Source organism: Loxodonta africana, chromosome 15, assembly GCF_030014295.1.
Source record: "Loxodonta africana isolate mLoxAfr1 chromosome 15, mLoxAfr1.hap2, whole genome shotgun sequence".
Taxonomy (NCBI): Eukaryota; Metazoa; Chordata; class Mammalia; order Proboscidea; family Elephantidae; genus Loxodonta; species Loxodonta africana.
Window position 1 is genome coordinate 71,570,018 of NC_087356.1, and position 72,089 is coordinate 71,642,106.

The window sequence follows — 72,089 nt, forward strand, 5'->3', positions numbered from 1 at the left end:
ATAATCTCTTAATTCCCAACAAGTATCACATACTTCAGCTATTTCACAAAAGTATGTTTGATAGGCTCTTGGTTCCACTCATATTTCCTCAACTTCTTGTTTCAACTCCTCTCTGTATGAAACCCAATATAATATTAAGCTCATAGTAGAAAAACCAAGTCAATAAGATTGTCTTGGTTATGTGGTGCTGTTATAACAGAAATACTACAAGTGGATGGTTTTAACAAAGACAAATTTATTTTCTCACAGTCTAGTAGGTTATAAGTTCAAATTCAGGATGTCAGCTCCAGGGGAAGACTTTCTCTCTCTGTTGGCTCTGGAGGAAAGTCTTTGGCCTGAATCTTTCCCTAGTCGAGGAGCTTCTCAGGTGCAGGAACCTGTGTGTCCAAAGGATGCTCTCTGCTCCTGGTGCTGCTTTCTTGGTAGTATGAGGTCCCCAACTCTCTGCTTGATTCCCTTTCTTTTTAACTTGAGAGATAAAAGGTGGTGCAGGCCACACCCCAGGAAAACTCCCTTTACCTTGGATCAGGGAGGTGACCTGAGTAAGGGTGGTGTTATAATCCCACCCTAATTCTCTCAACATTACAATCACAAAATGGAGGACAGCCACATAATACTGGGAATCATGGCCTAACCAAGTTGATACACACATTTTTGAGGGGACATAATTCAATCCATGACAAAGATCATTTTCTATACATCCATGAATTTGTTCATATTTACAGTTAGCATTTAATCCTTTAATTCTGTATTGCTTATCACAATTTATTTACTGGTTTTTCTTTTTACCTAGAGTCTAAACTAAAAAAAAAAAAGTTTTTTTTTTTTTTTAAACTCAACAAAGTACCTAGCACAGTGCCTTGCATATAGTGAGTCTCAATAAAAATGTGTTAAATGAAATTGTTGAAAGAATGTTAGAGACAAATTAACATAGACTAAATGTAAGTGAAAAAAGATATGTCTATGCCTGAATTGAAATGAGTAAACAAAGAAGTGTTTGTCATAATTTTATAACTTAGAGGACAGAGAGATGTTAAGGAACCCTGTGTGTGTGTGCGTTGTGCATATTAGAGTAAGAATGTTATGAATTGAATTATGTCCCCCAGATATGTGTCATTAATCCTAACCTCTATGATTGTGGTTATAATCCTAGTTAGAAATGGGTTGTCTTGTTATGCTAATGAGACAGGATTAGTGTAGGGTGTATGTTGGGCCAATCTTTTCTGAGATATAAAAGAGATTAAACAAACAAGAGAAGCAGAGATGACAGAAGAGAGTTGCCAACCCACATGAAGTTTGCCCAGGAGCAGAAGCTCAGAAAATACAAGGACCTTCCTCCAGAGGCAACGGAGAGAAAGCCTTCCCCTAGAACTAGCAGCCTGAATTTGGACTTCTAGCCACCTAAACTGTGAGAAAATAAATTTCTGTTTGTTAAAGCCATCTACTTGTGATATTTCTAGTACAGCAGCACTAGATAACTAAGACAGAGGGCACGTGGAGATATATAATAATTATGTTCATTATTAAGTATTTTGAAAGGGAGATTAGAATAGAAGGCTCTAAGATTCTAAGAATCAAAGACTGGGATTCAAACATAAACCTACTTCTCCCTGAAGAGTTCAGCACTGTACACTTTTCTCCTCCTTTGTTTTAGAGAGGAAAATGATTCTGATGACCCCGGTGGATAGTTCTGAATGCTATGCAGCACTCTTTGATGGTAAGTTAGGCAGAACCTCAAAGTATGCTTTGTCAAATACTATGAGTCACTGGTCTTGATCCCTTATGATGCTAATGCCCAAGGCCACCTAGCCCTTTGCATTAATTGGATGATAAGACAGAAAGCGTTTATTCTCGGGGTATAGATGCTAAGGGTCAGATTAGAAACAAACAATCATAATGACCTTCCACAAAGATTCATATCTCGTAGGTATCAACTCTTGGGAAAAGAGATGATAAGAATTTCTGCCTTTCCCCATTGGCTCTCAAGTATTTAATATTCACACCTAAGTGTAATTTATTGCTCTTGTTTCATTACAGATTTTAAACAAAGATGTGACAGATATTGTTAGAGTTCCAGTAGGCTTCATGCTAAACTATTTAAATTTTTAAAAATTCAACATTTCACGAAATGTTGAAGACATAGATGAAATATATTTTCTAAAGTGATTTCCTACAGTGAAATAAAACACGTAAGATATAAGACTTAAAAGATTTTTTTCCAATGATCTCTACTAACAGTATTTACATATTAAGATGACTCATGAAAAAATAATACTTAGAATATTTTAATTTGGAGGCTGAATGAAAGCATCTTCCAGACATTGCCTTGAGTTCCTAACAAGCCTACCATGGAGAGATAATGCCTTTTTTCTTTTAAAAGTGAGTTGTTTTTGAACTGGAAACATGTAAATTACAGAGTTTATTTTAATTCTCTACAAAGACTGAATTATATTGTTAGGCATAAAATTTATATTTTTAAATATTTATTCAAGATATTTATTAAACCTTTTATCATTTTCATATAATAATTACAATTAATAAATACAATAATTGAGATAATTTGCTTAGTTGAGTTTACCTTAAAAGTTTTAATTACTCATCTCTGCAAGGTTTTAATTTGTTTATGTATTTGCAAATTGGAGTGAGAAGGGCAAAAACTTAGTGACAAAATAATCCATAAACTCCTGGGAAAATTTTGCTTTTTAATAATTATATAAGGAGACTTAGTGGTGCAATATGTAAAGCACTAGACTGCTAACAAAAGGTCAGTGGTTCAAATCCACCAGCCGTTCTGAGGGAGAAAAGACATGGTGATCCACTTCTGTAAAGTTTACAACCTAGGAAACCCTGTGGGGGCAGTTCTACTCTGTCCTAGAGGGTCTCTATGAGTTGGAATCAACTCTATGTCACACACAACAACCGTTATATAACAGCAGACCAAAATTTGTGATACAATGCAAAACTCAGTCTTCTATTCTCAAGAATTTAGCAATCTTCATAGCAATATCTACGAGCATTCATTAACAGTAAACAACAATACCAGAAAGGACGTTATTAACCTAGAATGTGTGATGAACTAGCAGTGTGCCTAATGATAGCTTGGAGTGGTGAAAAATGCATGGAGAAATAGAAGTGGGTTTTTCATTGAAAAGTGTGTAAAATTTGGAAAGGTAGGATGGAATCAAGAAGCCATTTCAGGATAAGGAAGCAGCATGAATGAAGGCAAGGCCATAGACATGAGCCCATCTTTGTTGAGATATTCTGTGAACTACTCCAACCAGCACAGTTTACACCTTTCTAGCATATCTTAACAGTTATTAAAATATTAATACATTTTATTTACTCTTTTTATTTTAATCACATTTAACACTATTATTCTTCTTAGATACAATGCCTAATCCAAATGTTAAACTCTTGAGAGATCAACATAGAGTTGTCCATGACTAAATAGAAATGTTGTAAGATGTGGCTGAAACTGTTAATTATTCTTTATAGTCATTCTCCTTTCTTCCTCAATAACATGTGTCCTCAATCTTAGTTTGGCACATGGCCATATAGAATAACCACAGCATTTCTCAGCCTCCCTTGCATCCAGGTTGGGCAATGTGACTAAGACTAGCCAAAGGGATATTAGTGTCACTTCTAGGTAGTGTTCTTTAAGTGAGGGGTTATTCTCTTCTCCTGCACAGCTTCCTTTCTGCTGACTCAGTGGGGGAAATGAAGGATGGGTTTGGAGCTTTTATCTAAGACCCTAAGGTAAAAGCTACACTTTGGAACCAGCAGAGGAGCAAGTTAAAAGAAGATTATGTACCTGATGAGTGAGCCACCATACCAGCCCTGAATTGTCTGCTGGTTTAAGGCACTCTGGGGTGTGTGTGTGTGTGTGTGTGTATGTGTGTGTGTGTATGCACACACGCATGGCTCACAGCCAAACCTAATCCTAACTAATGCAAAAGGTAAGAGTCAACTCTGTCCCTGTGACACACTGATAGTCCATGAAAATGCTAATTGTAAAGGAAGAATTGTTTTCTTTTGGATATTAAAATATACTTATATCAGAGGGAATGAAAGACAAATTCATTGTGAGAACATTATCCAAGTTCATTACAGGGCTTAGGGTTAGAAATACTCACTGTAGCATGTCTTTTTTCCTATTATTAAACTTTTGATTATATGTATCCTTCAGTAATGCTACTTGATAAGCTCTAGGCATTTTGTACTTTTCTAATTTGTTAAAGTTTTCCTTTTTCAAGGTTATCTCTCTCTCTTTTGTGATAGAGCTTTTTTTCCATTTTAGAATCTGTCTGATATCTACCCTAGTGTTTTAACAGCATGTCTTTTACCAGTGTTCAGAATAACTAGAGATAGTTCAGGCACTATTATCCTCATTAACACTGTTAAACGTCTTATTATATAAACAAATTCTCTGAAACACGATTCTTATAAACAGTGATTTCAGCTTATCACCCATCGGTGCAAATAAAAAGTTTCTCACTGGTTGTCATTTGTTCAATGCCTGGAGTAATACAATAAAAATTACACAGCCCTTGTAAAACATATGCAAGCTGTACACATTTATATATATACTACACATACATACACATACATGTTACTCATAAATGTATACCAACATATAGATCACATACATATATATCTATAGATATATAGATATACACACAACCAGATTTTTTTTTTTTTTTACAGGATTAGAACATGAGATATAGAGATTTTTTATATTTGATTTGATGGCAAGTTGATGACAAAGAAAGCACAGTTGTATACATACATGCCAGACCAGTCAGATGATTTTAAAAACACACTTTAACCAGGTGTAAACATTCACGCTTGGTCAAAAAACCCCAGTAGCCCTGTGCTCTGCCTCTGGGCACAGCTTTATAGAGATGAGCAGTCAAGAACGTGAAGCTATTTGGAGAATGTCTATGCTTGTTTTCCCTTAATGCAACTGTTTTGGAGGCTTTGAATTTCAGAAGTATTAGAAAGAACATACCAGGAGTTCTTATCCAGAACCTAATAGTAAAGTGAAATATCTGGCCTTTAGGAGTCTGAAGATCAATTCTAGGGGGATATGGGGAAATACAACCAGGTACTGCTACCACCAGCAAGAGAAGATGGGGGAGCACAGTAAGTGGCAGGAGGAGCTGGCGGGAGCTGGTTCCAGCAAGAGCTGCTGAGAGTCATTAATAGGAACGACTCCACAGGAACAGGTTTCTTTTTTTTTTTCTTTTTCGCTAAATGCCTCTCAGGAGGACTAACAGGAGTTTTCTGGTTTCTGTCCTAAAAATCACCAATGGGAGCTTATCTGGGAAAAGGGAAGAGGAGGGATTTATTGCTTTGAAGTCTTCCCAAACTATCATCTGAGTTACATTTTCTTTTTTAAAGCCCTCTTTACTAGATAAGTCGGGACAGCCAGAAATTTTTAGTGGAAACCTTGGACAATTATTGAGTGTCTACAAAATAATTCTGCCAATTTCTTTTTCCAGAAAAAATATCGAGTCTTTGTTTAGTAAGGCATGTACAAGTCATTAGTCAGAAAACAGTTTTCCAATTTTATCTTTTGTGTGTGAATATGCGATCCCTATGATTTCAATGCATAGTCAAAGAATGTCACTTTTACATGTGTGATTCTACAACAAGGGTGAACAGAAAACTCTTTAGAAATAGGGGAAAATGAAATAGGGTCCTCAGGGAAATGGAGGTAGTAGCATAATGCCAAAACTGTGAAGAAAAAAATGTTGTGAAAGAAATTAGTAAAAACACACATAATATATTCAGGTCTGATTAGTCTATCAATCTCTTCCACCATAGTGTTACCAACTTGTGGGCAGGAATTATGTCTTATCATCCATCATCTGCCCCCATATTCCTTAATACGGTTCTCTGCACTTAGTAACCAGCAGGGATTGGATTTTGTAGATTCTAAATGATGACAAATAATTTACCTTACAGATAACATTTTTCCAGAAGAGTTTATTTGTACATTTTTAGTAAACAAGGACCAATACAGAAAGTATTAGGAAGATCAAAAGATAAAGACCAAATGGATTATTCTATGAATTATGATAACCAAACCAAAAACCAAACCCATTGCTGTAGAGTCTATTCCAACTCATTGCCACCCTATAGCACAGAGCAGAACTGCCCCATAGGGTTTCCAAGGAGTGGTAGTGAATTCGAACGGCTGATCTTTGGGTTAGCAGCCAAGCTCTTAACCATCTTTTCACCAGGGCTCCATTAATTATGATAGGTAAGTCTTTTTTTTTTTGAAGTGAATATTCTTTTATTTTAATTTTTATTGAGCTCTAAGTGAAAGTTTAAAAACCAAGTCAGTCTGTCATGCAAAAATTTATATACACGTTGCTACAAACTCCTAATTGCTCTCCCCCAAATGAGACAGCATAATACTTCCCTACACTCTCTCTTTTCATGTCCATTCCACCAGCTTCTGATCCCCTCCGCCCTCTCATCTCACCTCCAGATAGGAAATGCCAACATAGTTTCAAGTGTCTGCTTGATCCAAAGGGCTTATTCTTCACCAGCATCTTTTTACATCCCATTGTCCAGGCCAATCCCTGTCTGAAGAGTTAGCTTTGGGAATGGTTCCTGTCTTGGGCTAACAGGTGGTCTGGAGACCATGACCACCGGGGTCCTTCTGGTCTCAGCCAGACCGTTAAGTCTGGTCTTTTACAAGAATTTGGGGTCTGCATCCCACTGCTCTCCTGCTCCCTCGGGGGTTCCCTATTGTGCTCCCTGTCAGGGCAGCCATCGGTTGTAGCTGGGCACCATCTAGTTCTCCTGGTCTCAGGCTGATGTAGTCTCTGGTTCATGTGGCCCTTTCTGACTCTTGGGCTCATAATTACCTTGTGTCCTTGGGGTTCATTCTCCTTTGCTCCAGGTGGGTTGATACCAGTTGATGTATCTTAGATGGCAGCTTACTAGCACTTAAGTACCCAGACACCACTCTCCAAAGTGGGATGCAGAGTGTTTTCTTAATAGATTTTATTATGCCAATTAACTTAGATGTCCCCTGAAACCATGGTTCCCCAAACCAGCCCCCCTGCTACTCTGGCCTTCGAAGCATTCTTTTTATTCAGGAAACTTCTTTGCTTTTGGTTTAGTCCAGTTGTGCTGTCCTCTCCTGTATTGTGTGTTGTCTTTCCCTTCACCTAAAGTAGTTCTTATCTACAGTCTAATTAGTGGATACCCCTCTTCCTCTTTCCCTCCCTCCCCCCTCTCGTAACCATCAAAGAATATTCTCTTCTCTGTTTAAACTATTTCTCAAGTTCTTATAGTAGTGGTCTTATACAATATTTGTCCTTTTGCATCTGACTAATTTCATTCAGCATAATGCCTTCCAGATTCCTCCACGTTATGAAATGTTTCACATATCCATCACTGTTCTTTATTGATGGGTAGCATTCCATTGTGTGAATATACCATAATTTATTTATCCATTCATCCATTGATGGGCACCTTGGTTGCTTCCACGTTTTTGCTATTGTAAACAGTGCGGCAATGAACATGGCTGTGCATGTAAATACTCTTATTTCTCTAGGATATATTGCAAGGAGTGGGATCGCTGGATCATATGGTAGTTCTATTTCTAGCTTTTCAAGGAAGCACCAAATCGATTTCCAAAGTGGTTGTACCATTTTGCATTCCCACCAGCAGTATAGTTGTTCCAGTCTCTCCACAACCTTTCCCACATTTATTATTTTGTGTTTTTTTAATTAATGACAGCTTTGTTGGCTTGAGATGGAATCTCATTGTAGTTTTGATTTGCGTTTCTCTAATGGCTAATGATCGAGAGCGTTTCCTCATGTATCTGTTAGCTACCTGAATGTCTTCTTTAGTGAAATGTCTGTTAGTATCTTTTGCTCATTTTTTAATCGGGTTGTTTGTCTTTTTGAAGTTGAGTTTTTGCAGTGTTTGCAGTGTCATGTAGATTTTAGAGATCAGGCGCTATGAAATGTCAGAGCTAAAAACATTTTCCCAGTCTGTAGGTAGGTAATCTTTTCACTCTTTTGGTGAAGTCTTTGGATGAGCACAGTTGTTTGATTTTTAGGGGCTCCCAGTTATCTAGTTTTTCTTCTGCATTGTTACTAATGTTTTATATATTGTTCATGCCATGTATTAGGGCTCCTAGCATTGTCCATATTTTTTCTTCCATAATCTTTATCATTTTAGATTTTATATTTAGGTCTTTGATCAATTTTGAATTCTTTTTTTTTTTTTTTGCGTGGTGTGAGGTATGGGCCTTGTTTCTTTTTTTTTTTTTTTTTTACAAATGGATATCCAGTTATGCCAGCATCATTTGTTGAACAGACTGTCTTTTCCCCATTTAAGTGATTTGGGACCTTTGTCAAGTATCAGTTGCTCATGTGTGGATGGATTTATGTCTGGATTCTCAATTCTGTTCCATTGGTCTATGTATTTGTTGTTGTACCAGTACCAGGCTGTTTTGACTGCTGTGGTGATATAATAGGTTCTAATTTTTTTAACATCAGGTAGAGTGAGGTCTCCCACTTTGTTTTTCTTTTTAAGTAATGGTTTACTAACTAATCTGGGGCCTCTTTCCCTTCCCCATAAAGTTGGTAATTTCTTTCTCCACCTCATTAAAAAATGCCTTTGGAATTTGGATCAGAATTGCATTGAATCTATAGATCGCTCTTGGTAGGATAGATATTTTTACAATGTTAAGCCTTCCTATCCATGAGCAAGGTATGTTTTTCCACTTAGGTAGGTCTCCTTTGGTTTCTTGCAGTAGTGTTTTGTAGTTTTCTTTGTAAAGTCTTTTACATCTCCGGTAAGATTTATTCCTAAGAATTTTATCTTCTTGGGGGCTACTTGTAAATGGTATTGATTTGGTGATTTCCTCTTCGATGTTCTTTTTGTTGGTATAGAGGAATCCAACTGATTTTTGTATGTTTATATTGTATCTTCATATCTGCTGAACTCTTCTATTAGTTTCAGTAGTTTTCCTGAGGTTCCTTAGGGTTTTCTGTGTATAAGATCATGTCATCTGCAAATAGAGATACTTTTACTTCTTCCTTCCCAATAAGGATGCCCTTTATTTCTTTATCTAGCCTAATTGCTCTGGCTAGGACCTCTAGCACAATGTTGAATAAGAGTGCTGATAAAGGGCATCCTTGTCTGGTTCCCGATCTCAAGGGGAATGCTTTCAGACTCCCTCCATTTAGGATGATGTTGGCTATAGGCTTTGTATAAATGCCCTTTTTTATGTTGAGGAATTTTCCTTCTATTCCTATTTTGTTGAGTTTTTATCGTGAATGGCTGTTGAACTTTGTCAAATGTCTTTTTTGCATCAATTGACAAAATCATGTGATTCATGTCTTTTGTTTTATTTAATGGTGGATTACATTAATTGTTTTTCTAATGTTGAACCATCCCTGCATACATGGTACAAATCCTGCTTGGTCATGGTGAATTATCGTTTTGATATGCTGTTGAATTCTATTGGCTAGAATTTTGTTGAGGATTTTTGCATTTAAGATCATAAGGGATATAGGTCTGTAATTTTCTTCTTTTTTTGGGGGGGGAGTGTCTTTACCTGGTTTTGGTAACAGGGTTATGCTGGCTTCATAGAATGAGTTTGGGCATATTCCGTCCTTTTCTATGCTGTGAAATAACTTTAGTAGTAGTGGTGTTATCTCATCTATGAATGTTTGGTAGAACTCTGCAGTGAAGCCGTCCGGGCCAGGGTTTTTTTTTTGTTGGGAGTTTTTTGATTACCTTTTCAATCTCTTCTTTTGTTATGGGCCTGTTTAATTGTTCTACCTCTGGTTGTATTAGTTTAGGTAGGTAGTGTGTTTCTAGGAATTTATCCAATTTCTTCTAGGTTTTCAAATTTGTTAGAGTACAATTTTTTATACTAATCTGATACTCTTTTAATTTCAGTTTGGTCTTTTGTAATATCACCCATCTCATTTCTTATTTGGGTTATTTGCTTCCTCTCCTGTTTTTCTTTTGTCAGTTTGGCCAATGGTTTTTCACATTTGTTAATTTCTTCAGAGTACCAGCTTATGGTCTTGTTAATTTTTTCAGTTGTTTTTCTGTTTCATTTAATTCTGCTTTAATTTTTACTATTTGCTTTCTTCTCGTACCCGAGGGTTTCCTTTTTTGCTCTCTTTCTATCTGTTCAAGTTGTAGGGATAATTCCTTGATTATGGCCCTTTCTTCCTTTTGTGTGTGTGCATTTATTGATATAAATTGACCTCTGAGCACTGCTTTTGCTGTGTCCAAAGGTTCTAATAGGAAGTGTTTTCATTCTCACTGGATTCTATGAATTTCTTTATTCCATCCTTAATGTCTCCTATAATCCAGTCTTTTTTGAGCAGGGTATTTTTCCGTTTCCAAGTGTTTAATTTATCTTCCTTGCTTTTTTCTGTTATTGCTTTCTACTTTTATGGCCTTGTGGTCAGAGAAGATGCTTTGTAATATTTCAGTGTTTTGGATTCTGCTAAAGCTTGCTTTATGACCTAAAGTGTGGTCTATTCTAGAGAATATTCCATGTGCGTTGGAAAAGAAAGTATACTTGGCTGCTGTTGGGTGGAGTGTTCTGTATAGGTCTATGAGATCAAGTTGGTTGATTGTGTCTTTATTGAGCTTCTTTCTGGATGTCCTGTCCTTCACCGAAAGTGGTTTGTTGAGTCTAGTAGTGTAATTGCAGAGCTTTCTATCTCATTTTTCAGGGCTGATAGAGTTTTTCTGTGTCTTGCAGCCCTGTCATTGGGTGGATAAATATTTAATATGGTTGTATCTTCTTGGTATATTGTCCTTTTAATCATTGTATAGTGTCTTTCCTTATCTTTTATGATGGATTTAACTTTAAAGACTATTTTCTTGGAAATTAATATTGCCACTCTTGCTCTTTTTTGGTTGTTGATTGCTTGATATATTTCTTTCCAGCCTTTGAGTTTTAGTTTGTTTATGTCTCTAGGTCTAAGCCGTATCTCTTGTAGGCAGCATATAGTTGGATCATATTTTTTAATCAGTTCTGCCACTCTCTGTCTCCTTATTGGTGCATTTAGTCCATTTACACTCAGCGGAATTGTGGATAGTTATGTGTTTGGCGCTGTCATTTTGTGTCTTTTTTTGTGTTGTTTACAGTTTTTTCCCACTTAATTTTTTGTGCTGACTAGTTAGTCTTTATATATTGTCTTTTCCTCATAGTTGGTGATTTTATTTCTGCTGAGTCTCTATTTTTTTCTTGTATTTTATTTTGATGTGTAGGATAGTTTGTCTCCTTTGTGGTTACCTTAATACTTCCCCTATTTTTCTAAATTTAAACCTAAATTTTATTTCTTTGTTTCTTCTTGTCTTCCTTTCCATATGAAAGATCTGTAACTACATTTCTTAGTCCCTATGTATTGTTTTGATATTGTCTTCTTTTACTTAATAACATTGCTTTTTCCCTGTTTTGAGCTTTTTTTACCTTGATTTATTTTTGTGATTTCCCTGTCTGGTTTGACATCTTATTGCTCTGCCCAGTGGTTTATAGTCTTCGATTGATAGCTGATATTACTGATTTTCTAACCAAGCAACTCCCTTTAGTATTTCTTATAGTTTTGGTTTGGTTTTTATGAATTCTCTAAACTTCTGTTTATCTGGAAGTGTCCTGATTTGACCTTCATATTTGAGAGAGAGTTTTGCTGGATATACGAATCTTGGCTGGCAATTTTTTTTTTCATCAGTGCTTTATAGAAGTTGCCACATTGCCTTCTTGCCTGAATGGCTTCTGCCTAGTAGTCCAAGCTTATTCTTATTGACTCACCTTTGAGGGTGGCTTTTCGTTATCCCTAGCCACTCTTAAAATTCTCTCTTTATCTTTGGTTTTGGCAAGTTTGATTATATCTTGGTGACTTTCTTTTAAAATCTACCTTATGTGGAGTTCAGTGGGCACCTTGGATAGATATCTTCTCATCTTTCACAATATCAGGGAAGGTGCCTGCCAACAAACCTTTAACAATTCTCTCTGTATTTTCTGTTATTCCTCCCTGTCCTGGTACTCCAATCACTTGTAGGTTATCTCTCTTGATAAAGTCCCACATGATTCTTAAGTTTCTTTCATTTTTTTTTTTAATTCTTTTATCTGAATTATCTTGAAATGTATTGATGCCAAATGCTTTATCTTCAAGCTCATAAATGCTGCCTTCCACTTGCCCAATTCTGCTCCACTTACTTTCTATTGAGTTGTCTAATTCTGTAACTTTATTGTTAGTCTTCTGAATTTCTGATTGCTGTCTGTCTATGGATTTTTCCAATTAACTTTTCCATTATGTTCCTGAATAACCTTTTTAATTTCTTCAACTGCCTTTATCTATGTGGAGCTTAGCTTGTTCTGCATCTTGCCTGATTTCCTTCCTGATATCTTGAAGGGTTTTCGCATATTCATCTTTTGTATTCTGCATCAGGTAATTCCAGAAGGGCACTTTCATCTAGAAAGTCCCTTGATTCTTTGTTTGGAGATCATGCTGAGGAAATCGTGGCCTGTTTCTTTTCTTTCTTTCTTTTTGAAGTTATCAAGAATTTCATTTTTCCTGGATTCACAATCAACACCCATGCAAGCAGCAGTTGAGAAATCAAATGACTTATTGCATTTGGCAAATCTGCTTTGAAAGACCTCTTTTTCTTTTGTTTTTAATTTTTATTGTGCTTTAAGTGAAAGTTTACAAATCAAGTCAATCTCTCACACAAAATCTTATATACACCTTGCTACATACTCCCAGTTGCTCTCTGCCTAATGAGACAGTCTGCTCCCTCCCTGCACCCTCTTTTTCACGCCCATTTCACCAGCTTCTAACTCCTCTAACCTCTCTTCTCCCTTCTAGGCAGGAGATGCCAACATAGTCTCAACTGTCCACATGATCCAAGAAGCTCACTCCTCACCAGCATCCCTCTCCAACCCATTGTCCAGTCCAATCCGTCTGAAGAGTTGGCTTTGGGAATGGTTCCTCTCCTAGGCCAAGAGAAGGTCTGGGTGCCATGACCACCGGGGTCCTTCTAGTCTCAGTCATACCATTAAGTGTGGTCTTTTACAAGAATTTGGGGTCTGCATCCCACTGCTCTCCTGCTCCTTCAGGGGTTCTCTGCTGTGTTCCCTGTCAGGGCAGTCATTGGTCGTAGCTGGGTACCATCTAGTTCTTCTGGTCTCAGAATGATGTAGTCTCTGGTTCATGTGGCCCTTTCTGTCTCTTGGGCTTGTAATTGCCTTGTGTCCTTGGAGTTCTTCATTCTCCTTTGTTCCAGTTGGGTTGAGACCAATTGATGCATTGTAGATGGCTGCTTGCTAGCATTTAAGACTGTGTTCTGTTCCTTTATGTGACTTGATATTGACTGTTGTCTCTGAGCCATCTACAAGTTATTATACTAGTTTATTTTATGTTTGCTTACTGTATTGTAGCTTCTTCCTTTGTTTTGTTTTGGTATGTCCAGTTGGGTTTCTTGAATCAGCTAGCTTGATTATTTTTGCCTTTGGAGCTCTGCCGTCCTGTCCCCAGATGGCTAAAGCTGTTATCAAGTATATCAGTCTAGGAGTCCATTCACTTTTCTCGTGTGAATTCAGCTTAGGTGTCCTGGTAGCTGATCATCAAGCATTTGGTACAGGCTTTGTCCTACAGTCTTAGAGGGTCAGGGGTGATTATTGTTGGTACCAGTATCTGGTTGCAGCTGGAGGTCACACTGTGAACAAGGCAGAGGGCTGAGAATCATCCCTCAGGTGTCTCTGAGGAAAGCGTGTCCCTCTTCCCTAGAGTGTACAGGTCAGTGGGATCTGCAGATGGACCATGGACACCCAACATTTTTGGTTGTAAGACCTGGGAGTTATCTGTTAACATTGGACATCTGTCATGGGTGGCTGAGTGACCTGATTGGAGCCAGCAGTCTTTAGGCCCCTGATGTGCATAGGTGAGTACTCAGTTTAATAGGCAAAGTGGCATCAAACATCAAACACCCACCACTCCAACACACAGCTGAAACGTTTGTAGCCTGCCAACAAGGGCCTATTCTCCTGAAATAGGCCCATACAGCTCCATGCTGGGGGGAAAGGTACTCAAAGCCCATGGACCACTTATGCCTGGACAGGATCCGTTTCAGTCCTGATCTCCCCCAGTTAGTGGAGCTGACAAATTATCCTTTCCCCCAGTTGCAAATTTCTTCCTTCTCCAAGGCTGGGAGGATGGCTCTAGGCACTCAACAGAGCCTATCTCAGGCCCAGGGAAATCAACCGCCACAGAAGCCAGCTGGGGAACAGGAGGCACGGTAAAATATATGCAAATACTTAGCTTTTGATGAGAGTGCTGTTCTTCTCTGGTTCTAGAGGCGTGAATAGGCTGTGTGGCTGGTTGCTTCTCCCTAAGGAAACTGCGACTGAACGTGACCACCAGTCTGCTGCAGCCACTCCCAGGAATGGTGTCTGAGGGGTCCCAGCAATTCAGGTCCGGTAACTTCTCTCCGCTTCTGAACTGTCTCTTCCCCCTGCCACTCACTTCATTTTCTAACCTTGCCTTTGATGTTCAGGGCTTCTAGCTTATAATAAATATACTCATTTCCCTTTATTTTTTTTTCGGTCTTTGTTGTAAGAAGTCTCACAGGAAGCGTCTGCCTATTCTGCCATCTTGGCCCCACCTCCTATGATAGATAAGTCTTATCTAGCAAAGTGCCAGATCTCATGTATGTAATTTATGATCTCTCCACATGAAGGCCTTTGAAGATTTTGTAAAAAATAATTAGTGGTAATATGAGTTACTGCAGGTGCCCTCTGGGACTTCCTAGAATTGATGCTTCTCTCCATGTGGCTGCTCTCCATGTAACACTATGAATCCAGTCTATCCTTAGGAACTTTCTTCCAAATAACCAAGTGTTGGCAATAATCTCACTACTTGTATATATATGCTGCTCTCCTTGAATACCGTCTTTATTGAATCTTCTCAAAGAATTATAAGTCTTTGCTAATGCAAAATTGTCTTTTCTTAATGATTTTATTTAGAGCATCTTTGACATCCTTATTCCTCAGGCTGTATATCAGGGGGTTTAGCATCGGCACAATAGTGGTGTAAAACAGAGAAGACACTTTGCTTTGGTCCATGGAGCTGACATTTGATGGCTGTAGGTACATGAATGCTATAGAACCATAGAAGAGTGTAACAGCCAAGATGTGGGAGCTGCATGTGCTGAAGGCTTTGGACCTGCCTTCAGTGGAACTGATTCTCAGGATGCTGGCAATGATGGAAACATAGGAGCCAAGGATGGCCAGGGTTGGTGCAAGAATATTAAATGAAGTGAAGCACAAAACCACCACTTCATTGATATAAGTGTTGGAGGAGGAGAGCTCCAGGAGTGGAAAAATATCACAGAAGTAATGATTGATTATTTTGGCCTTGCAGAAAACCACTCTTAGCATGCAACCGGTGTGAACTGTAGCACCAATCAAGCCCATCATATATACCTCAACTACCAACCAGGAGCACACCTGATACGACATGCTGACATTGTAAAGCAATGGGTTACAGATGGCAATATAGCGATCATAAGCCATCACACCCAGCATGTGACACTCTGCAATACCAAAAACAAGAAAGAAATAGAGCTGAGTCATGCATTCAGGGTAGGAGATGGTGTTCTTCTCTGTCATGAAGTTCAACAGCATTTTGGGGGTAATGATTGTGGACTGGCAGAGATCAATGAAGGACAAACTGCTGAGGAAATAATACATGGGGGTGTGCAGGTAAGAGCTGAGCCCAATCAGTGTGATCATGCCCAGGTTCCCCACCACTGTGCCCACATAGGTTCCTAGGAAGTAAAGAAAGAGGGGCAGCTGGAGCTCTGGTTTGTCTGTTAGCCCAGCGAGGATGAACTCAGTTGTGGTGGAGTGATTTCCTGCTGCCATTTTCTTCTGGGAATTCTATGGGGGAAAAGAAGAAGAAATTTTAGGTAGGTTTTTATTTACGCAGTGTGAAACAGATAAAATCTTATCATTTAGGTATCTCCAGTTCTCTCTCCCTGTCCCTGCTCTATGTTGGATGCTAAAGACTCTGGTAGCCCAGTATTACGGGTCATGCAAATAAACATCAGGTGGAATTATATGTATTTTTACTTCTGTGCTACAGGAGTGGGCTTAGTATTTGCCAGTCTCTGAACACCCAAAGAACTCTTCTGAAATTTAGAATATTGAGTGTTCTGAGCCCTAATGGCACAATGGTTAAGCACTTGGCTGTTAACTGGAAGGTTGACATTTCAAATTCACCCAGTGGCTGCGTGGAAAAAGAACTGACAATCTGGTTCTGTAAAATTACATCCTAGAAAACCCTATAGAAGTAGTTCTACTCTATCACGTGGGATCAAAATGAGTTGAAAATCTACTCAATAGCACCAAACAACAATGACAACAACCAAGCACTTTCCATGCCTTATTTGCAATCCTCTCAACTCTTGTGCAAAACAAATACTACCAGGTACTAAGTAACAGTTGCCAACCTAGTTGATTCTGATTATGGCAAACCTATGTGTGTCGGAGTAGAGCTGCGCTCCACAGGGTTTTCAATCACTGATTTTTTGGCAGCAGATCACCAGGATTTTACTCTGAGGCACATTGACCATTTGCACTATGCAGGAACTCCACGATAATTACTGCTGGAAAGGACCATGAGTCGGTTCTGACTCGTAATGACCCTATGTACCACAGAACAAAACTTGGCCAAGTCCTTTGTCATTCTCACAATCATTGTTATGCCTCAGCCCATTGTGGCAACCACTGTGTCATCCATCTCATTGAGGGCCTTCCTCTTTTACACTTGCCCTTTACTTTACCTAGTAGGGTATCCTTCTGCATGGACTGATACCTCCTGATAATGTGTCCAAAGCATGCGAGACAAAGTCTTGGCATTCTTGCTTCTAAAGAGCATTCTGGCTGTACTTATTCCAAGACAGACATGTTTGTTCTTTTTACAGTCCGTGGTATATTTGGTATTCTTTACCAACACCATAATTTAAAGGCATTAATTCTTCTTTGGTCTTCCTTATGTGTTATCCAGCTTTATCTTGGAAACTCTATGGGGCAGTTCTACTCTGTCCTATAGGGTCGCTATGAGTCGAAATCAACTCATAGTTTGTTTTTTTTTTGTCATTCATATAAGGGAATTGAAAATACCATGGCTTCGGTCAGGCCCACCTTAATCTTAAAGGTGACATCTTTGGGGGTTGCCTAGTGGTCAAGAGCTACAGTTGCTAACCAAAATGTCAGAGTTTGAATCCACTAGGTGCTCCTTGGAAACCTTATGGGGCAGTTCTACTCTGTCCTATAGTGTTGTTATGAGTTGGAACCAACTTGAAAGCAATGGCTTTGGCTTTGTTTTTGGCTTTTGCTGTAGATTTGCCCAGTACAATGAGTCATTTGATTTCTTGACTTCTGCTTTCATGGGTGTGGATTGTGAATCCAAGTAAAATGAAATCCTTGACAACAGCAATCTTTTCTCTGTTTATTATGATATTCCTTATTGGTCCAGTTGTGAGGATTTTTGTTTTCTTTATTTTGAGGTATAATCCATACTGAAGGCTGTAGTCTTTGATCTTCATCAGTAAGTGCTTCAAGTCCTCTTCACTTTCAGCAAGCAAGATTGTGTCACCTACATATGGAAAGTTGTTAATGAATCTTCCTCCAATTCTGATGCCCCTTTCTTCTTTATATAGTCCAGCTTCTTGTATTATTTGCTCAACATAAAAAAAAAAAAAATTTTTTTCTTTTTTTTTGCTCAACATACAACAGAGCAAATGTTGTGAAATATACAACCCTGACACACACTTTTCCTGACTTTAAACCACGTGGTATTCTGTACTTGGTTGGGTCACGGTTCTTTAGAATATGCATAGATATGCATCTCTTCCAGTCTGTTGGCCAGGTAGCTGTCTTCCAAATTTCTTGGCATAGACTAGTGAACACTTCTAGTGCTTCATCCGTTTGTTGGAATGTCTCAATTAATAGTCTGTCAGTTCCTGGTGCCTTGTTTTTCACCAGTACCTTCAGTGCAGCTTGGACCTCTTCCTTTATTACCATCAGTTCCTGATCATGTGCTACACCTCCTCAAATGGAGGAACAGGAACAAATTCTTTTTGGTACAGTGACTCTGTGTATTCCTTCCATCTTCTTTTGATGGTTTCTGCATCGCTCCCTATTTTGCCCATAGAATCCTTCACTATTGCAACTTGAGGCTTGGATTTTCTCTTTCAACTTGAGAAATGCCTAGTGTGCTCTTTTCTTTTGGTTTTATAACTCCAGGTCTTTGCACATGTCATTATGATACTTTAGTTTGTCTTCTTGTGTCACCTTTTAAAATCTTCTCTTCAGTTCTTTTACTCTATCATTTCTTCCATTTTTCTAGCTATTCAAAGTTCAAAAGCAAATTTCAGAGTCTCTTCTGACACCCATTTTGGTCTTTTCTTTCTTTCCTATCTTTTTAATGACCTCTTGCTTACTTCATGTATGATCTTTGATGTCATTCCACAAATCACCTGGTCTTCCATCATTAGTGTTCAACACATCAGATTTATTCTCAAGTTGTCTCTAAATTCAGTTGGTTTATACTCAAGTTCATACTTTGGCTCTCGTGGACTTGTTCTAATTTTCTTCAGCTTCAGCTTAAACTTGCATATAAGCAATTGACACTCTGTTCCACAGTCAGCCCCTGGCCTTGTTCTGACCGATAATCTTGAAATTTTCCATCCTCTCTTTCCACAAATGCCGTTGGTTTGATTCCGTGTATTGCATCTGGCGAGGTCCACCTGTATAGTTGCCATTCATGTTGTTGAAAAGAGGTATTTGCAATGAAAAATTTGTTGGTCTTGCAAAATTCTATCATGTGATACTCAGCATTGTTTCTATCACCAAGGCCATAATTTCCAACTGTTGATTCTTCTTTGCTTCCAACTTTCGCATTCTAGTCACAAGTAATTATCAATGCATCCTGACTGTAGTTTTGATCAATTTCAGAATGCAGAAGTTGGTAAAAATCTTCAATTTCTTCATCTTTGGCCTTAGTGGTTGGTGCATAAATCTGAATAATAATCATATTAACTAGTCTTCTTTGAGGGATATGGATATTATCCTATCATTGAGAGTGTTGTACTTCAGGATAGGTCTCGAAATGTTATTTTTGACCATGAATGCGATGCCTTTCATCTTCAAGTTGTCGTTCGTGGCAATGTAGACCATATGATTTTCCAATTCAAAATGGCCATACCAGTGCATTTCAACTCACTAATGCCTAGGATATCAATGTTTATAAATTCCATTTCACTTTTGATGACTTCCATTTTTCTTAGGTTCACACTTCGTATATTCCACATTCCTTTCATTAATGGTTATTTATAGCTCTTTTTGCTCCTTTTGAGTCATGCCACATCAGCAAATGAAGGCCCCCAAAGCTTGACTCCATTCACATCATTAAGATTGACTCTATTTGATGTGGCAGTTCTTTCTCATTGTCTTTTGAGTTCCTTCCAACATGAGGGACTTATCTTCCACAGTATATCAATGTTCTGCCAATATTTGTAAGGTTTTTTCTGGTTAATTCTTTCAGAAGTAGACCTCCAGGTCCTTCTTCCTAATCTGTCTTTATCTGGAAGCTCAGCTGAAACCTGTCCACCATGGGTGACCCTGCCGATATTTGAATACCAGTGGCATAGCTTCCAGCATCACAGCAACACCCAAGCCTCCCCAGTACACAAAAAGCAACAGATGCATGGGGTACAATAGAGAATAGTTTCTCTGAAATGACAAAGAGATTAAACAGGAGTGCAAGCATCAGTAGCTAAAATGAGTAGGAGAAACAGAAGGTAAAATGGGGAAGGACCCATACAGAGACAGGACTTATCTCATACACTGATCACTTGTTTATAATGAGCCTAAGGGTAGGCAAACAGTTAACTACGATGAGCCTTAGTTACCTAATACATGAAATAAGTATACTAGTAATTGTCATGTCTGCCCTCCTATCTTATCTCTTTGTCATATCAGAAACAACACTCACTGCAATTGATGTGAGGAAAGTATTTATGTAAAGTACAAAAATAATGTATCAACTACTGATATACACTGGTTCCCATTTACAGAGTACCTTGACTACTAGCACCAACTCAAAAATACAGAAATAGTGGCTTTGAAAAGTAACTACATGACTAACATTTAGTATACACTTAAGTTGAACCCACATCTAGGAAGGAAGTTCATTTTCTAATAAGGACAAGCCAGAAGTTCCTGCGATTAAAGGAAAAACTCATTCATTCCCAAAACACCATGTGCTATATACTCTTACATAACCTCAGATGGTTCATGACATTTGGGGTATTGTTCTGGAGGACTATGGCTGCAGAATGGTAATCTTGCACACTATTTAGAAGCTGTTGTCTTTGTATGTTTTATTTAGAAGCTGTTGTCTTTGTATGTTTTATATTTTGCACTCACCTTCAAGTCAGATCTTTTATTACTCCCTTAATGACATTAAAGACCAAAGCAGAAAGAATGTATGTATCTCTGAGATGTGAGTTTTGAAGGACACTGATGACTTCCTGGCATGGGATACCATGATGACAGTTCTATGTTCAAAAGAGAGAAATATGAAAGAAATCATCAAAGATTGATGGTGTATCAAAAACAGGAAAAGAGTGTTGAGATAAGAATAAACGTGAGGTGATATCACTATTTATTATTAAAAAAAATTATTATAGGGTGATATTATTCAGTGCTTACCATGTGATTAGAACTGTCCAGGCACTTCATAAATAATATTTGATTTATTTTCCCCAGCAACCATATGTGGGATGAGCTTATCATTCCCATTTTATAGATGAGAAAACTGAAACTCGAGAGACTTAAGTGAGTTGTTCATGGTGGCTCAGCAGATTTTCAATATAGATGCAGATGATGGTTTCCTAATTCTACAGATAAATTTGACATAACTCTGGGAAATAAAAGTAATAATAAAAGACTTGAACTAATACTGATATCTTCTGGAAATACCAACGTGCTAAAAAAAAAAAAAAAAGCATGTGCACAACACATGCTAGATTAACAGTACATAAAAGTTGGTAAAAATCATGATAGCAAGAATTAACATTTTCATGTGATTCCAACTAGATTAGATACTCCAGAGATGAGTCTTGCACTTGTCATTTATCCATGCTCAGGTTGCTCAATGAATGGTGGATGGATAAAGAGGCATAACTAAGTTCACAACTTGAAATAAACCAAAAAGCAATTGTTGTCGCTGTTGTTAGGTCCCGTAGGGTTGGTTCCAACTCATAGTGACCCTATGCACAACAGAACAAAACACTGCCCGATCCTGTGCCATCCTTACAATCCTTGTTATGCTTGAGCTCATTGTTGCAGCCACTGTGTCAATCCACATCGTTGAGCGTTTTCCTCTTTTTCACTGACCCTGTATTCTGCCAAGCATGATGTCCTCCTCCAGGGACTGATCCCTCCTGACAACATGTCTAAAGTATGTAAGACGCAGTCTCGCCATCCTTGCCTATAAGGAGCATTCTGGCTGCACGTCTTCTAAGACAGATTTATTTATCCTTTTGGCAATCCATGTTATATTCAATATTCTTTGCAAATGCCACAATTCAAAGGTGTCCATTCTTCTTTGGGCTTCCTTATTATTGTCCAGCTTTCACATGCATATGATGTGATTGAAAATACCAGGGCTTGGGTCAGGCACACCTTAGTCTTTAGGGTGACATCTTTAATCTTCAACACTTTGAAGAGGTCGTTTGCAGCAGATTTGCCCAATGCAATGCGTCTTTTGATTTCTTGACTGCTGCTTCCATGGCTGTTGATTGTGGATCCAAGTAAAATGAAATCCTTGACAACTTCAATGTTTTCTCCATTTATCATGATGTTGCTCATTGGTCCAGTTGTGAGGATTTTTGTTTTCTTTATGTTGAGGTGTAATCCATACCGAAGGCCGTGGTCCTCGATCTTCATTAGTAAGTGCTTCAAGTCCTCTTCACGTTCAGCAAGCAAGGTTGTGTCATCTGCATAATGCAGGTTGTTAATGAGTCTTCCTTTAATCCTGATGCCCCGTTCTTCATATAGTCCAGCTTCTCATATTATTTGTTCAGCATACAGATTAAATAGGTATATTTAATAGGTATGGTGAAAGAATAAAACCCTGTCACACACCTTTCCTGACTTTAAACCAATAAGTATCCCCTTGTTCGATGTAAAGGTTCCTCATGAGCACAATTAAGTGTTCTGGAATTCCCGTTCTTCGCAGTGTTATCCATAGTTTGTTATGATCCACACAGTCAAATGCCTTTGCATAGTCATTAAAACACAGGTAAACATCCTTCTGGTATTCTCTGCTTTCAGCCAGGATCCATCTGACATCAGCAATGATATCCCTGGTTCCACGTCCTCTTCTGAAACCAGCCTGAATTTCTGGCAGTTCCCTGTCGATCTACTGCTGCAGCCGTTCTTGAATGATCTTCAGCAGAATTTTGCTTGCGTGTGATATTAATGATATTGTTCTATAATTTCTACATTCAGTTGGATCACCTTTCTTGGGAATAGGCATAAATATGGATCTCTTCCAGTCAGTTGGCCAGGAAGCTGTCTTCCATATTTCTTGGCATAGACAAGTGAGCACCTCCAGTGCTGCATCTGTTTGTTGAAACATCTCAATTGATATTCCATCAATTCCTGTTGCCTTGTTTTTCGCCAATGCCTTCAGAGCAGCTTGGACTTCTTCCTTCAGTACCATCGGTTCCTGATCATATGGCACCTCTTGAAATGGTTGAGTATCGACTAATTCTTTTTGGTGTAATGACGCTGTGTATTCCTTCCATCTTCACTTGATGCTTCCTGCGTCGTTTAATATTTTCCCCCACAGAATCCTTCACAGTTGCAACTCGAGGCTTGAATTTTTTCTTCAGTTCTTTCAGCTTGAGAAATGCCGAGCATGTTCTTCCCTTTTGGTTTTCCATCTCCAGCTCTTTGCACATGTCGTTATAATACTTTACATTGTCTTCTCGAGAGGCCCTTTGAAATCTTCTTTTCAGTTCTTTTACTTCATCAATTCCTCCTTTTGCTTTAGCTACTTGATGCTCAAGAGCAAGTTTCAGAGTCTCCTCTGACATCTATCTTGGTCTTTTCCTTCTTTCCTGTCTTTTCAGTGACCTCTTGCTTTCTAGGGTCGCTATGAGTCGGAATCAGCTCGACAGCACTGGGTTTAGGTTTTTTTTTTTTTTTTTGCTTTCTTCATTGATGATGTCCTTGATGTCATTCCACAACTTGTGTGGTCTTCTGTCACTAGTGTTCAATGTGTCAAAACTATTCTTGAGATGGTGTCTAAATTCAGGTGGGATATGTTCAAGGTCATATTTTGGCTCTCATGGACTTGCTCTGATTTTCTTCAGTTTCAGCTTGAACTTGCATATGAGCAGTTGATGGTCTGTTCCACAGTCAGCCCCTGGGCTTGTTCTGACTGATGATATCGAGCTTTTCCATTGTCTCTTTTCACAAATGTAGTCAATTTGATTTCTGTGTGCTCCATTAGGCGAAAGAAGGTATTTGCAATGAAGAAGTTCTTGGTCTTGCAAAATTCTATCATTTGATCTCTGGCATTGTTTCTATCACTAAGGCCATATTTTCCAACGACTGATCCTTCTTTATTTCCAACTTTCGCATTACAATCTCCAGTAATTATCAGTGCATCCTGATTTCATGTTTGATCAATTTCAGACTGCAACAGCTGATAAAAATCTTCTATTTCTTCATTTTTGGCCCTAGTGGTTGCTGCGTAAATTTGAGTAATAGTCGTATTAACTGGTCTTCCTTGTAGGCATATGGGTATTATCCTATCACTGACAGTGCTGTACTTCAGGATACATCTTAAAACGTTCTTTTTGATGATGAATGCAACACAATTCCTCTTTGTTCTTCCCAGCACAGTAGACTATATGATTGTCCGATTCGAAATGGCAAATACCAGTCCATTTCAGCTCACTAATGCCTAGGATATCGATTTTTATATGTTCCATTTCATTTTTGATGATTTCCCATTTTCCTAGATTCATACTTCGTACATTCCAGGTTCCACTTATTAATGGATGTTTGCAGCTGTTTCTTCTCATTTTGAGTCATCCTACATCAGTAAGTGAAGGTCCCAAAAGCTTTATTCCATCCATGTCATTAAGGTTGACTCTACTTTGAGGAGGCAGCTCTTCCCCAGTCATCTTTTGCGTGCCTTCCAACCTGGGGGGCTCATCTTCCAGCACTATATCAGACAATGTTCTGCTGCTATTCATAAGGTTTTCACTGGCTAACATTTTTCAGAAGTAGACTGCTGGGTCCTTCTTTGTAGTCTGTCTTAGTCTGGAAGCTCAGCAAAACCTGTCCTCCATGGGTGACCCAGCTGGTATCCGAATACCGGTGGCACAGCTTCCAGCATCACAGCAACACACAAGCCCCCACAGTATGACAAACTGTCAATTTCACCTAAAATTCTCCTATTATAAGGGCAAGGTGTCATTCCGCCACTAAAATGTTTTCTAACGTTGTTTGTGATTACACTGTGCAAGCGATACTTGAAAACAAGAAAATATAAAGCCAAAATTTCACCTTCTTTGTAGTCCTCTGCTTTCATGTTCCAAGATGTTTCAAGTACAATACTAATGAGGAAGGTTATTATAAAGTAATCTCGATCTTTGGTATTGGCAATTTACATATGCTTTCTGCTTTGAAGATTTTATTAAAATTAAAGTCCTCTAAAATTTAAATAATTATATTTTGAAAGATCCTTTTGTTTGTTAATAGGAAATAATTTTCTTTTGTTGTTGAAGCTTCTTACCTATAGCAGTACAGTTTACCCATTGTTGTGAAGGAATTCTTCAACAGTGAAGGCCTGTTAGTCTCTAGGAAGCATCATAACACCACAAAGCTATGATTTAAAAGTGATTAGTCTAGAATTTAGTAACTGTACTAGGAAAAAATGTTTACCTTCTCAGATACACAATTATTTGACTCTTTTGAAAACTAAAGTGACTTGGAAACAAAGAAAAAGGAACAGCAGTTGGAAAATATGTAGATGTGGGAGATCGCATCATGCAATTTTGTAAGGCCAACAACTTACTCAATGGAAACACCTTTTTACAACAATGTAAACAGTTATCAAACAACTGGATGTCACTGGATGGATACACAGGAATCAAATTGACTACACCTATGGAAAGACATGATGGAGAAGCTCAGTATCTCAGTCAGAACAAGGCCAGGGGCCAACTGCAGAGCCCACCATCAATTGCTCAAAAAAAAAAAATTGCTCATACATAAGTTCAAATTGGAGCTGAAGAAAACTAAAAGAAGTTCACAAGAACGAAAATATGTCTTTGAGTATATCCCAACTGAATTTAGAGACCATATCCAGAATAGATTTGATGCACTGAACCCTAATGACCAAAAACCAAACAAATTGTAGGATAACATCAAGGACATAATACATGAAGAAAGCTAAAGGTCATAAAAAGACAAAAAAGAGAGGAAAAAAGACCAGAAATGGATGTCAGAAGAGAACTGAAAATTGCTCTTGAACATAGAGTTGCCAAAGCGAAAAGAAGAATTGATGAAATAAAAGAGCTGAACAGAAGATTTCAAGGGATAGATCAAGAAGAACTTGTAAAGTACTATCATGTAATATGCCAAGACTTAGAGCTTGAAAATCAAAAGGGCAGAACATGCTCAATATTTCTCAAGGTGAAAGAACTGAAGAAAAAATTCAAGCTTTGAATTGTAATTTGAAGGATTCTACCAGCAAAATATTGAATGATGCAGGAAGCATTAAAAGAAGATGGCAGGAATACACAGAGTCACTTTAACAAAAAGAATTGGTCAACATTCAATAATTTCAGGAGGTAGAATATGATCAAGCTATGATGTAGGAAAAAGTTCAAGCTTTACTGACGGCATTGCTGAAAAACAGGTCCCTAGAAATTGATGGAATACCAATTGAAATGTTTCCACAATAGGATGCAGGCCTGGAATTACTCACTCCTCTATGCCAAGAAATTTGAAGAATAGCTACCAGGCTAACATAATGGAAGAGATCTGTATAGGAGCCTTCCCAAAGAAAGGTGATCCAACAGAAGATGGAAATTTTTTCAACAATACATCAACATCACATGCAAGTAAAATTTTGCTGAAGATACTTAAAAAATGGTTTCAGCAGTACATCCACAGGGAACTGACAGTAATTCACATCAATTCGGAAGAGAATGTGGGACCTGGGATATCATTGCTGATGTCAGATGATCTTGGCTGAAAGCAGAAAATACCAGAAAGATGTCTATCTCTGTTTTATTGGCTATGCAAAGCATTCAGTTCTGTGGATCTTACTTAACAAATTACAGATAATACCCTGGACAATGGAAATTCCAGAACACTTAATCACACTTAAGAGGGACCTGTACGTAGACCAAGGGGAGATTGTTCAAACAGAATGACAGGATACTGCGTGGCTCAACATCAGGAAAGTTGTGTGTCAGGGTTATATCTTTGCACCATACTTATTCTCTATGCTGAGAAAATAATCCTGGAAGCTGGACTGTATGAAGAAAAACATGGTATCAGGATTGGAGCAAAACTTGTTAACAACCTTGGATATGCAGAGGACAAAACCTTGCTTGCTGAAAGTGAAGAGGACTTAAAGCACTTACTGATGAAGATCAAAGTTTACAACCTTCAGTACTGATTATACCTTAACATAAAGAAAACAAAAATCCTCACAACTGGACCAATAAACAACATCATAGTAAATGGAGAAAAGATTGAGGTTGTCAAGGATTTCATTTTACTTGGATCCACAATCAGCACCCACAGAAGCTACAGTCATGTACTAACAAAGAACACTGCAAGATGAAATTATAAAAAAAAGATCCTTTTGCAAGAGCATCAAAAAAGAATAAAGTAAGTAGAAATAAATTAAACAAAAGAAACCCAAGACATGTACACCTAAGAGTACAAAATATTTTTGAAGAAATTAAGAAAGACTAAGTCAATGGAATAAAATTACATGTTAAGCAATCAGAAGCTGTATATTGTTAAGATGACAATATTCCCCCAAATTTATCTACAGATTCAAAACAATCTGTATTAAAGTACCAGGTTCTTCTTTTTTTTTTTTTTTTTGCAGATATTGACAAGCTAATCATGAAATTCATAAGGAAATTCAAGGGACCTTGAATAGCCAAAACAAACTGTAATGAGAAGAAAAAAGATGGAAGACTAAATTCCCTATTTCTGAATTTAATACAAAGCACCAGCAATCAAAACAGTTAATGTGGGCATTAAGATGAACACATGAATAAATGGAACAGAATTGAAAGCCCAGAAATAAATCCATACATCTATGGTCAATTGACTTTTGACAAGGGTACCAAGACCATTCAATGGGGGAAGAATAGCATCTTTGATAAATGGTGCTAGGACAATTGGATGTCCAGATGCAAAAGAATGAAGTTGGACCCCCTTCCTCACACCACACATAATAATTGACTCAAAATGTAACCTTGATCTAAATGTAAAAATGTACAACTATAACACTTTTGAAAGAAATATAAGAGTAAATTTTTAGGACCTGGGATAGCACAAAGTTTTCTTAGATATGACACCAAAAGCTACTACAATAATAGATTACCTGGATTTCATTATATATATATATATATATATATATATATATCTCAAAAGACTTTAACAAAAACATGAAAAGCAACCTATAATATGGAAGAAAATATTTACAAAGCATATATCTAATAATCAACACACATTGAAGCAGCAGTCAAGAAATCAGATGAAGCAAATCTGCTGTAAAAGACCTCTTTAAAGTGTTGAGAAGCAAAGGCATCACTTTAAGGACCAAGGCTTGCCTGACCCAAGCCATGGTGTTTTCAATCACCTCATATCTATGGGAGAGCTGGACAGTAAATAAGGAAGACCGAAGAGGAATTGGTGCCTTTGAATTATAGTGTTGGTGAAGAATATAGACTATACCACAAACTGCCAAAAGAACAGACAAACCCGTCTTGGAAGAAGCACAGCCAGAATGTTCATTAGAGGAGAGGATGATGAGACTTCATCTCACATACTTTGAACATGTTATGGGAGGGATTGGTCCCTAGAGAAGGACATCATGCTTGGTAAAGTACAGGGCCATCAGAAAAGAGGAACACCCTCAATGTGATGGATTGACACAGTAGATGCAACCATGGCTCAAACATAACACTCATCATGAAGATAGTGCAGGACCAGTGTTTCGTTTTGTTGTACATACAGTTGCTATGAATCAGAATGGACTTGACGGCACCTAACAATAACAACAACAACATTATGTAATAAGGGTCTAGGTACGGAAAAGAGCCCTCTTGGCACAGTAGATAAGTGCTTAGCTGTTAACTGGAAGTTTGGTGGTTCGAACCATTCAAGTGACTCCATGGGAGAAAGACCTGGTGATCTGCTCACAAAAAGATTACAGCCTACGAATCCCTATAACCCAGTGCCATTGAGTCGATTAGTTCTTATCTGTCATATGGGTGTCACTGTGAGTTGAAATTGACTGGACGGCACCTAACCATAACAAAAACTAGAATGTGTTAAGAAGTCTTACAGCTCAAGAATAAAAAGACAAATACCCAAAGAAAATATAAGCAAAGAACTTGAACAGATATTTCTCTAAAAAGGATACAAAAATGGCCTCTAACACATTAAAAGATGCTCACCGTCATTAGTCAATAAAAGAATGGAAACCAAAACCACAATGAGACACCACGTCACACTCACTAGGATGACTATAACTAAAAACATTGGCAATAAGTAGTTTTGACAAGGAGAAATTGAAACCCTCACACATTGCTTTTGGGATTGTAAAATGGAGGAGCTGCTTAGGCAGCTCATCAAAATGTTAAATACAGGGTTAGCCAGCAATTACACTCTTAGGTACATAGCCAAGAAATTGAAAACATATGTACACATAAAAACTTGTGCATGAATGTTCAGAGAAGAAATATTCATAACAGTCAAAGAGTGGAAAGAGCCCAAATGTCCATCAAGTGACAAATGAACAAAATGTGGCATACCCATAAAAGGGGGTGTTATACTAGAAGAAGTAATGAAGTACTGAGACATGTCAAGACATGAATTAAACTTAAAAATATTATGCTAAGTGAAAAAAGCCCTTCACAAATGGCCACCTATTGTATGATTCTATTCTTATGAAAAATCAAAATAGTCTCACAGGGACAGAAAATAACTTCGTGTCCGCCAGGCGTAGGGAATGCGAGAATGAAGAGTGACTACCAGTGAGTATGGGGATTGATTTGGAGGGGATGATGAAAATGCTCTAAAATTGGGTAGTGGTGAGGGTTGTACAAGTCTATGAACATACTTAAAAACACTGATTAATCCCCTCTAAAGGAAAATTTTGTGGTATGTGATTCTCTGTCAAGGATGCCATAAATAATAGAAAACCACCAGCACCACCATCACCATAGCAACAACAACAAAATAGCAACTCCAGGTTGGTAGTTTACCACCCTCCTCTAAGCCTTTTCCATCTAAGTTACACCTGGTGTCTACCTCTTTATTTATTTCAAGCACACCCTTACGTTCTTCTCCAAACAATGAAGTATTCCCCTAGTCCAAAAAAAGTATGCTATATTGGTCAAAAACTGACTATCTTTTACCATTATAAGTCTTTCTTTTTCCTAATACATTAGCAAGAAAAACATAGGCCTTTAACAATCATGAATTATTCAGAAGTTACATACATGTGATAAGTCTATATTCTATTTAAAATTCTCTCCTATCTCTTTTATCAGTGAAAACACATCAAGAAATATGAAAATAAAGAAAACAAAACTTAAAACCAAACCAAACCCATTGTCCTTGAGTCAATTTTGACTCATAGTGACCCTACAGGACAGAGTAGAACTGCCACATAGAGTTTCTAAGGCTGTAAATCTTTACAGAAGCAGACTGCCACGATTTCTCCCATCAAGCAGTTGGTGGGTTCTAACTGCTAAACTTATGGTTAGCAGCTGAGCACGTAACCATCCGGCATCAGGGCTCCTTAAATGTAGCTTCCAAAAAAAAAAAAAAAAAAACCTATTGCGGTAGAGTAAATTCCAACTCATAGTGACCCTATAGTGTAGTGTAGAAATGCCCCATACAGTTTCCTGTGTTGTAATATTTACCCAAGCAGATCGTTAGGGCTTTTTCTCCCATGAAGATACTGGTGAGTTTGAACCTGGGTTTGGAAGGGTTCTTCCCAGTTCAATTGTGCCGAGGAAGCAAAACCAGAACCAAGGCAAATTTTTTAAATTGAGGTGAACTGGAACCATAACTGGAGGGGAAATTTATTGGTGAAATTTCTGCTAGAAACTTAATCTCCCTCTTAGAAAACGAGGGCAGCACCCACATTGCACAGCAGCCAAGTCTCATGCCTGTCAGATTTTGAAGAGCGTCAGAAACAGCTGTACTGTTTTTAAATGTGTATTTCTCTCCTCAGTCTGGCAATAATACAATTTCACACATCAGGCTCCTGAAAAGACTGATTAACCGTGTTCCTAGTCTTCCATTCCAGGGCTTCAATTTGTAATTTTCCTCATTTCAGTTATGTTTCTGGATTATCCAAATTAAAAAAAAAAAATTGGATCTACTCTTGTTTCTCTTCATCTGCTGTGACTGAAATGATTCACACTGTTCCCAAGACCTGGTTTGAACCTCCAACTTTCAGTTAGCAGGCAAGCCCTTAACCATTGTGCCAGCAGAGCTCCTAAAACATGGCTTAAAACCAAAACCAAGCCCATTGCCATTAAATCCATTCCAACTCACTCTGACAATATAACAAAGCCAGCGTAAGATTACTAAAGTATTTCAATATTTTTTGTTTTGAGGTATACTGGTTTGGTAGAACAAAAAATGTTTTAGTCCTCAATTTTCTTGTTGTTACGAAAGTATTTGCTGAATCTCTTGTTATATTCTTATGTACATGATGTGGTTATGTGTGGTGGATGAAAATACAGAAAAAATCTCATAATTACATGAACTCAAAGAACATCTAAAGACTAGATATAAGTGAATAATCTAGAATTACCATTCCATAGGACTTTATACATAGTCTTGTCTTGAAAAATCATCTTATGAATAATTGGATGAAGCCATACAAGAAATTATTATACAATTCATAGCATCTACGAAGAAAAGAATAATGAATGCTTATGTGATGATAATGCTTCAAGAAAATATTGTTAGGCTGTGAATATGGACTGATATTTAAAAGAATAAATTTAACATTGATAAACATATTTTTCTGTGAAATATAAATTCATTCATTTCACAGATATTTGGATACTTATCACTAGCCAGAAATTATTTAGGACACTCAAAATAGAGAGGTGAAAAGGATAGGATTTCCTGCTCTTCAGAATCTCACAGTCCAGTAAGAGAGAAGGCAGAGGAGAAACAGTAATAAATGTTAGGATTGCACAGGTCCACACAGTGAATGTGGTACTAACTCAGAGTGGGGGGGGTCATTGCAGAGGCATAGCATGGGGGTGGGGAGCAGAGGGAGGCCCTTGCTCCCAGGTGCAAATCGAAGGGAGTGCCAAACAAGGTGTGGATTCACATTATCACGCACCACAAACATAAAAGGCACTTGGCTAAGGCAGCCAGACAAGAAGGGGGGAAGACATTTCTGCTGACATGTCACCACTCCCCATGTCCATTCCTGAAATTGGTGTGCAGGTGGGTGCAACATTGAGATTGTCCCTGTGCACTGTTAATTTTCCTACACCCCTGGATCATTGAAGGCTTCCAGGAGCAGCCTGGATCTAGAAGGATAAGTAGGTGTTAGCCAGGCTTGCGCAATGTTTAAAATTGGGAACCGTTGAACTAACAGATCTTCATGTTCAAAACATTTGCATCAAGAGAAGAAACACCTAAAAATGCAATGAGTTACAAGGAACATAATATCCAGAATAAGGGGTGTGATAGCCACAAAAGATCAATTGCATCTGAGGAACTGTGCTTAGTTTTAGCTGCTGTATTTTAGGATGACACTTTACAAATTATAATTATTCAGGAAAATTGAATATTTGAGTTGACATGATTTATAACAAATAACAAATATCCACATGACTAATAACAGTAGAGAGAATGGACTTATTGTATGTTACCTCAGATGACAGAGCTAAGACTAGTGTCTGAACGTCAGGACATTTCTTACGATAAATGTGTCTGAAAGTAGGATAGGTGGATGTATTGAAAGAAGATATTTTCTTTCTTTGAATGCATTACAGGCAAAAATGAGTAACCATTTGACAAGTAGCTTTAGGAAATTCCTATATTGTTGTAAGGAGGTTAAGACTTCATGAAGACACAGATGGGATTCAGATACTCACCTTTTCTCTGCCTCGAATGCTTAACCAGGGTGCTCTGTATGCTTCAGACCAAGTGCCCTCGGAAGGAAACAGCTCTTACTAATATTGGTGGTGGCAGTTCTAAGGATTTAGAATGCAGATCTCAGTTTCTGAGCTGTTCGTGTAAATATTATAAATAAAAAATCATGATTCCTTAGTCTAGCTCCCTTATAGTGCTACCTGAGACACTGGGCAAAGTGGCATGTTTTTATCCAGGGTTTGAATATACAAGAGGTCTCATCAAAAACAAACAGATGAAAGGTCTCTTAAGATTTCTGTTCACCAGGGATGAGCTATTGGGAAAAAGGAGCAATTAAAAATTTCTTTCACGTTCTTATTATGATGCTCTCATTAGCTCCTTTGTGTATATAATATTCAAATTCATTAGGTTGTTGAGTAGAAATTAAGATCTGGCAGACATTGTTCTAGGAGGCCCTCCAGAGAACAGCTTCCAACATGAATATAATTACTGAAATATTTGAAGCCATAATTTTAATCATCTCAGTTGATATTCTGTCAATTGCTGGAGGTTTGGAGGCTTGTTTTTCGCCAATGCCTTCAGTGCACCTTGGACCTCTTCCTTCAGTATCATTGGTGCCTGATCATATGCTACCTCCTGGAATGGATGAACCAATTCTTTTTGGTACAGTGACTCTGTGTATTCCTTCCATATTCATTTGATGCTTCTTGTGTTGTTTAATATTTTTCCTGTAGAATCCTTCAATATTGTAACCATAATAGTCTCGTTAGTAAAACATTATCAGTCAGTCACGATGCATTGCATATTTCACTCAAAAACTATCACTATTCCCAACAAGTAATTACCCACATATTTAGTTGTGAGAAGACCTCTTATTAAGAATCTTGCCCCATCAATGGGACTGAAACAGTATTCAATTATTTAAATATATAACACAATGTCCACTTTTCCTTTATTTTGGAGGCTAGAGGTACAGTAACTTTGATCTGTGGAAAGTTTTGAATACTTCAGGCTTAACTCCAAATTTCTGAGAACAAAGACATTTAGAATGAGGCCCAAGAATTCTACCAACTAGCTTTAATCTCTTTCACTTTTATTTATGACCACTAATGACTAGAGAGCAGGTACACCCTTGACTATCACACTCTGAGAACTTCCTTGATTGAAAGCCATAATCCATTTATGAAATAGGCCCAGCTCATAGTTAGATAAAATATTGATAAGAATTATATTTACTCTCTCCCTATTATTGGAGAATAGAACTGATGTAACTTGAATCTATGGAAAATTTGGAATGTTTCTATGCCCCCAAATTTATTTTATTAATGAAATTCAAGATGAGAAAAAATGAGTTTCCAGGTAAAATATTATTCAAGTGACTTTTAACTTTATTTATGTTCATTTTATTTAGGTTCATTAATAACTAGGTGTTCAAGTACTCAATTACTAGCCAAAAGGTTGGCAGTTCAAACCCACCCAGTGGCATCTTGGGGGACAGGCCTGCTGATAAGTTTTTAAAGGCTCACAGCCTTGAAAACTCTATGGAGGAGTTTTATTTTGCATACACAGCATCACTATGAGTCAGAATTAACTGATGGAAACTAACATTAACTATGAAGACCAAAAAACCCATTGCTGTGGAGTCAATGCCTATTCATGGAGACCGTATAAGACAGAGTAGAGCTGCCCTGTAGGATTTCCAAGGCTGTAAATCCTTACAGAATCAGATTACTACATCTTTCCTCAAGAGGTGGCTGGTGAGTTCAATGTGCCAACACTTTGGTTACCAGCCAAACTCTTTAAGCACTGCACCACCAGGGCTCCTTCATAATAACTATAGTAGCAAAAATTAATTTTGGTATAGCACAGAGAATAAAAAACACAGAATGGAGCTCCAGGGAATCACAGTACCCTGCACACATGGGGCAGGTTGCTACTCTCTTGGGGTTGAGAAATCACTTAATTCACACATTCTGTATATGCCTCTTTGATTTTGTTGTGAATGCAATTGTGAGTTTTAAGGTATAAGTGCCCCTGCCTTTGTATACTTAGGATTTATCATAAAAATGAGAACAAATTAGCAAATACTTGACTCCTCCTTGAAAGCACTTAGAGAAAAACAAAAACAAAAGACAAATCTAATTTTTTATGGCGTGATTGTAATTACGGAATATTAGAAACAGAAATTTCCAATTTATTTCTCAAAGATGCAGTTTTGTTGGAAGCACCCCCTCCCTCGGCCCAAAGTATATACTGTACACCATCCAAACCCACAAAACCAGACCCACTGTAGTTGAGTCGATTCTGACTCACAGCAAACCAAAAGGACAGAGTAGAGCTGCCCCATAGGGTTTCCAGGACTGTAAATCTTCACAGAAGCCAACTGCCATGTCTTTCTCCTGCAGATCAGGCTGGTAGGTTCCAAACACTGACATTCCTGTTAGCAGCCAAGCCCTTTAACCACTGCACCACCAGGGCTCCCCTTCATAGGTTATTAAAATATATAGCTTTAAGATATGTTTAATATAATATTATTCACCATTACTTTTCAGAGATGAGGTAGCTGAAGTTTCAATCTTATGACTCTTCTGAAAGTCAATATTTTTTGAATGATTGAATAATATTACACACACGCACACACACACACAAATACTTATGTATATCTACTTACATACTGAGAGTTTCTCAAAGTAAGAAGACTTTACACATAGCTAATTCACTGAAATTAAGCTCTCTGTTGGGTATAGTTCAAGAGTGGGAAAGCCTGCCTAGATAAGTTTTGTTCTGTTTTAATTTCTCCTACCCCTTACCCCTGCTTAAATAATTAAATTAGTCAGTTTTGCTCTTCACCTAGAAGGTTGCAGTATTTTATTTTCTAAACCATTATCTAATTAATAAGTATTTCTGAAGAGAACTAATAACTGTTCACATTATTCAATCATCCTTTCATTTCTGTTTATTCATTTTTTTAACTATTGTCAGAATTTTACTTTGTAAAATACTGAAAAAAGCATTTTGTTCCTTTATCGAAAATTTCTTCAGTATGTTTTCATTTTCTGTTGATTTCAAGACTACTTATATTGAGTTGGACATTCAGAGCTTTCTGGCTCTGCTTCCAATCTATATTACCCATTTAATTCCTCTATTTTCCTTTCTAACTTATAGGTTTCAACAAACAGATGTAGCGCTAGAAGTGCTCACTCATCTATGTCAAAAAATCTAGAAGACAGTTTCCTGGTGAACTGACTAGAAGAGAGCCATGCTTGTGTTCATTCCAAAGAAAAGTGATAAAACAGGATTGTGAAATTATGAATAGCATCATTTGTATCATACACAAGTAAAATTTTGCTGAAGATCATTAAAAAGCAGTTGTAGCAGTGCATCCAAAGGGAACTGCCAGAAGTTCAAGACAGACTCAGAAAAGGACAGGTTGGTGCTTTGAACCCACTAGCAGCTCCATGGTAGAAGGATGTGGCAGTCTGCTCTGTACAAATTACACCTTTGGAAACCCTGAGGGGGGCTTCTATCGGTACTATAGGGTCTCTGGGAGTTGCAACTGACTCTACAGAAACGACTTTTTTGGACTCTTTTTATATGTCTTCAAGAGACTAAAGCAAAAAGAACTGAGACAAGCTGCTCAGCCATATCTTGAACAGTAACTGAGCCAATATTTTTTCCTTCTTCTATCTCTCCTTTCCCTCCCCTAGCCCATCCCTGCCTCCAAGTAAGATCCTAATGTCAGCTCCCCAAAAGGTTAAGTGTTAACCAATGTTTCCTCTAAGACTGTGGAAAACAAATGATATTGATCTAAGCCTGTCAAATAAGATGAAAGATGGTGCCAGCTACCTCCTGAGCTGATGGGATAATGGCAGAAAAAGATCAACATGTTTAAGATACCACCACCAAAATCAAACAGAAGAACGAGAGCGCACATTCCACAAGTCCCGAACACTTACGGCCCGTTTTCCCTTAAGTACCCGAACCTATTGGTAGTCTGGGGAGACAGACGACTTTTGGAGGAGATCATTCCCCTCTGTCTCCATATACTGGTATATCTAATAAAGCTCTTGCTACCCACCTCACCCCTGTCTCAAGCATTGGCTATTTGAGGCAGGTGGCTCTAATTTGCAACATTGTGGTAAAAGAACTGCTGGAAACCATAGAGAGACATATTTTATTTCACAAGAAGCAAGAACATTCTGGCAGTCAGACATACGCAGAAATGAAATCAGCTGCCTCAGTGTGCAACCACCTACTCACAATTAGAAATATTCAAGCATAGCCTGAATAGCAGCTTAGCATTTATATTGTTCAGGGACAAAACTTGGGATATATCATCTTTAATACCTCTCTCAATTCAATTCCAGCATTTCATGATTTGTTAATTTAATTGACAATTTTTTGTATTGTTAGACAATCCTGCCTTCAAATCCAAGCTCAGCTGCATATTTGCTGTGTGACCTTGGACAACCTACATTCACTCTCCAAGCCTCTGAAAAAAACAGAGATGTTAATATCATCTCTTGGTGGTGGTGTGAAAACTAAATAAAATGACACCTGAAGGTACTTAGTACAGTTACTGGCTGTTGGCAAGAACTTCATAAATGTTAGTGTTGTTTTAATTGCAACCTATTGAGTTTCTCTCTAAAATATCTTCCGTTTGCCCAACATGTTCATTACCGGACTGAAGACCATAATTTATTTTCTTAGTCTATCTTTCCTGTTTGTCCTTTTACATTAATATACATAATAATACAGAGATTCACAATTATTTTACTGAACATTAAACTCTTAAATGCCATCAATATTCTCCACGGTCTATAAATGAAGTTCAGACCAATTTTCATGTCATGCAAAGGTTTGTGTCATCTAAAAACAAATTAGCTTTATTATAATTTCTTATTTGATTTCCCTATAAGTAGTGGTTAAGGGTTGGAGCTAACCAAAAGGTCAACAATTCAAATCTACTAGTTGCTCCTTGGAAACCCAATGGGGCAGTTCTACTCTATTCTATAAGGTTGCTATGAGTAGGAACTGACTCGAACACACATAACAACAACAATCACATACTTCAGTTATTCCACAAAAGGACATTTGGTAGGCCTTTGGTTTTGAGCCATCATGTTTCCTTAACTTTCTTCATTTTCCAACTCTTGTCCCTCTGAAATCTAATATTTAAGGCATAGCAGAAAATCCAAGTTCATAAGACCATTTCCTATATATCCATGAATATGCTCATGTTGACATTTAGCACAAGAAAAAATCATTTAATTCTGTGTTACTTATCATGATTTATTTACTGGTTTTCTACTTCCTTAGATTGTAAACTTTAAACAGTAACTTTCAAATGTGTTAGATGAAATTGTTAGAAATAAATTAACATAGACCAAACATAAGCGAACAAAGATATCTCTATGCAAAAATGAATAAAGTGTTTGCTATAATTTTATAATGTGGGAGACACGAAGATAATAAAGAAATTAATTGTGTGTGTAAATATTAAAGCAAAGTTGTTTAGGCTTGAATTTTGTCCCCCCATAATGTATGCTCTAAATCCTGACCTATATGTTTTTTGTTATAATCCCAGTTGGGAAAGGGGTTGTCTTTGTTATGTTAATGAGGCAGGATTAGTGTAGGTTGTATCTTGAGTCAATCTCTTTTGAGATTAAACAAGCAAGAGGAGCAGAGATGGGGGAAGAGAGAAGCCAAGCCACATGAAGATTACGCAGGAGCAAAAGCTCAGAAGAGACAAGGACCTTCCTCCAGAGCTGACAGACAGAAAGCCTCCCCCTGGAGTTTGCACCCTAAATTCAGACTTCCAGCCTCCTAAATTGTGTGAAAATAAATTTCTGTTTGTTAAAGGTATCCACTTGTGGTATTTCTGTTATAGAAGCACTAAATAAGTAAGACAGAGGACAAGTGGAAATAATCAGTTAACGCTCATCGTGAAGTACATTGAAACAGAGGCTAGAGCAGAGGACTTTAAGATTCTGAGAATCAAAGACTGGGATTCAAACACAATCTTCCTTCTTCCTAAAGAGTTCAGTGCTGTATATTTTTCTCTGCCATTGTTCTGGAGGGGAAAATGATTCTGATGAATCTGGTAGATGGTTCTGAATACTAACCTTGCAGAACTCTTTGATGCTGAGTGAAGCATAAAATAAAATCTCCTTTGGCAATTATTATGAATCACTGGTCTTGATCTCTTAAGATGCTGATGCCCAAGGCCATTGGTTGATTGATACGACAGAAAGAATTTATACTCTGGATATAAATGATAAGAGTCTGAATAGAAACAAAGAGTCTTAATGACCTCCCACTAAATTCATATCTAAGGGGTATCAACTCTTGGGAAAAGAAATATTCAGAATTTCCTCTTTTCCCCAGTGTTTCTCAAGTATTTAATATTCCTACAAAAGTATAGCCATCTATTGAAATTTTTTAAAAATTTAAATTTCAGGAAATTTTGAAGACAGATGAAATATATTTTCTAAAGTGATTTCCCACTGGGGGGAAAAAAAACCCTAAAATATAAGGCTTAAATTTTTTTTCCCCAAGGCTATCTTTTTGGGTATCTTTGGTATTTACGTATTATGAAGTACTCATAAAACAATAATACTTGAAATATTTTAATTTACAGGCCAAATGAAAGCATCTTGCAGATATTGCCTTAAGTTCCTAACGAGCCTACCATGGAGAGAGAATGCCTTTTTTCCTTTAAAAATAAAAGAGAATTGTTTTTAAAAACTGGAAATATATGCTTTATAGAGATTATTTCAATTCTTTATAAAGACTGCATCACATTGTTAAATATACAATTTATATTTTTAAATATTGATTCAAAATATTTACTAAATGTTTTATAATTTTTGTAATTATTACAATTAATAAATAAAATAATTGAGATGATTTGCTTAGTTGAGTTTACCTTAAATGTATTAATTACTCATCACTGCAGGGCATTAATCTGTTTATTTTTAAGTATTTGCAAATTGGAGTGAGAAGGGTAGAAACTTAGTGACGAAATAATCCATAAGCTCCTTGGAAAATTTTGCTTATTACTGATTATATAAGAAGCCTTGGTGATCCACTTCTGTAAAATTTACAGCCTAGGAAACCCTATGGGGCAGGTCTACTCTGTCCTATAGGGTCTCTATGAATCGGAATCAACTCTATGGTGCACACAACAGTTAAGTAACAGCAGACCAATATTTATGACACAATGGAAAACTCAGTCTTGTATTCTCAAGAATTTCACAATCTTGATAGAGATATCTATAAGCATTCATTAACAGTAACCAATACCAGAAAGGATATTATTATTGTAGAATGTGTGATGAACTAGAAATGTGTCTAATGATAGCCTTGAGTGGTAAAAAATGTATAGAGAAATAGATACTTGAGTTTTTCATTGAAAGAGGTGTAAAATTTGAAAAGGCAAGGTGGAATCAGGGGCTATTTCAGGATAGGGAAGCAGAGTGAATGAAGCCAAGGCCCTAGACATGAGCCCAGCTTTGTTGAGATGTTCTATGAACTACTCCAACAAGCATAGTTTATACCTTTCTAGCATATCTTAATAGTTATTAAAATATTAATACATTTTATTTATGCTTTTTATTTTAATCACATTTCACACTATTATTCTACTTAGATACAATGCCTAATCCAAATGTTAAATTCTTGAAAGATCAACATAGAGTTGTCTGTGACTAAATGCATATTTTGTAAGATGTACCTGAAACTGCTAATTATTCTTTATGTTCATTCTCCTTTCTTCCTCAATAATGTGTCAATCTTAGTTTGGCACGTAGCCATATAGGATAAACACAGCATTTCTCAGTCTCCCTTGCATCTGGGTTTGGCCATGTGATGAAGTCTAGCCAAAGGGATATTAGTGTCACTTCTAGGTAGTATTCTGTTCTCTTCTCCTGCACAGCTTCCTTTCTGCTGACTCGGTGGAGGAAATGAATGATGGACATAGAGCTATTCTTTAAGACCCTAAAGGAAAAGCTATACTTTGGAACCAGCAAAGGAACAAGTTAAAAGATTATGTCCCTGATGAGCCAGCCGCCATACCAGCCCTGAATTGTCTTCTGGTTTAAGGCACTCTGGTATGTGTGTGTGTGTATGTGTGTGTCTGTGTGTGTGTGTGTACATGCATGCACATGTCTCACAGACAAACCTAATCCTAACTAATATAAAAGGTAAAAGTCAACTCTGTCCCTGTGACATACTGATGGTTCATGAAAATGCTAATTGTAAATGAAGAATTGTTTTCTTTTCCATCTTAAAATACACTTATATCAGAAGGAGGAAACCCTGGTGGTGTAGTGGTTAAGTGCTATGGCTGCTGACCAAAGGCTTGGCAGCTTGAGTCTGCCAGGTGCTCATTGGAAACTCTATGGAGCAGTTCTACTCTGTCCTATAGGGTTGCTGTGAGTCGGAATCGACTCGAGTGCACTGGGTTTGGTTTTTTGGTTTTTATGTCAGAGGGAATGAAAGACAAATTCATTACGAGAACATTTTCTAAGTTCATCATAGGACATTGGGTTAGAAATACTTATTTGTATCATGACTTTTTTTCCTATTATTAAAACTTTTGATTATATGTATTCTTCGGTAATGGTACTTCATAAGCTCTATGCATTTTGTACTTTTCTAATTTGTTAAAGTTTTCCTTTTTCAAGGTTATCTCTCTCTCTCTTTTGTGATAGAGCTTTATTTCCATTTCAGAATCTGTCTGATATCTACCCTAGTGTTTTAATAGCATGTCTTTTACCAGTGTTCAGAATAACTAGAGATAATTCAGGCATTTTTAACCCCATTAACACCCTTTAAAAAGTTTTTATTATACAAATAGATCCTCTGAAACACTTACTGTTCTTATAAACAGTGATTTCAGCCCATCATCCATTGGTGCAAATAAGAAGTTTTTCACTAGATGTCATTTGTTTAATACCTGGAGTAATACAATAAAAATTACACAGCCTTTGTAAAACACATGCAAGCTGTACACATTTATGTACATAGTACACATAGTACACATACATACACATATATCTTACATATAAATGTATACTAGTATATAGATCACATACATATATATTTTTATATATACATGTATAGATATACACACAACCAGATCTTTTTTTTTTTTTTTTTGCAGGGTTAAAACATGAAATATGGAGATAAGGACAGATGGGTACATAGAAGAGGGAAACATCCTCACCTCTCTCATTACAACTTGTGATTTTATGCAGTGAGATAAATGTGACATCACATCGGGGTATTAATGTTTCCTATTTAATGGCAAGATGATGACAAAGCAAGCACAGTTGTATGCAGGCCAGTCCAGTCAGATCATTTTAAAAACACATTTTAAGCAGGTGTAAATGCTCACGCTTGGTCAAAAAAACCCCAGTAGCCCTGTGCTCTGCCTCTGGGCACAGCTTTATAGGGATGAGCAGTCGAGCATGATGTTATTTGGAGAATGTCCATGCTTTCTTTTCCTTAGTGCACCTGATTTGAAAGCTTTGAATCTCAGAAGCATTAGAAAGAACCCACCAGGAGTTCTTATATAGTAAAGTGAAATACCTGGCCTTTAGGAGTCTGAAGAACAATTCTAGGGAGAGATGGGGAAATACAACCAGGTACTGCTACCACCAGCAAGAGAAGATATGGGAGCGCAGTAACTGGCAGGAGGAGCTGGTGGGAGCTGGTGCCAACAAGAGCTGCTGAGAGTCATTAATAGAAACGACTCCACAAACACAGTTTTCTTTACCTTTTTTTTTTTTTTTTTTGCTTATTGCCTCTCAGGAGGACAAATAGGAATTTTCTGGTAGCTAAAAAAAAAAAAAAAAAAAATTTTATTCTAAAAATCACCAGTGGGAACTTATCTGGAAAAAGGGAAGAGGAGGGAATTTATTGCTTTGAAGTCTTCCCAAACTATCATCTGAGTTACATTTTCTTTTTTAAACTCCTATTTACTGGGTAAGGAGGGAGAGCCAGAAATTTTTAGTGGAAACTACAGACAATTATTGAGTGTCTACAAAATAATTCTGCCAATTTCTTTTTCCAGAAAAAATGCTGAGTGTTTAGTAAGATGGGTACAAGTCATTAGTCAGAAAACAATTTTCCATTTTCAACTTTTGTGTGTGAATATGTGATCCCTATGATTTCAATGCAGAGTCAAAGAATGCCATTTCTACATGCGTGATTCTCCAACATGGGTGAACAGAGAAATCTTTAGATATAGGGGAAAATGAATACAGGGTCCTCAGGGAAAAGGAGTTCATAGTGCAATGCTAAAATTGTGAAGAAAAGAATGTTGCAAAATAAATAAGTAAAAATACACATAATATATCCAGGCCTGATTAGTCTATCAATCCCTTCTACCAGTGTTATCATCTTGTGGGCAGGAATTATGTCTTAAAATCCATCATCTGCCCCCATATTCCTTAATATGGTTCTCTGCACTCAGTAACCAGCGAGGATTGAGTTTTGTAGATTCAAAATGATTAAAAATAATTTATTTTAGAGATTACATTTTTCCGGAAGAGTTTACTTGTACACTTATTAGTAAACAAGGACCAATACAGAAAGTACTAAGAAGATCAAAGGATACGGACCAAATGGATCATTCTATTAATTACAATAACCAAACCAGAAACCAAACTCTTTGCCCTTGAGTCTATTCCAACTCATTTACACCCTATAGGACAGAGTAGAACTGCCATATAGGGTTTCCAAGGAGTGGTGGTGAATTGGAACAGCTGACCTTTGGGTTAGCAGCCAAGCTCTTAACCATCGTGACACCAGGGCTCCATTAATTATGATAGGTAAGTCTTATCTAGCAAAGTGCCAGATCACATGTATGTAATTTATGATCTCCCTATAGGAAGGCCTTTGAAGATTTTGTAAAAAATAATTAGCGGTAATATGGGTTACTAGGGGTGACCACTGGGACTTCCTAGATTTGATGCTTCTCTCTATGTGACTACCCTCCATGTGACACTATGAATCCAGTCTATCCTTGGGAGCTTTCTTCCAAATCACAAGTGTTGGCAATAATCTCACTGAATCTTCTCCAAGAATTATAAATCTTTGCTAATGCAAAATTGTCTTTTCTTAATGATTTTATTTACAACAACTTTGACATCCTTATTCCTCAGGCTGTAGATCAGAGGGTTCAGCATTGGCACAATAGTGGTGTAAAACAGAGAAGACAATTTGCTTTGGTCCATGGAGCTGACATTTGATGGCTGCAGGTACATGAATGCTACAGAACCATAGAAGACTGTAACAGCCAAGATGTGGGAGCTGCATGTGCTGAAAGCTTTAGACCTGCCCTCAATGGAACTGATTCTCAGGATGCTAGCAATGATGGAGACATAGGAGCCAAGGATTGCCAAGGTTGGTGTAAGTACATTAAATACAGTGAAACATAAAACTACCACTTCATTGATATAAGTGCTGGAGCAGGAGAGCTCCAGCAGTGGTAAAATATCACAGAAATAATGGTTGATTATTTTAGCCTTGCAGAAAACCACTCTTAGCATGCAACCGGTGTGAGCCGTAGCACCAATCAAGGCTATCATATATACCTCAACCACCAACCAGGAGCAGACCTGATAAGACATGGTGACATTGTAAAGCAATGGGTTACAGATAGCAACATAACGGTCATATGCCATCACAGCCAACATATGACACTCTGCAACAGCAAAAACAATAAAGAAGTAGAGCTGAGTCATGCATTCAGGGTAGGAGATGATGTTCTTCTCTGTCACAAAGTTCATCAGCATTTTGGGGGTAATGACAGTGGAACAGCAGAGATCAATGAAGGACAAACTGCTCAGGAAATAGTACATGGGGGTGTGCAGGTAAGAACTGAGCCCAATCAGTGTGATCACGCCCAGGTTCCCCACCACTGTGACCACATAGGTTCCTAGGAAGAAAAGAAAGAGGGGCAGCTGGAGTTCTGGTTTGTCCGTTAACCCAGCAAGGATGAACTCAGTCATGATGGAATGATTTCCTGCTGCCATTTTCTTCTGGGGATTCTATGGAGGAAGAGAAGAAGAAATTTGAGGTAGGTGTTTATTTGTGGGGTGGGAAACAGATGAAATCTTTTCATTCAGGTATCTCCAGTTCTCTCTCCCTGTTCCCCCTACTCCTTGTTGGGAGTTAAAGACTCTGGGATACCAGTATTACTGGTCATACAAAATAACATCAAGTGAAATTATATATATTTTTGCTTCTGTGCTACAAGAGTGGGCCTTAGTACTGGCCAGTCTCTAAACTCCCAAAGAACTGTTCTGAAAGTTAGAATATTGAGTGTTCTGAGCCTTGGTGGTACAATAGTTAAGCACTCAGCTGTTAACTGGAAGGTTGACAGTCCAAACACACCCAATGGCTCTGTGGGAAAAAGACGTGACAATCTGCTTCTGTAAAGTTACACCCTAGAAAACCCCATAGAGGTAATTCTACTCTGTCATGTGGGATTGATATGAGTTGAAAATCTACTCAATGGCACCACCACCAACAAGAAAGCAATTTCCATGTCTTATTTGCAAACCTTTCAACTTTTCTGCAATACAAATACTAGCATGTACTAAGTAGCGGTTGCCATCAAGTTGATTCTGATCATGGCAACCCCATGTGTGTCAGAGTAGAGCCGTACTCCACAGGGTGTTCAGTGGCTGATTTTTTGGCAGTAGATCACCAGGATTTTGTTCTGAGGGACATTAACTATTTGCACTATACAGCAATTCCACTATAATTACTGTTGTAAGGTGCCATGAGTCAGTTCTGACTCATAACCACCCTATGCACAACAGAACAAAACATGGCCATTCTCACAATCATTGTTATGCTTGAGTCCATTGTTGCAACCACTGTGTCAATCCATCTCGAAGGTCTTCCTCTTTTACACTTTCCTTCTACTATATCAAGCAGGATGTCCTTCTCCAGGGACCGATCCCTACTGAGAACATGTCCAAAGTATGTGAGAGGAAGTGTTGGCATCCTTGCTTTTAAAGAGCATTCTGACTGTACTTATTCCAAGGTGGATTTGTTCATTCTTTTAACAGTCCATTGTATATTCAATATTCTTCGCCAACACCGTATTTCAAAGATGTCAATTCTTTTGCAGTATTCCTTATTCATTGTCCAGCTTTCTCATGCATATGAGGCAAATGAAAACACCATGGCTTGGGTCAGGCACACCTTATTCTTAAAGGTGACATCCTAGCTTTGTAACCCTGGTAGCATAGTGGTTAACTGCTACGGCTGCTAACCAAAAGGTCAGAATTTTGAATCCACCTGGCACTTGTTGGAAACTCTATGGTGCAGTTCTACTTTGGTTTGGTTTTTGGTTTTCACAGCAGATTTCCCCAATGCAATGTGTCGTGTAATTTCTTGACTGCTTCTTTCTTGGATGTTGGATCCAAGTAAAATGAAATCCTCGACAACTGCAATCTTTTCTCTGTTTATCGTGATGTTGCACATTGGTCCATTTGTAAGGATTTTCGTATTCTTTATTTTGAGGTGTAATCCATACTGAAAGCTGTAGTCTTTGATTTCATCAGTTAGTGCTTCAAGTCCTCTTCACTTTCAGCAAGCAAAGTTGTGTCGCCTGCACATAGCAGGTTGTTAATGGATCTTCCTCCAATTCTGATGCTCTTTTCTTCTTTATACAGTCCAGCTTCTTGGATTACTTGCTCAACATACAGACAAAATAAATGTGGTGAAATATACAACCCTGAAGCACACTTTTCCTAACTTCAAACCAAGCAGTGTCCCCTTGGTCTGTTTGAATAACTGTCTCTTGATCTACTTATAGTCTCCTCCTTAGCACAATTAAATGTTCTGGATTCCCATTCTTTTCAATATTGTCCATAATTTTTTATGACCCACAGAGTCGAATGCCTTTAGTCAATAAAACACAGGTAAAAATCCTTCTGGTATTCTCTGCTTTCAGCCAGAATGCATCTGACATTAGCAGTGATATCTCTGGGTCCATGTCATCTTCTGAATCCAGCTTGAATTTCTGGTTGTTCCCTGTCAATGTACTGCTGCAACCACATTTGAATGATCTTCAAAAAAATTTTCTTTGTGACATTAATGATAGTGTTCCATAATTTCAACACATGGTTCGATCGCCTTTCTTTGAAGTAGGCATAAATACCAATCTATTCCAGTCGGTTGGCCAGGTAGCTCTCTTCCAAATTTCTAGGCATAGATGAGTGAGCACTTCTAGTGTTTCATCCATTCTTTGGAACATCTCAACTAATATTCTGTCAACTCCTGGAGCCTTGTTTTTCACCAAAACCTTCAGTGAACCTTAGGCCTCTTCCTTTATTACCATCTGTTCCTGATCACAGGCTACCTCCTGAAATGGATGAACATCAACAAATTCTTTTTGGTACAGAGACTCTGTGTATCCCTTCCATCTTCTTTTGATGGTTTCTGCATCCTTCCCTATTTTGCCCACAGAATCCTTCACTACTGCAACTTGAGACTTGAATTTTCTCTTCAGTTCTTTCAACTTGAGAAATGCCGAGGATGCTTTTTCCTTTTTGTTTTATAACTCCTGGCCTTTGCACATGTCACTATAATACTTTACTTTGTCTTCTTGAGTCACACTTTGAAATATTCTGGTAGCCTCTTTTACTTCATTGTTTCTTCTATTTCTCTCGCTACTCAAGTTTCAAGAGCTAGTTCAGAGTCTCTTTTGACATCCATTTTGATCTATTCTTCCTTTCCTGTGTTTTCAATGACCTCTTGCTTTCTTCATATATGTCTTTGATGTCATTCTGCAATTCATCTGGACTTCCATCATTAGCGTCCAAAAGGTCAAATTTATTCTTCAAATGGTCTCCAAATTCAGGTGGTTTACACTCAGGTTTGTACTTTGGCTCTTGCAGACTTGCTCTAATTTTCTTCAGCTTCAACTTGAACTTGAATATGAACAATTGATGGTCTGTCAAAGTCAGCCCCTGGCCTTGTTCTGACTGATAATCTTGAGCTTTTCCATCATCTCTTTCCACAAATGTAGTTGATTTGATTCCTGTGCATTCCATCTGGTGAGGTCCACCTGGCGAAGCCCACTCATATTGTTGACATTTATGTTGTTGGAAAAAGGTTTTGTTGGTTTTGCAAAATTCTATCATGTGATCTTCAGTATCCTTCCTATCACCAAGGCCATATTTTCCAAATACCACTCCTTCTTCTTTGTTTCCAACTTTCACATTCCTGTCACCAGTAATTATCAATGCATCCTGGTTGTAGTTTTGATCCATTTCAGACTGCAGAAGTTGGTAAAAATCTTCAATTTCTTCATCTTTGGCATTAGTGGTTGCTGCATAAGTTTGAATAATAGTCATATTAACTGGTCTTCCTTGAGGGATATGGATATTGTCCTATCACTAACAGTGTTGTACTTCAGGATAGACCTTGAAATGTTATTTTTTTGACAATCAATGCAATGCCATTTGTCTTCAAGTTGTCCCTCCTGGCAATGTAGAACATGTGATTGTCAATTCAAATTGGCCAATACCAATCCATTTCAGCTCACTACTTCCTAAGATATCAATGTTTATCCATTCTATTTCATTTTTCATGACATTGAATTTTCCTAGATTCATACTTCGTAGATTCTATATTCCTAATATTATTGGATATTTACAGCTGTTTCTTCTGTTTTTAAGTCGTGCCACATCAGCAAATGAATACTCTGAAAGCTTGACTCTGAAAGTTCTTCCCCTATTGTCTTCTGAGTGCCTTCCAACGTGAGGGACTTATCTTCCAGCAGGATGTCAGACAATGTTATGCTGATATTTCTAAGGTTTTCAGTGGCTAATTCCTTTCAGAAGTAGACCTCCAGTTCCTCCTTCCTAGTCTGTCTTAGTCTGTAAGCTCAGCTGAAACCTGTCCACCATAGATGACCTTACTGGTATTTGATTACCAGTGGCATAGCTTCCAGCATCACAGGAACATGCAAGCCTCTCCAGTACACACAAAATGACAAATGCATGGGGTACAATAGTGAATAGTTTCTCTGAAATGACAAAGAGATTAGACAGGACTGCAAGCATGAGTAGCTAAAAGGAGAAACAGAAGGTGAAATGGGGAAGGACCCATACAGAGATAGACAGTACTTGTCTCATACACAGATGACTTGTTTATAATATGCCTAACTATGGGCAAATGTTTAACCACAATGAGCTTTAGTTACCTAATACATGAAATAAGTATACTAGTAATTGTCATGTCTGTCCTCCAATCTTATCTCTTTGTCATATCAGAAAAACCACTCACTGCAATTAATGTGAGGAAAGTATTAATTTAAAGTACAAAAATAATATATCAACCACTGATTTACATTGGTTACTCTTTAGAGAGTATTTTGACTACTGGCACCAATTCAAAAATATGGAAATAGTGGCTCTCAAAAGTAACTGAATGGCTAACATTTAGTATATCACTCAAATTGAACCCACATCCAGGAAGGAAGTTCATTTTCTAACGAGAAGCCAGAAGCTCCTAAGATTAAAGGTAAAAGTCATTCATTCCAAAAACACCATGTGCTATATACTCTTACATAACCTGACATGGTCTGTGAAGATTGGGGCTTTTGTTCTGGAGGACTATGGCTGCAGAATGAAAATCTTGCACGGTATTCAGACCTGCTGTCTCTGTATGTCTTAAGCACTCACCTTCAAATCAGATCTTTTACCACTCCCTCATTGGCATTAAAGACCAAAGCGGAAAGAACGTATGTATCTCTGAGATGTGAGTTTTGAAGAACATTGATGAGTTCTTGGCATGGGACACCATGATAACTGTCTATGTTCAAAAGAAAGAAATCCAAAAGACATCATTGAAGATTGATGGTGTATCAAAAACAAGGAAAAGAGTGTTGAGATAAGAATGAATGGGGGTGTGATATTACAATTTATTATAGGGTGATATTATTCAGTGCGTACTGTGTAATAAAGTGAAGTGGTTAAGTGCTACAGCTGTTAACCAAGTGGTTGGCAGTTCGAATCTGCCAGGTGCTCCTTGGAAACTCTGTGGGGCAGTTCTACTCTGACCTATAGGGTCACTATGAGTCGAAATCAACTCAACAGCAGTGAGTTTGGTTTTTGGTTTTACTGTGTGATTAGAGCTGTCCAGACACATCAAAAATAATATTTGATATATTTCCCCAGCAACCATATGTGGGATGAGCTTATCATTCCAATTTTATAGATGAAAAAACTGAAACTTGACAGACTTAAGTGAGTTGTTCATGGCGACTCTGGATTTTCAATATAGATGTGGACAGTGGTTTCCTAATTCTACAGATAAAGTTGACATAACTCTAGGAAATAAAAGATTTGAACTAATACTGATATCTTCTGGAAATACCAATGTGCTTAAAAAAAAAAAAATGCCTGTACAAAATGCATGCTAGATTACCAGTACATGAGAGCTGGAAAAAAATTGTGATAGCAATAATTAACATTTTTGTGTGATTCCAATTAGACAAGCATCTAGACTAGATCCCATGGAGATGAATCTTGGACTTGTCATTTATCCATGTTCAGATTGCTCAATGAATGGTGGATGGATAAAGGGCATTACTAAGTTCAAAACTTGAAATAAATCAAAACACAAATACCTTTCCCAGATTGTCAATTTCATCTAAAATTCTCCTATTATAAGAGCAAGGTGTCATTCTGCCACTAAAATGTTTGCTGAAGGTTATTTGTGCTTACACTGTGCAAGTGCAACCTGAAAACAAACAAATTTAAAGCCAAAATTTTACCTGTTGTGTAGTCCTCTGCTTTCCTGTTTCAAGGTGTTTCAAGTACAATACTAATGACGAAAGTTATTTTACAGTAATCTCAATCTTTGGTATTGGGAGTTTTCACATGATTACTACTTTCTGGGTTATTATTAAAGTCCTCTAAAATTTTAAATAATTATATTTTGAAAGTTTTTTTTTTTGTTTGCTTGTTAATAGGAAATAGTTTTCTTTTGTTGTTGAAGCTTCTTATCTATAGGAGTAGAGTTTATCCATGGTTATGAAGGAATTCTTCAACAGTGAAGGCCTGTTAGCCTCTAGGTAGCATCATAACACTGCAAAGCTATGAACTAAAAGTGATTTGTCTAGAATTTAGTAATAGTACCAGAAAAAACTGGTTACCTTCTCAGGTACACAATTATTTGACTTTTTTGAAAAATAAAGTGAGTTAGAAACAAAGAAGAAGGAAGAGCAGTTGGAAAATATGGCCTTGTTGGTAGAAACGGCATGGAAGATTGCATGATACAATTTTGCAAGACCAAAAACTTATTGATTGGAATACCTTTTCACAATATAAATGGTTACTAAACAATTGGATATCACCAGATGGACACACAGGAATCAAATTGACTATATCTGTGGAAAGATATGTTAGAGAAGCTCAGTATCATCAGTCAGAACAAGGTCAGGAGCCAACCGTAGAACCAAACATCAATTGCTCATACATAAGTTCAAACTGGAGCTGAAGAAAATTGAAAGAAATTCACAAGAGGCAAAATGTGACTTTAAGTATATCCCACCTGAATTTAGAGACCATATCAAGGATAGATTTGATACACTGAACCCTAATGACTGAAGACCAGACAAGTTATAGAATGACATCAAGGACATCATAAATGAACAAAGCTAAAGGTCACAAAAAGACAAAAAAAGAGGGGAAAAAAAGATCAAAAATGGATATCAGAAGAGAACTGAAACTTGCTCTTGAACATAGATTAGATAAAGAGAAACGAAGAAATTATGAAGTAAAAGAACTAAATAGAAGATTTCAAAGAATGGATCAAGAAGAAAAAGTAAAGTATTATAATGAAATATGCCAAGGCCTGGAGCTAGAAAACCAAAAGGAAAGAAAATGATCAATATTTCTCAAGCTCAAAGAACTGAAGAAAAAAATTCAAGCCTTCAGTTGCAATTTGAAGTATTCTAGGAGGACAATATTTAATGATGCAGGAAGCATTAAAAGAAGATGGCAGGAATACAAAGAGTCACTGTAACAAAAAGAATTGGTCAACATTCATTCATTTCTGGAAGTTCAAGTTTCACTGATAGCACTGCAGAAAAACATGGCTCCAGGAATTGATGGGATACCAACTGAAATGTTTCAACAAAAGAATGCAGGCTTGGAAGCATTCACTCCTCTATGCCAAGAAATTTGAAGGGGAGCTACTGGGCTAACCTAATGGAAGAGATCCATATATGCGCCTTGCCAAAGAAAGGTGATCCAACAGAAGATGGAAATTTTGTAACAATACATTAATATCACATACAAGTAAAATTTTACTGAAGACACTTAAAAAATGGTTTCAGCAGTATATACACAGGGAACTGCCAGAAGTTCAAGTCAATTCAGTAGAGGACATGGAACCTGGGATATCATTGCTGATGTCAGATGGATCTTGGCTGAAAGCAGAGAATAAATACCAGAAAGAAGTTTCCCTGTGTTTTATTGACTATGCAAAGCATTCAATTCTGTGGATCTTACTTAAGAAATTATGGATGACATTGCGAAGAATGGAAATTCTAGAACACTTAATTGTACTTATGCGGAACCTGTACATAGACCAACAGGCAGTTGTTCAAATAGAACAAGGAGACACTGCATGGTTCTAAATCAGGAAAGTTGCGTGTCAGGGTTGTATCTTTTCACCATGATTATTTTGTATGCTGAGAAAATAATCCTAGAAGCTGGATTGTATGGAGGAAAACAGGGCATCAGGATTAAGTGATACTCTTTAACAACCTTTGATATGCTGATGACACAACTTTGCTTGCTGAAAATGAGGAGGACTTGAAGCATTTACTGATGAAGTTCAAAACTACAACCTTCAGTATTGACTATACTTTAACATAAAGAAAACAAAAATCCTCACAACTGGACCAATAAACAACATCATAATAAATGGATAAAAGATTGAAGTTGTCAAGGATTTCATTTTACTTGGATCCACAATCAATACCCACAGAAGCAGCAGTCATGTACTAACAAAGAATAGTCCAAGATGAAGTTAGAAAAAATAATCCCTTTCCAACAGCATCAAAAAGAATAAAGTAACTAGAAATAAATTAAATGAAGAAACCCAAGACAAATACACTGAAAAGTACAAAACATTTTTTAAAGAACTTAAGAAAGACCTAAGTCAATAGAATAACATCACAAGTTAAGCAATCAGAAGCTCAATATTGTTAAGATGACAGCACTCCCCAAATTTATGTACAGATTCAAAGCAATTGGTATTAAACTCCCCAGTTCTTTTTTGCAGGTATTGACAAGCTAATCCCGAAATTCATAAGGAAATTCAAGAATACTTAAACAACAAAACAAACTTTAATGAAAAGAAAAAAGGTGGAAGACTAACAATTCCACATTCCTAGATTTAATACAAAGCAACAGTAATCAAAAAAGTGTGATATGAGCATAAATCCAAACATAAAAATAAATGGAACAGAATTGAAAGCCCATACATCTATAGTCAATTTAGTTTTGGCAAGGGTGCCAAGACCATTCAATGGTGAAGAATAGTGTCTTCAACAAAGGGTGCTAGGATAACTGGATGTCCAGGTACAAAAGAATGAAGCTGGACCCCCTTCTTCATACCATACATAATAATTAACTCATAATATATCACTGATCTAAATGTAAAAAAGTATAACCATAACACTATTGAAAGAAATATAACAGTAAATTTTTTGGACCTTGGATTGTGCAATGGTTTCTTAGATATGACACCAAGAGCAAAAGCAACAACAAAAATAGATTAACTGGATTACATCAAAAATAAAAGAAAAAAAATTTCTGCATCAAAAGACTTTAACAAAAACATGAAAAGACAACCTAAAAATGGAAGAAAATATTTACAAAGCGTATATCTAATAATCAACATCTGATTCAAGCAGCAGTCAAGAAATCAGATGATGCATTGCATCAGGCAAATCTGCTGTAAAAGACCTCTTTAGAGTGTTAAAAACCAAAGACATCGCTTTAAGGACTAAGTTGTGCCTGGCCCAAGCCATGGTGTTTTCAGTCACCTCATGTGCATGGGAAAGCTGGACAATGAATAAGGAAGACTAAAGAAGAATTGGTGACTTTGAATTATAGGGTTGGTGAAGAATATTGACTATACCATAGACTAGCAAGAGAATGGACAAACCTGTCTTGGAAGAAGTACAGTAAGAATGTTCCTTAGAGGGGAGGATGGTGCGACTTCATCTCACATACTTTTGTCATGTTATTAGGAGGGATTGGTCCTTAGAGAAGGACATCATGCTTGGTAAAGTAGAGGGTCAGCTAAAAAGAGGAAGAGCCTAAACATGATGGATTGACACAGCAGATGCAACAATGGCTCAAGCATAACAATGATCATGAGGATGGTGCAGGACCGAACAGTGTTTCATTTTGTTGTACATACAGTTGCTATGAATCGGAACTGACTCGACAGCACCTAAGAATAACATCAACAACATTATGTAATAAGGGTCTAATATCTAGAGTATGTAAAGAAGCCCTGTTGGCACAGTGCTTAAGTGCTCAACTGTTAACTGAAAGTTTGGTGGTTCAAACTCACCAAGTGGCTCCATGGCATAAAGACCTGGTGATCTGCTCACATAAAGATTACAGCCTAGGAATCTCTATAGGGTAACTCTTATCTGTCATATGGGTATCACTGTGAGCTAAAGTTGACTTCATGGCACCTAATCACAACAACGTCTAGAACATGTTAAGAACTCTTACAACTCAAGAATAAAAAGACAAACACTTAATGAAAATATGAGCAAAGAACCTGAATAAACATTTCTCCAAAAAAGATATACAAATGGCCTATAAACACATTAAAAGATGGTCAACATCATTAATCAATAAAAGAAAGGAAGTAAAACCACAATGAACAATACTTCACATTCACTAGGATACCTATATTTAAAAAAGGTAGACAATAAGAAGTTTAGACAAGGAGAAATTGAAACCTTCATACATTGCTGGTGGGATTGTAAAATGAAACAGCTGCTTAGGCAACTCATCAAAATGCTATAATACAGGGTTAGCCAGCAATTACACCCTTAGTTATGTAGCCAAGAGAATTGAAAACATATGTAGACATAAAAACTTGTGCATGAGTGTTCAGAGAAGAAATATTCATAGCAGTCAAAGAGTAAAAATAGCCCAACTGTCCATCAAGTGATAAATAAACAAAATGTGGTATATCCATAAAAGGGGATGTTATTATACAAGAAGAAGTAATGAAGTACTGAGACATGTCAAGATATGAATTAAAAATATTCTGTCACGTGAAAAAGCCACAAAAGGCCAACTATTGTATGATTCCAGTCATATGAAAAGTTCAAAATAGACTTGTAGAGACAGAAAATAACTTACTGTCTGCCAGGTGGTAGGGGGAGGGGAGAGTGAAGAGTGACTGCCAAAGAGTATGGGGATTGTTTTGCCAGGGATGATGAAAATGCTTTAAAATTAGATAGTTGTGAGGGTTGTACAACTCTATGAATATACTTAAAAACACTGAATCGTACCCATTAAAAGGGTAAATTTTGTGGTACGTGATTATATGTCAAGGATGCTATAAATAATAAAGAAACCACCAGGACTACCATCACCACAGCAACAACAACAAAATAGTAACTGGATGCTGATAGTTTACCACCCTTCTCTAAGCCTTTCCCATCTAGGTTATACCTGGTATACACCTCTTACTTTATTTCAAACATACCCTTAAGGTCTTGTCCAAACAATGAAGTATTCCCCTAGTCGAAAAAATGTATGCTATGTTGCCTCAAAAACTATGACTATCTTTTGCAATTATAATCTTTTTTTCTCTCTAATATATTAGCAAAAACAAAACAGGCCTTTGCAATCAGGAATTATTCATAAGTTACATACATGTGGTAGGTATATATTCTATTTAAATTTTTCTCCTATGTCTTTAATCAGAAAAAACAAATCAAGAAATATGAAAATAAAATAAACATAACTTAAAACCAAACCAAATCCATTGTCCTTGAGTCAATTTCGACTCATAATGACCCTATAGAACAGGGTAGAACTGCCCCATAGGGTTTCTAAGGCTTTAAGTCTTTACAGAAGCAGACTTCCATGTCTTTCTCCCATCAAGCATTTGGTGGGCTCTAACTGCGAAACTGCGCAGCTGAGCACTTAACCAGACACCATCAGGGCTCCTTAAATGCAGCTTCCAAAGAAACCCCATTGCTATAGAGTAGATTCCAACTCATAGTGACCCTATAGTGTAGTGTAGAACTGCCCCCATAAGATTTCCTATGTTGTACTATTTACCTGAGCAGATCACTAGGGCTTTTCTCCCATGGAGATGTTGGTGAGTCTGAACCTGGGCCTCCAAGTGTTCTTCCCATTTCAATCATGGCCGAGGAAGCAAAACCAGAACAGACCCAAATTTTTTAATTTGAGGTGAACTGCAACCATAACTAGAGGGAAAATTTATGGGTTGAAGTCCTGCTAGAAACTTTATCTCCCTCTTAGAAAACAAAGGCAGCATACACATTGCATAGCAACAAAGTGTCATGTCCCTCAGATTGTGAGGAGAATTGGAAGCAGCGGTGCCTGTTCAAGATGGGAGCTGACCATTCCACTGTGAATAGTGTCGCTCTCCCAAGTCCTGGCAAAAATCCAATCTCACATATCAGACTCCTGAAAAGACTCACTACGCCTCTTCGTAGTCTCCCGTTCCAGGGCTTCAATTCGTAATTTTTCTTGTTTCAATTATGTTTCTGGATTACCCAAATTAAAAAAAAAAAAAAAAAATTGGGTCTACTCTGGTTTCCCTTTGGCTACTGTAACTGAAATGATTCGAACCAGTTTGAAAACCTGGTTTGCACCTCCAGCCTTTCAGTTAGCAGCCAAGCGCTTAACCACTGTGCCAGCAGAGCTCCTTAAACACAGCTTAAAACCAAAACCAAGCCCACTGCCATCAAATCCATTCTGACTCACATCGACAATATAACAAAGTCATCATAAGATTACTAAAGTATGCCGATATTTTTTTATTTTGAGTTTTACTGGTTTGATAGAATAAAAAGATGTTATAGTCCTAGGTTTTCTTGATGTTAGTGAAGTATTTGCTAAATCTCTTGTAATATTCTTATGTACACATTGTGGTTATCTGTGGTGGATGAAAATACAGAAGAATACCTCATATTACATGAACTCAAAGAACATCTCAAGACTAAATGTAAGTGAATAATCTTGAATTATCATTCCGTATGACTTCATACATAGTCTTGTCTTGAAAAATCATCTTATGAATAATTGGATGGAGCCATAGAAGAAATTATTATAAAATTCAAAGATAGCATCAACATAGAAAAAAATGAGTACTTATATGATGATAATAATTCAAGAAGATATTGTTAGATATGGACTGATATTTAAAAAAATAAATTTGACAGTGATAAACATATTTTTTCTGTGAAATATAAATTCATTTATTTCATGGATATTTGGGCATCTAAAAAAAATTTTTTTTCTTTTTTTTTTACCACTAGTCAGAAATTATTTAGGGCACTCAAAATAGAGGGATGAATAGGATAGGATTCCCTGCTCTTCAGGATCTCACAGTCTAGAAAGAGAGAAGGGAAGACTAGAAACTGTGATAAATGTTAGGATTGCACAGGTCGTACAGGAACATAGTGAACGCAGTACTAACTAAGAATATGGAGTCATTGCAGAGGCATAGCGAGTGGGGGGAAGAAAGAGGCACTTGCTCCCAGGTGCAAATCCAAGGGGGCAGGAGACAAGGTGCAGGCACCACAAACATGAAAGGCACCTGACTGAGGCAGTCAGACAAGAAGGGAGGAAGACATTTCTGCAGACATGTCACTACCATCAAGGTCTTTTCTTGAAATTGGTGTGTAAAAAAAAGGGGGGGTGCAATTTAGAGATTGCCTCTGTGCCCTCTTCATTTCCCTATGGCCCTGGATCATTGAAGGCTTCCAGGAGGAGCAGCCTGAACCTAGAAGTATAAATAGGTGTTAGCCAGACTTGCAAGATGTTCAAAATTGAGAAGCATTGAACTAACAGATCTTCACGTTCAAAAGATCTGCATCAAGAGAAAAAACAGCTAAAAATGCAATGAATCCCAAAGGATTCATTAAAAGGAACATAGTACCCAGAATAAGGGACATGATATCCACACAAGATCAATTGCACCTGGTGAACTGTGCATAGTTCTAGGTTCTATATTTTAGGATGGTCACTAACAAATTATAACTATCTAGGAAAAATGAAGGTTTGGATAAAGATGATTTATCACAAATATCTACATGACTAATAACACGGTAGAGGGATTGGACTTATTGTATGTTACCTCAGATGGCAGACCTATGTCTAATGTCTCAACATCAGAACCTTTCTAACGATAAATGTGTCTGAAAGTAGGATAGGTTGACATATGGAAAAGAAGATAATTTTCTGTCTTTAAATGCATTACAGGAAAAAATGAGTAGCCATTTGACACATAGCTTTAGGAAATTCCTATATTGTTGTAAGGAGGGTAAGACTTCATGAAGATCAAAAGGTTTTAGGACAGAGGGGAGTCAGGTACTCACCTTTTCTCTGTGTGGAGAGACCAAGTTCCCTCTGAAAGAAACAGCTCTTAGTAATGTAGGTGGTGACAGTTCTAAGCGTTCAGAATGCAGATCTCAGTTTCTGAGCTGCTCATGTAAAGGGTATGAGTCAAAAGTTATGATTCCTTAGTCTACCTCCCTCATAGTGCTACCTGAGACGCTGGACAAAGTGGCATGTTTTTATCCAGGGACTGGATATACCAGAGGTCTCATCAAAAACATACTGATAGATGGTCCCTCAAGGTTTCTGTTCATCAGGGATAAGCTATTGGGAAAAAGGAGCAATTAAAATTTTGTTTTCTCGTCCTTCTTATGATGTTCCTGTTAGCTCCTTTGTGTACATGATATTCTCATTCATTAGGCTATTGACTAGAAATTAGGACCTAGTAGACATTGTTCTAGGAGGTCCTCATAACAACACCTTCCAACATGAATATAATTTCTGAAATATTTGAAAACATACTTGTCATCTTTTTCTATTTCTTTAAGGTTTAGAGAAGTAGTTCATTGCATTTGTTAGTGTTGCTCTCTATAGTTTTGAAGACTTTTTACTGAACCCTTACTATGTACCACACACAGTTCTAAACTTGTTACATTTATTAGCATATTTAATCCTCTCCCAGCCCAAGTTGAAAAATAATATTGGTTTCAATCAAGTAACAATTGCACATGATTTATCTTAGTATCTTATGCCCATTTAAAAAATGATGGGACTGAGGCTTAGAAAGGTAATTTGCTTACACTTACCCAGATAGTCACATGAAGTGTAGCTTGCTCATAAAATGATTACATTTAGTATGCTGCATTTCTAAAGCATTCATTTATTTATTCATTTAACACATGTGCAAAACACCATGGTGTGTTAGGATGCCAACTTACAGATACAAAACTGTATTTTTAAACAAATTTTCCTAACTTAATACATATTTTGTGAACAGTTAGATAGCACCTACCATGATGGTGCAGTGGTGAAAGCTAGTCTACTGCTAAAGGAAAGGTCTGTGGTTCAAAACCACCAGTGGCTCCAAGACAGAAAGATGTGGCACCTTGCTTCTGCAGAGACTGATAACTGTGGAAACCCTATAGTGTTACTAGGATTCAGAATTGACTCCACGGCAGTGGGTTGGGTTATTTTGGTTTTATACATCATATAACTTTTGAAGCACTCTACAGCTTTAGTCCTCCCACGTTTATCTATATGTATTATCCTCTTTTATGAATGAAGAAACTGAAGCACAGAAATGTTGATCAACTTTTCAACATGAGGGCACTATCAATAATTACAAAGACAACAGTTATAAACCAAAATTGTGCAAGGTAAGCTGAGACTAAATTTCTGTTTCGTAGAATCTATTTGTTTTCTTTGCAAATGTAGACCAAAGATGACTTTGTAAAAATCTACATCACACTGGTGACTAGTACTGTGCCTAGGCTGAAATCCATAATGCATGTTGCATATGCTCTACTAAGCCCAATCTCCGCAATCTGTAACTTCCTTCTGTAGCAAACACACCTGGAATATATGATGTAAAAACTGACGAGTATAGAAGACATGTAATGTTTGACTTCCAAAACCCTTCATATCTTTTAGTAATATACACAGTCTTCTGACCTCTAACACTTCAGACATGAAGTCAAATTAAAGTAGCAGACCTGTCATAACCTACTGCTCTTAGGGTCACACGAATGGAATTTAAAAAACAAATAAACAAGAACAAAGCCCAATGCCATCTAGCTGATTCCTGCTCATAGTGACCCTATAGGACACAGTAGAACTGCCTCATAGGGTTTCCAACCAGCAACTGGTGGATTCCAACTGCCAACCTTTTGGTTATCAGCCGAATGCTTAACCACTGTGCCACCAGGGGTCCCTGGAATATTTAAGAGGGTGCTAAATTAGTCAATCATTGAGGAAAAATATCTGAGTCTCTATTAGCCATAAACATCACAAACTTTAATTCTCTCAGGTATAGGTCAAAATTCAGGAAAGAAATATTTATACTGAGTTTAAATTATCAGTAACATTTATTGTTATAAAGCAATGATTCCTTTACTGTGGCCACTTTTCTGTATCTTGAGGTCAATCCCATTTGTAGCCATCCATCTACTATAATCTCTAGATTTAGAACAAACACAAGCATATCCATTCAGTGATACCAAATTCACTCTTGCTCTTGGGTCTACTTGCTTCTTTGTTATGAACAGAAAGGGAATCTCTTCAATTCTCTGTTATTCCCTGTTTTAGTTGGCTATATGCCCAGCTGGTGGAGGCAAGTATTTGACTTCTCTGTCAATATGAGCCCACAGGTTGACCTCTATCACTCTCTACATACTGAATATTCAGGAAAGGTCTTTCTGTAATAGGAAAGAAGAAAATATATTCCTGTCATGACATAAATAGTTTATACTCTCAAGCTCTAAGTTAGTTCTGCTTCCACCAAAAGGCTGCGCATGTGTGGTGGGCTGTTCAGTTATGTACTTCCTCTCATTTGTCTAGAGATGCACCATTTATAAAGACACATTGGCATTCATTATCTCATTCCAGTGAATCTCTGTAAGAATTTGGTGCAAATTATGATGGTTCAGGTTATGTGTCAACTTGGCTGGGCCATGATTATCAGTGGTTTGGCAATTACGTTGTAGTTTGGCAGCTATGTAATGATGTAATTACCTCTGTAATGAGATCTGAAATAATGTAACCACCTCCATTATGAGATCTGTTATGAGCAACCAATCAGTTGAAAGGGAGTTTCTTTTGGGATGCACCTGCATCCGATATAGGTGAACCTTCTGGTAAAGCTGTAGGGCTTTTCTTCCTTCTGAATGCTACAGCTGTCTCCTGTTTACCTGACCTCCAGTTCTTGAGGCTTTAGATGTCTGCTTACCTGTCCCTCTTGGTATTCATCAGCCTTCACTGTCTCTGCGGCAGCTACCTGCCAGCTTACCTTGGGTTAACCAATCACTGCAGCTACATCAGTCAGGAGAAGCCTCCAGCCTGACCCACTGATTTGAGACTTATCAGCCTCTATAACTACGTGAGTAGTTTCCTTGATGCAAATCTCTCTCTCTTTCTATATATATATACACATATATATGTTGTCAGGTGCCCTCACATCAGTTCCAACTCATTGTGACCCTATGTACAACAGAACAAAACACTACTCGGTACTTCACCATTCTCACAGTCGTTGTTATGCTTGAGCCCATTGTTGCAGCCACTGTGTCAGTCCATCTCATTGAGGTTCTTCCTCTTTTTCACTAACGCTCTACTTTACCAAGCATGATGTCTTTCTCCAGGGACTGGTCCCTCCTTATAACACGTCCAAAATATGTGAGATGAAGTCTCACCATCCTTGCTTCTAAGGAACATTCTGGCTGTACTTCCTCCAAGACAGATTCGTCCATTCCTTTGGCAGTCCGTGATATATTCAATATTCTTTGCCAGCACCATAATTCAAAGGCGTCAATTATTCTTTGATCTTCCTTATTCATTGTCCAGCTTTGACATGCATATGAGACGATTAAAAACACCATGGCTTGGGTTGGGAGCACAGCTAAGTGTTCCGGAATTCCCATTCTTCACAATGTTATTCATGATTTGTTATGATCCGCAGAGTCAGTAAAACACAGGTAAACATCTTTCTGGTATTCTTGGCTTTAAGCCAGGATCTATCTGCATTAGCAATGATATCCCTGGTTCCACATTCTCTTCTAAATCTGGCTTGAATTTCTGGTAGCTCCCTGATGATATACTGCTGCAACTGCTTTTGAATGATCTTCAGGAAATTTTACTGCCTGTAATATTAATGATATTCTTTGATAATTTCCACATTCAATTGAATCACCTTCCTTTGGAAAGGTCATAAATCTGGATATCTTCCAGCCCGTTTGGCCAGGTAGATAGATGTCTTCCAAATTTTTTGGCATAGGCTAGTGAGCACTTCTAAATCTGCATCTGTTTTTTGAAATATCTCAGTTGGTATTCTGTCATTTGATGGAATCTAGTTTTTCTCCATTGCCTTCAGTGCAACTTGGTCCTCTTCCTTCAGTATCATAGGTTCTTGATCATGTGCTACTGCCTGAAATGGATGAACAATGACCAAATCTTTTTGGTACAGTGACTCTGTGTATTTCTTACATCTTCATTTGATGCTTCTTACGTTGTTTAATATTTTCGCCGTAGAATCCTTCAATATTGCAACTACAATAGTCTTTTTAGTAAAACGTTATGTCAGTCACCATGCATTGTCAATTTCACTTAAGAACTATCACTATTCCCAACAAATAATTACTCACATATTTAGTTATAAGAAGATCTCCTTTTAAGAACCTTGCCCTACCATTGGGATTGACACAGTATTCAATTATTTAAATACATAACACAAAACAATGTTCACTTTGCCTTTATTTTGGAGGCTGTTGTTGTTGTTGTTGTTGGGTGCCGTCAAGTCGGTTCTAACTCGTAGAGACACTATGCGCAACAGAACGAAACACTACCTGGTCCTGCACCATCCTTACAATAGCTGTTATGCTTGAGCTCATTGTTGCAGCATGTCAATCCACCTCGTTGAGGGTCTTTCTCTTTTCCACTGGCCCTGTATTTTGCAAAGTGTAATGTCCTTATCCAGGGACTGATCCCTCCAGACAGCATGTCCAAAGTATGTAAGACACAGTCTCGCCATCCTTACTTCCAAGGAGCATTCTGGTTATACTTCTTCCAAGACAGATTTGTTCATTATTTTGGCAGTCTATGGTATATTTAATATTCTTCACCAACACCACATATCAAAGGCATCAATTCTTCTTCTGTCTTCCTTATTCATTGTCCAGCTTTCAAATGCATATGATGTGATTGAAAATATCATGCCTTGGGTCAGGCGCACCTTAATCTTCAAGGTGACATCTTTGCTTTTCAACACTTTAAGGAGGTCAGTTGCAGCAGATTTGCCCAATGCAATGCGTCTTTTGATTTCTTGACTGCTGCTTCCATGGCTGTTGATTGTACATCCAAGTAAAATGAAATCCTTGACAACTTCAATCTTTTCACTGTTTATCATGATGTTGCTCATTGGTCCAGTTGTGAGGATTTTTGTTTTCTTTATGTTGAGGTGCAATCCATACTGAAGGCCATGTTCTTTGATCTTCATTAGTAAGCGCTCCAAGTCCTTTTCACTTTCAGCAAGCAAGGTTGTGAATACCAGTGGCATATCTTGCAGCATCACAGCAACATGTAAGCCCCCACAGTATGGCAAACTGACAAGACACGTGGGGGATTTTGGAGGCTAGAATTACAGTAATCCATGGAAAGTTTTGAATACTTCAGGTTTAACTCCAAATTGCTTTTAAGAAAGACATTTAGAATGAGGCCCAAGAATTCTACCAACTAGCTTTAATTTTAATCTCTTTCACTTTTATTTATGACCACTAATGACTACAGCAGAAAGCAGAGTACATCCCCTACTCATCTCATTTTGAGAGCTTTATTGATCGAAAACTATAATCCACTTATGAAATAGGCCCAGCTTATTTTTTTTTAACTTTTATTGAGCTTCAAGTGAATGTTTACAAATCAAGACAGACTGTCACATATAAGTTTATATACACCTTACTCCATACTCCCACTTGCTCTCCCCCTAATGAGTCAGCCCTTCCAGTCTCTCCTTTCGTGACAATTTTGCCAGCTTCCAACTCTCTCTATCCTCCCATTTCCCCTCCAGACAGGAGATGCCAACACAGTCTCAAGTGTCCACCTGATACAAATAGCTCACTCTTCATCAGCATCTCACTCCTACCCACTGTCCAGTCCCTTCCAATTCTGATGAGTTGTCTTTGGGAATGGTTCCTGTCCTGGGACAACAGAAGGTTTGGGGACCGTGACTGCCAGAATTCCTCTAGTCTCAGTCAGACCATTAAGTATGGTCTTTTTGTGAGAATTTGGGGTCTGCATCCCACTGATCTCCTGTTCCCTCAGGGGTTCTCTGTTGTGCTCCCTGTCAGGGCAGTCATCAGTTGTGGCCGGGCACCAACTAGTTCTTCTGGTCTCAGGATGATGTAAGTCTCTAGTTCATGTGGCCCTTTCTGTCTCTTGGGCTCTTAGTTATCGTGTGACCTTGGTGTTCTTCATTCTCCTTTGATCCAGGTGGGTTGAGACCAATTGATACATCTTAGATGGCCGCTTGTTAGCATTTAAGACCCCAGATGCCACATTTCAAAGTGTGATGCAGAATGTTTTCATAATAGAATTATTTTGCCAATTGACTTAGAAGTCCCCTTAAACCATGGTCCCCAAACCCCTGCCCTTGCTCCGCTGACCTTTGAAGCATTCAGTTTATCCCAGAAACTTCTTTGCTTTTGGTCCAGTCCTGTTGAGCTGACCTTCCATGCATTGAGTATTGTCCTTCCCTTCACCTAAAGCAGTTCGTATCTACTAACTAATCAGCAAAAAATCCTCTCCCACCCTCCCTCCCTCCCCCCTCGTAACCACAAAAGTATGTGTTCTTCTCCGTTTTTTCTATTTCTCAAGATCTTATAATAGTGGTCTTATACAGTATTTGTCCTTTTGCCTCTGACTGATTTCGCTCAGCATAATGCCTTCCAGGTTCCTCCATGTTATGAAATGTTTCAGAGATTCGTCACTGTTCTTTATCGATGCGTAGTATTCCATTGTGTGAATATACCACAATTTATTTATCCGTTCATCCATTGATGGACACATTGGTTGCTTCCATCTTTTTACTATTGTAAACAGAGCTGCAATAAACATGGGTGTGCATATATCTGTTTGTGTGAAGGCTCTTATTTCTCTAGGGTATATTCCGAGGAGTGGGATTTCTGGGTTGGATGGTAGTTCTATTTCTAACTGTTTAAGATAACGCCAGATAGATTTCCAAAGTAGTTGTACCATTTTACATTCCCACCAGCAGTGTATAAGAGTTCCAATCTCTCTGCAGCCTCTCCAACATTTATTATTTTGTGTTTTTTGGATTTATGCAACCTTGTTGGAGTGAGATGGAATCCCATCATAGTTTTAATTTGCATTTCTCTAATGGCTAATGATCGAGAGCATTTTCTCATGTATCTGTTAGCTGCCTGAATATCTTCTTTAGTGAAATGTGTGTTCATATCCTTTGCCCACTTCTTGATTGGGTTGTTTGTCTTTTTGTGGTTGAGTTTTGACAGAATCATATAGATTTTAGAGATCAGGCGCTGGTCAGAGATGTCATAGCTGAAAATTCTTTCCCAGTCTGTAGGTGGTCTTTTTACTCTTTTGGTGAAGTCTTGAGATGAGCATAGGTGTTTGATTTTTAGGAGCTCCCAGTTATCTGGTTTCTCTTCATCATTTTTGGTAATGTTTTGTAGTCTGTTTATGCCTTGTATCAGGGCTCCTAGGGTTGTCCCTATTTTTTTTTCCATGATCTTTATCGTTTTAGTCTTTACGTTTAGGTCTTTGATCCACTTAGAGTTAGTTTTTGTGCATGGTGTGAGGTATGGGTCCTGTTTCATTTTTTTGCAAATGGATATCCAGTTATGCCAGCACCATTTGTTAAAAAGACTATCTTTTCCCCAATTAACTGACACTGGGCCTTTGTCAAATATCAGCTGCTCATATGTGGATGGATTTATGTATTGGTTCTCAATTCTGTTCCATTGGTCTATATGCCTGTTGTTGTACCAATACCAGGCTGTTTTGACTACTGTGGCTGTATAATAGGTTCTAAAATCAGGTAGAGTGAGGCCTCCCACTTTGTTGTTCTTTTTTAGTAATGCTTTATTCATCCGGGGCTTCTTTCCTTTCCATACAAAGTTGGTGATTTGTTTCTCCATCACTTTAAAAAATGTCATTGGAATTTGGATCGGAAGTGCATTGTATGTATAGATGGCTTTTGGTAGAATAGATATTTTTACAATGTTAAGTCTTCCTATCCATGAGCAAGGTATGTTTTTCCACTTATGTAGGTCCCTTTTAGTTTCTTGCACTAGTACTTTGTAGTTTTCTTTGTATAGGTCTTTTACATCTTTGTTAAGATTTATTCCTAAGTGTTCTATCTTCTTGAGGGCTACTGTGAATGGCATGGATTTGGTGATTTCCTCTTCGATGTTCTTTTTGTTGATGTAAGGGAATCCAAGTGATTTTCACACGTTTATCTTGTAACCTGAGACTCTGCCAAACTCTTCTATTAGTTTCAGTAGTTTTCTGGAGGATTCTTTAGGTTTTTCTGTGTATAAGATCATTTCATCTGCAAATAGAGATAATTTTACTTCCTCCTTGCCAATCCAGATGCGCTTTATTTCTTTGTCTAGCCTAATTGCTCTGGCTAGGACCTCTACCACAACGTTGAATAAGAGTGGTGATAAAGGGCATTCTTGTCTGGTTCCCGTTCTTATTTTTTTTTATAATTATATAAAATATTGATAAGAACTATGTTTACTCTGTCCCTATTATTGGAGAATAGAATTGAGATAACTTAGATCTGTAGAAAATTTGGAATGTTTCTGTGTCCCAAAATCTATTTTATTAATAAAATTCAAGAAGAGAAAAATGACTTTCCAGTCAAGGTATAATTCAAATGACTTTTAATTTTATTGATTTCCATTTTATTTAGGTTCATTAATAACTAGGTTTTACAATTAACTGCTCAACTACTAGCCAAAAGGTTGGCAGTTCAAACCTACCCAGTAGCATCTTGGGAGACAGTCCTAGTGATAAGTATTTCAAGGCTAACAGCCCTGAAAACTCTAGGGAGCATTTCTATTTTGCATACGTGGCACCACTCTGAGTCAGAATCGTGTGATGGGTACAAACAATAACTATGAATACCAAAAAGCCCGTTGCTGTGGAGCCAATTCCTATTCATAGCAACCCTATAGGACAGAGTAGGACTTCCCCATAGAATTCCCAAGGCTGTAAATCCTTACAGAATCAGACTGCTACATCTTTCCTCAAGGGGCAGCTGATGAATTCAAACTGCCAACATTTTACTTACCAGCCAAATTCTTTAAACACTGTGCCACCAGGGCTCCTTAATAATTAACTATAGTAGCAAAAATTAATTTTGATATAACACAGAGAATAGAAAACACAGAATGGAGTTCCAGGGAATCACAGTATCCTGCACATATGGGGCAGGTTACTACCCTCTTGGGGGTAAGAAATCACTTCTTTAATTCACACATTCTATACATGCCTCTTTGATTTTGTTGTGAATGCCATTATTAGTTTTAAGGGGCCTTTGCATAATTAGCATTTATCATAGAAATGGCCCTGAAATCACTCTCCTGTTGAAGAGAACAGATTAGCAAATACTTGACTCCTACTTGAAAGCACTTAGGGGGAAAAAAAATCCAATGTTTTATGGTATGATTTTAATTACAGAAAATTGCAAATAGAAAATTCCAATTTCTTTCTCAAAGGTGCAGTTTTGTTGGTAGCACCCCACCTATGCCCAAGATACATTCTTTATATCATCCAAACCCAAAAAACCAAACCCATAGCAGTTGAGTCAATTCCTGCTCATGGCAACCCAAAAGAACAGAGTAGTACTGCCCCATAGGGTTTCTAAGAATGTAAATTTTCATGGATGTAGATTACCATGTCTTCCTCCTGTGAATCAGGCTAGCAGGTTCCAACCACCAACATTTTGGTTAGTAATTAAGCCCTTTAACCTCTGCAACACCAGGGCTTCTCTTCATATCATAGGTTATTAAAATATACAGCTTTAAGATATGTTGAATATAATATTATTCACCATTACTTTTAAGGGATGAGGTAGCTAAAGTTTCGATCTAATGACTCTTCTGAAATTCAATATTTGTTGAATGACTGAATAACATTATACACATGCACACACACACAGAGATACATTATGTATATCTACTCACCTATTGAGAGTTTCTCAAAGAAGACTTTACACATAACTGATTCACTGAAATTAAGCCCTGTATTGGGTATAAAGTTCAAGACTGGGGAAAGGCCTGCCCAGTTAAGTTTTGTTCTGTTTTAATCCCTCCCCCACCCCCCACACACACCGCCCTGCTTAAATAATTAGTCAGTCTTGCTCTTCACCTAAGGGGTTGCAGTATTTTATTTTCTAAATCATTGTCTAATTAATAAGTATTTCTGAAGAGAACTAATAACTGTTCACATTATTCAATGGTGCTTTCATTTCTGTTCCTTTTTTTTTTTATTATTGTTGTCAGAATTTTACTTGGTAAGATATTGAAATAAACATTTTGTTCCTTTACTGAAAATGTCCAGTATGTTTTCATTTTCTATTGGCTTCAGGACTAATTATGTTGAGTTTGACATTCAGCGCTTTCTGGCTCTGCTTTCAGTCTATATTGCCCATTTAATTCCTCTATTTTCCTTTCCAGTTGAGATGTTTCAACAAACAGATGCACTACTAGAGGAGCTCACTCATCTATGTCAAGAAATTCAGAAGACAGCTTCCTGGTGAACTGACTGGAAGAGATCTATATTTGTGCCCATTCCAAAGAAAGGTGATAAAACAGAATTGTGAAATTATGGAATTATATCACGCACAAGTAAAATTTTGCTGAAGATCATTAAAAAGCAGTTGCAGCAGTGCATCAAAAGGGAACTGCCAGAAGTTCAAGCCAGGTTCAGAAAAGGATGGGGAATGAAAGATATCACTGCTAATGTCAAATGGATCTTGGCTGAAAGCAGAGCATGCCAGTTAATCTACATTGACTATGCATAGACATTCAACTGTGTGGATCATAACAATTCATGGATAACACTATGAAGAATTGAAATTGCGGGATACTTAATTATGCTCTTTAGGAGCCTGCCCCTATGGGGCAGTTCTACTCTGTCCTATAGGGTTGCTATGAGTCAAAATTGACTCGACGGCACTGGGTACTGGGTAAGAACCTGTACAAAGACCAAGGGCAGTACTTTGAACAGAAGATGGGGATACTGTGTGGTTTAAACTCAGGAAAGGTGTGCATCAGGGTTGTATCCTTTCTCCATACTTATTCAATCTGAATGCTGAAAAAATAATCCGATAAATTGGACTATATGAAGAAAACAACATCAGAATAGGAGGAAGACTCATTAACAATCTGCGTTATACAGATGACACAAACGTTGCTTTGCTGAAAGTGAAAAGGACTTGAAATGCTAAGTTATGAAGGTCAAAGACTGTATAGCCTTCAGTATGGATGGCACTTGAACATAAAGAAAACCAAAATTTTCACAACTGGACCAATAAGCAACATCATGATAAATGGGGAAAAATTTGAAGTTGTCAAGGATGTCATTTTACTTGAATCCACAATGAACACTCATGGAAGCAAAACAAACACAAACAGCAGTCAAGAAATCAAACATCGTATTGTATTGGGCAAATCTGTAGCAAAAGACTTCTTAAAGGGTTAAAAAGCAAGACGTCACTTTGAGGACTAAGGTGCACCTGACCCAAGCCATGGTGTTTTCAATTTCCTCGTATGCATGCAAAAGCTGCACAATGAGTAAGGAAGGTCTTAGAAGAATTTACTACTTTGAATTATGGTGTTGGCAAAGAATATTGATTATACCATGAACTGACAAAATAAGAAACAAATCTCTCATGAAGAAATACTGGCAGAATGCTTCTTGGGAGCATGATGGCAAAACTTTATCTCAAGTACTTTGGACATGTTACCAGGAGGGACAAGTCCCTGGAGAAGGATATATGTTTGGTAAAGTAGAGCATCAGTGAAAAAACAATAAGACTGATACAATGGTTGCAACAATGGGCTCAAGTATAACAAAGATTGTGAGGATGGTGGAGGACCAGGCAGTTTCATACTGTTGTATGTAGGGTCTCTACAGTTGGAACTGACATCACAACACCTAACAACAATAAGAACAACATACTTAGTAAACAGCAGAAGTCATATAGGGAGCTAGTGATGATTGGCGTGTAGAAAATTCTTAGGGAGTCCTTAGACCTCCTACAATTACCTTTGTCTGATTAGCACTTCCAGTACAATCATGAATCTTAGAGTCAAACTTCTCAAGTTTGTTTGCAGGCTTAATTGCTTTTTGTTTGAGACTTGAGACAGGTTATGCAAACTCTTTAAGATTTAATTTCTTCAATTCTGAAAGGGGAATACTAATAGTTCTTGCCTTGGGAGAAGATTGTAAATAACAAATAAAGTGATACACTTAAGTTGTTTGGTACACGGTTTCACATCTTATAAAATCTCAATAATGTATGTCATTCTTATTATCATAATCATCATCAATGTTGTTCTTTTTTGCTTGTATATGATTTAAAAATGAAACTATAATTCTTGTGATTCTGAACAGCCTTTGATTTTATTCTCCAAATTTCTATATGTATAGTCATTGCAACACAGGAAGGAAGAGGTAGCCTGAAGGGGATTTTTGGGCATAAGGGAAAGAAGTGCCAATTAACCCACAAATTTCAAGAATTAACTGAAGAAATTACATATATCGGCAAACCAAAGACCTGTTTCTGATAAGACATGACAGCATTAATTTTATTTGTGAGCATACTTTAGTTTCTAGAATTTTCTTCAGGACAAATTTGACATCCTTATTCCTCAGATTGTAGATCATGGGGTTCAGCATGTGCACAACAATAGTATAAAACACAGAAGACACTTTGCCTTGGTCTGTGGAGCCTACCTTTGATGGATGCAGGTACCTGAATGCTGTAGAACCATAGAAGGTTGTGACAGCCATGATATGGGAGCTGAAGTACTAAAGGCTTCAGACATGCCCTCAGTGGAGCAAACTTGGAGAATGCTACTAATGATGAAGATGTGGGAGGTAAGCATAGGTAAGGCAGGAGTGAAAATGTTAAATGCACTCAGACCAGAACCAAAAATTCATTGATATAGATGCCGGAGCAGGATAACACTAGGAGTATAAAGAGATCACAGAAGGAGGCGGAGCCAAGATGGCGGATTAGGCAGACGCTACCTCGGATCCCTCTTACAACAAAGACACGGAAAAACAAGTGAATCGATCACATACCTAACAATCTACGAACCCTGAACAACAAACACAGATTTAGAGATGGAGAACGAACTAATACGGGGAAGCAGCGATTGTTTCCAGAGCCTGGAGCCAGCGTACCAGTCAGGTACGGCACAAGCACAGAGAGCTGCTCCATCCCCCTGAACTAACCCCGGGACGGGGACCAGCCGGTTCCACGGGCGGCGTGGGACGCAGCCAGTAGGAGAAGTCCCCGGGAGGCAGTGACTGGTCTTGGAGCAGCAAGAGCAGCGTCCGAGCCGGGGAACCGTCCCGCAGGGATTTGGACTGGACACGGGTACGGCATAAACACGGAGAGTTGCTCCACCCCCCTGAACTAACCCCGGGAAGGGGACCAGCCGGGTCACGCAGGCGGCGTGGGACGCAGCCGGTAGGAGAAGTCCCCGGGAGGCAGCGACTGGTATTGGAGCGGGGAGAACAGCATCCCAGCCGGGACACTCGGTCACGGCACAAGCAGGGGAGCTGCTCCACCCATCTGAACTAACCCCAGGAGGAGGCCCAACTAGTTCACGGGAGCGGCACGGCCACGCGGCTGGAGGGACGAGAAGTCCCCGGGAGGCAGCGACTGATTTTGGAGTCGAGACTGCACCGTCCCAGTAGGGGAGCCTTGACGCTGGGCGTGGGGCTGGAAGCGGAGGATCTGACCGTGACTCCAGCGAGCCAGACCCACCGGGGGCAATCTCCACACAGCCAGCACACATAGGCGACGCGCCCCACGGGAATCTCAGATATGATAGTCATTCCAAGCAAGACAAGCAACTCTGGCTATATTCTGAGGTGCTACTCTCCTATCTCTCTGTTCCCTCCCCGACCCTCCCGAGGCGGCTTCATTAACATCTGAATAGCCTGAGCCAGAGAGAGAACTCTGATAGGGATCTGACTGCATTTTTTTTTTAGCGGATTTT

The 72,089-nt window shown here is 37.9% G+C and overlaps 2 protein-coding genes across 2 annotated transcripts; both read right to left on the bottom strand.

Annotated features, from left to right (window-relative positions):
• Positions 1-14,974: 14,974 nt before the first annotated feature.
• Positions 14,975-16,189, bottom strand: LOC100673220 (olfactory receptor 8G50-like). Its single transcript, XM_010597977.3, has one exon. It carries the CDS (start codon positions 15,923-15,925, stop codon positions 14,975-14,977), a length of 951 nt encoding a protein of 316 aa, XP_010596279.2. The 5' UTR covers positions 15,926-16,189.
• Positions 16,190-43,575: 27,386 nt separating this feature from the next.
• LOC100672936 (putative olfactory receptor 8G2) lies at positions 43,576-54,314 on the bottom strand. Its single transcript, XM_023558241.2, has 2 exons — positions 53,976-54,314; positions 43,576-44,541 (listed from the first exon to the last, which is right to left on the bottom strand). Exons 1-2 carry the CDS (start codon positions 54,009-54,011, stop codon positions 43,576-43,578), a joined length of 1,002 nt encoding a protein of 333 aa, XP_023414009.2. The 5' UTR covers positions 54,012-54,314.
• Positions 54,315-72,089: the final 17,775 nt, after the last annotated feature.

Bases quoted from the DNA above. Each gene is read 5' to 3' on its own strand.
- LOC100672936 (XM_023558241.2), bottom strand. From the start codon at position 54,011: ATGTTGTTGATGTTATTCTTAGGTGCTGTCGAGTCA. The intron at 44,542-53,975 runs GTTCCGATTCAT...CTTCCTCCATAG, and splicing joins TCTTAGGTGCTGTCGAGTCA to AATCCCCAGAAGAAAATGGC.
- LOC100673220 (XM_010597977.3), bottom strand. From the start codon at position 15,925: ATGGCAGCAGGAAATCACTCCACCACAACTGAGTTCATCCTCGCTGGG.